Below are 64,724 nucleotides of genomic sequence, written 5' to 3'. Positions count from 1 at the left end.
GCAAACAACGCAGTCTTGCAATTGAAGCAAGTTAAACCTAAAAGGTTGGGCTTGCGCTGTAATTGTCTAGCTTGCTTAGTTTTCTCCATCTCGTCAAAAACATCCTCATAATTTGTGTTACAATTATGATGTGGCACGTTTTATTAATAAAAAATGAAGCGAAAAATGTCACTGGCAGTAAGCTGCAAAATGGGATAATGGGTTTCCTGCTGTAAGGGAAACGTTGAGACATTTACAGAAAAATAAACACCGAGGTGCAGCTGAGAATATTATTTTCAAAAGCAGCCAGAGATCATTATCTAGTCACAATAAATACCTAGTCACAATATTCAGTTTCATTGGCAACTGGGTCATTAAACCAAACAACTGATTTATTGCAATAAAAAAAGGCAAAGACTGAGCCAACAAACAGGCCAGAAGCCAAACCAACTCGAACAAGAAGTTCAAGAGAGACATTGGGAAGAAAGAAAAGAAAGTCTGAAACGCAAAATGTATTTGCCCACATTCACCAAAAGGCAGCAGTTTTGGCATGATTGACGGATCCAGAGTTTAACTAACTACAACCATAAGTATCACAGAGCAAATACGAGTACAGAAAACCAGGAGCTTCTTAACAGACATGTCGGCAGCAAGCTCTGCTAGAAGGGATTCTGGCAGATGATTTTGGGAACAAATAGTTGAGCTTTTACAGAGGGCACTGATGCCCGCCATATACACTGGCTACGGTCACTCAAGATCACTGAAGTTCTGGACACACAGGAACTCAATAATTAACATTATTAGTGGTAATTTCACAATAGCCCCTTGAGACAGGCTTTCCTTTTTATTTACGATCAGCTAATCCAAGATAAACCCTTAGTTCTGCTAAAGTTTTTAACCATAACCACAGCTAGATAGTCCTTCTCTGCATAAACTGGTTCTGTGCTTAGTCTCATAATCGTCATTTCTTTGAAGATTGAAACATAAGGACTTTATTAATTTTAAACCTCTTTTGTTAGTCAAAACCAGGAATTTGCAGCCGAATAATGCGTGCTGTCTGCCACACCACTGCACAAGTTCAGCTCCTAATTCCATCAAATATTTCTTTTTCCCTGCAATTCAATACCTGACTAAAGGGGCAACCTGCAGGTTAGGGTCTCCTTAGATCATCAAAGCACACACCAGCAGAGGCCAGACCAAAGCCTTCTCTCTTCTTCTTTAAGCACACTCTCACATGTTTCTTCCTTCAAATACGCCAAGAGACACATCAATGTCCAAACTCACACCAGAGATGGGCTTTTCTTTTCTCATGTACACTCACCTCTCACTTCATAAACACATCTTTCAGCCTTCCCATTCATCTCATCCCCAATATCTGCCAGAATAAGAGTGAACAGATTGTAGTCTGTGTTTTAACACCTGACATGCCTAAAATAATAAGAGTTTTCATATTAGCTTATCCTAATTTTTTTGCTTGAATAGTTCCTTAGAGTTCTTCTCTTCATATTTTGTTTTCCCCCAGCTTTCTCTCATAACCTTTCTCCTGCTCATCACCAGGTCTATACCCTTGAAAAGAAACATGTACTCGGTACTTCTGGTCCTCCTCAAGCTTTCTCCTAGATCCCTACTCCGCAAAAGCGGAGGGCACAGGCCTATCCTCTCCCACTCCGTTATCTCCACACCAAGGTTTCTCTCAAATCTCCCTCTTCTGGATTTTCCAGTAACCAGAATCAGCCTTCCCTTTTGCTCTAGTTCATCAAAATTCCACCAGTTTTTCAAAATACCTCGCACACACATCAACTGCAGACTTAGACTCCCCAGATACCAAGCCATCTTAAAAGTTTCCCAAAAGTTTAAGCCTCTCCAATATTTCTCTTTCTACCAAACTTTTAAGAAGCTTACCTCAAGGGTCAGACACTCTTCCAGCTTCTGATACTCCTGCCGCTGCTTCTTCTTCTTGTACCTCCATTTCCAATACTTCTTCCTTCCCCACCTCTTTCTGTTCTCACAATCCCCTGCTGCAGCTCCTAAAGCATTTTCTACACTCTCCCCTTGAGTTCTTTCTGATTTTCCAGTACAAGCTTTCAAACTAGGCCCAGCACTAGCCATCACAGGAACAGGCAACCTGCTCTTCTTCAAGGCAAGCAGCTTGTGATTCTATCTGACAGAATATCACCACAGCAGTTGCCAGGAGGACTTCCCCAATAGGCTCTACTTAGGGTAAGAGGGGAGCCTGTAGGTGCTAAGCATCCTGCCCCTAAATTGAGTTAGGCTTTGGGGGGGAGAAGTCTATCTGTGCTTCTCTAGTAATCTTTCTAGGACTATGCACAGTACGCCCATACAAGCCCTGACTCTTCCCACAGCTGTGTCACCTACTGAAATTGGGACATCTGATCACGTAAATAAACTCTCCCTGCTTCCCACAAACACACTGCAGACAGTTACAACAAAACAACAACAACAAAAAAACCCACAACCCACCCTACAGCTGCTCCAGCTTTGCAGTAATTACACTCATCAGCATTACACCTCAACAAACTCCTCCTGTGATGCTTAACCAGCTGCTAACAGACAACTGAATATGAATTACAAGCAGTGACAGGATTAGGGGTGTCTGGGATGACTGGGTTGAAGGTAGATTTTTTGTGTGTGTGCACTGTGTTTAAAGGAAAGAACTTTATAAAACAGCCTGAGGCTTTTGCATCATCCTTCCTATCCCATAGCCATTTAATTTTTAATGTAACACTAGAGAAAATGAATGGCAAAATTGTAATGGGGTGGTCCTCAGTGCCCACACCTCTCGTGTTAGGTAGAGAACTGTCAAAGCACAGAAGGTCACAGCCCTCCTTAATTGCTCTGCTGCTGACAGAAATATGGGCTCTGATTACAAGACAAGATATTCTGTGTTGGATACTTTATTTATTGGAGTGAAATTATTCATGTAGGTGCTTTGTATCTGCGCTTTCTGGGCAGCTAATTGACAAAACTGAGCTTAGATAGGATATAATCTTCTATCTGCTATGTCAAGAAATACAGTGAAGTTGTATGAGTGGTGAAACCCTGGCACAGGCTGCCCAGAGAGGTGGTAGATGCCCCATCCCTGGAAACATCCCAGGTCAGGCTGGACGGGGCTCTGAGCAACCTGCTCTGGTTGCAGATGTCCCTACTCAGGGCAGGGGGGTTGGACTTTAAAGGTCCCTTCCAACCGAGACTATTCTACTATTCTATGAAGTTATATATAGTTGTATATAACTACAGTGATGTCAGACTCAGTAGATAAATTATGTTTAGCAGAAAAAATGCAAATTAGAAACCTCATTTATTCTTTACAGTCTAATCAGTTTTGATGATGAAATACATGTTAATTAGTTTTGCTTGCCTAGCCTAACATACTAGGGTGATACACCTATATTTTGGTTATAAGTGTAGCTGGGAAATATTTACATGTTTGCTATAAAGTTGTTTACCTGACCATTATTATTTTTATTAAATGATGTCTGTTGAATATAAGGTGCCTAGATAATGAGTGCCCTAGCAAGGTTTCTCTGTAAGTTCTTGTATTGCCTGGGGACACCTTGATCCTGCCAACCAGCACTGTTCAGCTGCAGAAGCCTGCCCTTGCAGATTTAACCACCTAAGCTTTCGTGGGTATTTCACCATCTTGAACACAGCCTTCCCTGGCTGTGGGTGTGCATTTGTCTCCAAGGACAGTTTGAGAGATTCGTTCACAAACATATGGTGACAATTACCCTCAAGTTTTTGTTCTAAGGATTGAAAATTCTCTTTATCCATCAAAACAGTAGCAAACCACATATTAAGATACCACTACCCCTTTAAGAGGCACGGTAGAAAACTCTCTCCAGTTAAGCAAAGCCAAGAACCCAGGCTGTTCTCTCAACTGTAATGATATAATCTTGGAAACCTAACTGGGATGGCTTGAATCCTAACTTCAATTACAGGAACTTCTCTTTCAGCGCTATAAAAAAGCAGCACTTAATAATGGAAAATGAGCACATTACCTACTCTACTACCACAAAATTAAACACAAAGTCTAGTAGGAGAGGACCTAAGTTAGATGCAGGAACGTTAATCTGATCCACTTGGAAAACTCCATGTTTTATGGGACAAATTTAATAAAAAAGATAGGTATTAAATTACATGCTTCATAGGATGAAAGTACATTACATCTTCAGCATGGCTAACTGAGCAGTTAACTTACACTGAGGTCATGTTTTTGCTTAGGACATCCTTGAGATTAAGACATACTGAAAAGAGAGAGAGAAGGCTTGTAAGAGGTATGTGCAGTTGGAGACACTTAGCGAAGGGAACTTGAGGGAACAGAAAGCTTGTGTTGGCATATACTGGATTGCAAAGGTTTAAGAAAAGGGCTGGAGAAACGTTGCTGAGGAGGAACAGCATTGCACCAAAAGGATAAGGCCTTTTGGGGTGTTGATGGTCATACTGAGGAAACAGCATTTGGAGGAAGGTCTGGACAACACATCCTTGAGGATGCTAAGCAAGCGTAGCATGGCACAGATGTGAACAATCTGGTAGTTACCCTTTCCAGGAACAGCTGATGGAACTGAGTAGCTGTTGGTCTCCAACAGGCAGGACCTGGGGAGGGCCTGCACCTGCAGCTGCCCATCTGGGAAGCGCTCACATACCAGAGGACAGGGTGTTTCCAGAAGATCACTTTTCCTCATTTTGACCATTGCTGTTCCACTTTGTGCCCTGTTGCGGCTGTCACCAAGCAAGCCTTTTGCATGCTCTAACCTCCCTTCCATGTATTTTCAGGGATATTTTATTTTAATGTTCTCTTCCAGCTGGACTGAGGACAGTTTCCAGAAGGTACAAATCACCCCAACAGTAATTCACATCCTGAGCCCAGGAGGCTGCACCAATCAGTCAGTCAAGTTTAACAACGGCCTTCAGGTGCTCTGAAGAGGGCCCTCCTCACAGCCCTGCATTCCCTCAGCACCAGCATGCCATCAGCCTCCATTTTAAGGCCCACCACCATCCTTGATGTGAAGGGCAGACTGCACTCTACTTCTTCTCGGACGCACCTCACCTGTCTAGGTAAGCTGGACATGTTTAACAGTGGGTTATGCTGGGCTGGTTTGGTTTGGTTTGGTTCGGGCTGCACCGCCCCGGCCTCTCAGTTCAGCATCCCTGTCACTCCCCTCACAACCCGACAAACGACTCTGCCTCCCTGCTCAGGTGAGCCTAGAGGCGATTGGCCGGCACTACTGTCAGCCCCGCCTCTCCTCCCCACCACGATTGGCCCATGGTTTAAACGACCACCCGCTGCTCTACTCGTGATTGGGCAGTTCTTCGGGCAATCTTTCACTCTCCGGTATCTCGATCGGCTGCGTGAGCTCGACGACAGAGGGCGGGTCTCCCTCTCACGGCGCCCGCGGGCCTCCGTGAGGTGCGGGGCAGGGTGTTGTCGGGAGTTCGCTGTGACTTTGCCCGCGGTCTGTAGCCGCCCGTGGCCGGGCCGGCTGCCCGCCGCGATGGAGCTCTCCTGCCAAACGCTGAGAACCACCTACCAGGCGAGAGAGGCGGTGAGAACCGGCAGGCAGGCCAGGCGGCCGCGCGTCCCCGTTGCTATAGAAATCGCGGGGGGGGGCACTTATGCGCAGGCGCGGGGGAAGCGTTGCACAGACGCCTGAGGGAATTGGTGGCATAATGGTGGCGGAGCGTGGGCAGGTAGTGTGTGGGGAGGGCTGGGACTGGAGGTCTTCGGGGTCTTGGCTGTCCTTCAGGGTGTGGGCTTCCCACGGCCCCCCCTTCTCGTCTCCTTTGCAGAAGGCAAGTGCTTCTTGTCCTGTCAGCTCCTCAGGGTAGGGCAGGTCCGCTTGCTCCCCACAGCCCTGTGCGTTGCATGGTCATGCAGGAGCAGATACAGCGGAAGTATACAAGTCCGTATTCCTTCCTCCCTCAGCTCCCTTCTCCATAAGTCATGGCTTACGTAAAGTCTCACCGTGCCCCCATCCCACGGATGGGTCAAGCTCCAGGAAGCCCAGAATCAGCAGGATTTTGCTAAATTTCTTAACCTGTTCTTTTGCTTCCATCTGCTGGTCACATTCAACTAGAGTAAGATAGGCTGTAGGACTCCTAGAAACCCTTCCCAGAAAGATGTTAGGTTCTCTGTACGCATACACAAATCCTCACTGTGCATAAATAGGATAGGATTGCTCGCAAAAAGGTAGCTTTGGGAGGGGTTCTTGGACCGAGTTTTAGGTTATGTCAACATCTTAGATTAGTTAATATATTTACCTAGGAATGAGACCCTGCAGGTCAGTCCTTTTCTGAACCCTAAAGTGGATTCACATGCCAGATACTGAGCATGGTGCCCTAAGGTGGGGTATTGAAACAGTGTTAATATGTAGAAGGAAGACTGGAGAAAAAGGTGTCTAATTTGTAACCTCAGCAATGGGGATTTGGGTGGCCATGGTCCCAAGGATGGTTTTGACTGCTAAATGCATAAACATTTGTGGGAACAGGACCCGGAGCTCAAGAACTCTTCCCTCTGAGCTGTACCACTGGGTATGGGTTGATTTGCTTTGTGAGATGAATTCTCCACATCTTTTTTGGCAGGATGGATGTGAAGACCAGATTTTATATTTTGGGTACAGTGTAGTTCACTGTTTTTAATTGTTAAATATTTTTTATGTTTGTTCTGTAAATCACTCTTGACTAGCAGTATTTTTGTAATCTGCAGTAGAACTTTGCAAATTTATACAAATGAGTGAGAGAATTAATGCTTATTTATTAATTTGTAAATTCATCAACTTTAATTTGTATTGTTTAATAATTCATAATACTTTGTGTCCATTCATTTTTATGTATCCATAATATATAGCACTTCAAATTAGTGGCATCTTGGCAGTGTAAAACCTGGCTTCAGCAGTGTTCCTGTTAAAAGAGGGAGATAATAGTGGTCTGTAAGTGGCTCAGCATCAGAGCAAGAATTAATAAAAGACGGCATGTAACTATTGCAATGGTGGGAGAAATCAGAAGGTTTCTATTTTCAGTGCACCAAACTCAAACTGTAAAATGTCTTTAGAACTTAAACATAACACCTCTCGGATGCATCCTAGTGTTACTACTAGGACAGCCGTAACTTCGGCGGTGAGCTTGCTGTATGTCTTTAATTACGAAAGCTATTGTAATCCTTCTTGAGAAACTTTGCCAACTCTATTGTTTGCAGCAGACTTGTGTAATTTGGAAGAGAGAAGAGAGTAAAGAAGCAGTTTTTCTTTGTGCTGGGAAATGCTATTCAATGGCAGCCAAGTTATGTATTGTTTAAAACTCACCATTTCCCTTCCCTGCTTGTGTTTCTCAATGGTCAGCAAGCCAAACAATAATTGAACATCGGCCTTCTAAAAAGCCTGGCAAGGCTGCAGATATAACATGCAATGGGCTAGGGGAGAGGGAAAGCTGTGACGATACAGGGTGGTGGAGGAAGGAGGAAAACTGGACGAGTCCATTGTGCCACAGCTACTCTCTCTATCCTGGCATACGATGCCAGCTTGGTCTTGAGGAACCCCATACTTGGCAGCCCTCCTGGGATCCCAAAGGAAAAAGGGAGAAGGGGCTCTGCATGTGTATTATGATAAGATCTTTCCCTGTGTGATTACGGAGCTAACTGCTTGCCTCTTGTCTGACTTACCGATCACAGATCCCTCTGAACTCTTCTTACTGATTGCCTCAGTTGAATGGACAAGCATACATTACAGCAGTATAGTTATTATTTCCAAGCTTCTCAGACAGTGACTTACTCTGTAACTTTTTTCTCCATGCTATCAAACATGTTAATGCAGAAATATAGGGTCAAATGATAATGAAACATTATGGGGTTAGAGACTAGGTTGATTTATAATGTAAATGCATTTTAGTAAAAGGTATGGAAATGATTAAACCAACAATTGCATTTAAAGATGTATGTCTCTAACAGAGTGTAAATGGCTGCAAAGTAGATGCCACTCTTCTGTTAAGTTAGAAATAAATAAAATACACTATAAGTGTTGGAGCTAATTATTTACATGGTCAACTATTTAGTTTTTAAAACAAGATCACGCCTAAGTGCCTTAAGCTTTTATTAATTGCGTGGACCCCAAAATCCCCTATAGTAATTGAAAATTTAATTACATACATTTTTTGTTCTTTTAAGAGTGGAAGCTTATTAAACTTTAAACACTTAAACATCTATTGAAATACCAGTGGCTATAAACAACGTGCAATTCTAAATACTAATTAAACAAAGAAGACTAAATCACTATAAAGCTAAACTGAATTCTAAGTAACTTTGCACTCCTAAGTACTCCTATTTTTGTCATGCTGTGTAAGATTTATCATTTCTTCTCTAAACACAGCAGAAGTCCTGGGCAGTGTTAGCATCTGTCTGTACTGTAGCAGGCAGATTGTTTTGTGGACGTATTTGCAGTGGAGGTCAGACCCTAGAGAATAAACTGGAGTTCAGGAAAGGAGACCAGCATGGGCAGAGCGCTGTTTAAGAGGACAGCTGAAGCTGCTGGTGGCACTGACATGTGCAGAGGTTCATCTACCCCTTGGAAAGGGTACGTGGTAGCATAAGACTGGTGAAAGGCAGGGAGATGTGGGTCTATGGGGTTATGGTCAAAAAAGCAATGGTCCATGCACCATTGACTCACAAGATTTATGATTTGGTAACATTTATATGTTGAAGTGTTGTTTTACAGGAACTTCACAGAACTGGGACCAGAGTGTTTGATATCTGTTTTTCATGTCCAATCTAATGCAAGTCTTTGTCAGTTGATCAGCTGATTAACAACTTAGTTAATTTTCTTTGGACAGATGTCTGACGTCTCAAATTAACCCCTGCTTTTTGCATTTGTATTAACACAAGATAAAGACACAATGAACCTCTCAGTCTAAACGGCCTTCTGATTTTTAGATGGGGCTTTTTTTGATGTAAAGGTTCACTTTTGCTTCTGCTTGGTCAACACAGAAAGAACAACATTACCATCTTACGGTTGAAGTGGGTTGCTCGTACACAGACACAATGTTATCCTATACCCAAAGCAAGTCTCTACTTAGATTATTTGAGATGCTGCCCATCACTGTATCACTATTTTACTAGAACTTAAAATGCCTTTAGGGACAGCAGAAGTAACCTAGTGGGATGAACAGCAGCAGAAGACACACCAGATACAAACTCTTTTCAAGAAGAGTTCCAAGCATGGATTGTGAGCCCTGTCAGATCACCAGGCAGATGCAATTCCTCTCTCATCAGAGTATTACTGTAAATATTCAAACATGAAACACATGATGTGTTTGTCTTCTGTGGCAACCATTGTGTTTCCAACTGTTTTCAAATATTCAGAGGTATCTTTGATCTTGCCTTTTGATACGTGGGCAAACACAACAGTTAATGTTTCTCAGCATAAAGCAGCACGAGCGGTTGCATTTAGAAGAATGGACAGGTGGGACTCTCAGCAAGTGATGACTCCAGCTTCCTCCTTTGCACCTCCAAGCCTGTTTTGGACCATTGAGATCACCCAGGAGAAATGGTGAAAGGTCCACAATTCAAAATCTGTTCTTCAAACATCAGCACTTCTAAACAGTAAGAAGGAAAAGATCCTTTCATCCCAGGGTGTCAGTGTTTTCTCTTTGCTCATGACAGTTCTGAGAATTGGTTCATTTCTTGTTGCAGCACCTCTCAAGAACTGATCTACTTCATTCAAGAGTTACTGATCTACCAACTACTGATCTTACACAGCACTCTTCATCCCCAAAATGGTTTAGAAAAATAATCTTTGTACCACCACTGAAAGGCAAATGGTATTGTAGCTTCCTTATGGACTCAGAAACAGAGTGGCTGTGTAAGTTTATCAAGAGGATATCAAAGGTAGTAAAGGCTAGAAATAGGGTATGGTTTCTTCCTTTTTCCCCAGCCAGTTTGAGTCTTCTTTCTAGAAAATCAAAATAAAGATTCTAGCAATCTTTTATATTAATATGTGAAATACAAATACATTCTGACCCCACAGGAAGTGTTGTTAAAAGCAAACCCCAACCCTTTCTTAGTTGTGTCACTAGATGGCCCCACTTCTGAAGCAAACATCCCAGAAAATACCTACTATACTGGGAGACCTTTTGCCTGCTCAACCCAGTACTGTTTACAGGTTGGCAAACACATGGAGAGGTAGTTTAAAAAAAAAAAAAAAAAAACCAACAATAGATGACTGTACTACCTCAAGTGTTTAAATTATCAGCAGAATGCTAGGTGGTATCCAGTGCTGAGTACAGAGCAGGTAGGTCTAATCTGACAAAGGAAGGGCACACTGAAGAGGTAAGTTGGTTTTGCAGTACATTGCACCACCCAAAAGCACCTTGGCTTGTAGGAATAAATGATTCTTCGGCATCCACAGTTTTCTATAATGATGCTTCCTTCCAAGAGACTGGGAAGGATAAGGTAATTGTCTTTGCGTGTGGATATTTCTTTTATGCACCTTGTGGAATTTGGAAACATAAACCTTGGTCAGTAGTAATTCTTTGCCTTGTTTGTGTGCCAGGCACTGGCAGAGAGCAGTAGAAGTCATTGCTACAGACCCCGGGGCTCTGTTTCCAGTAGGAAGAGGACAAAGATTTGTCTGTTTGTCACCTGCAGGTTCCTGACATTTGGGCTAAGGTTCTCCTTGGGGATGGATGCAGGCACTGTTCAGTTGGGGTAGAAGGTAGGGAAGCTGGGAGTGGAAGCGTGAGTCTGTGTTTGCATTACTGTGCAACGTGATCAGGAATATATATGTGCCATGCAAGCAACAGAAACTACTGCTCCTTCCCCAACCACTGAGTAAGTGCCACTCTTTCATGCTCACACTGGGTCCTTATAAACATAGAATGATAGAATATCTCAAGTTGGAAGGGACCCATAAGGATCATCGGGTCTGACTCCCAATGCTGAATGCCAGCATTCTAAAAGAGAGTGGAAATTATTTGCCTAAACATGGGTTTGGCCATACCTGTTTTTCCTGTGGTTCCAGCTTCAAATCCCAATGAGGCAGACCAGAGTCGATATGCTGATTTCTAGAGCTTTCCTTGTAGCAACTTCTGTTATGACCCTAAAATCTCAGGGTTTCTCTGCAGACACTCAGCGTATATGGTATGTTTCATCAGAGTAAGGCTTTGTTCCAGTATCTTACAAGATTCTTGTTTCCACTGCCCCTTTTCTTCTTCATACTGTACTTTATGCTCCCTCAGATGTAGCTTCACTGAATGATTACAGAGATGTTTTACACTGCCTTGTTTTTATCGCTGAACCATTTGTGAACGCCTCTGAGCTCTCCAATCTGTGTGAAGAAATCTATGGGACTGACTCCATATTGAAATTTCTGCATGTCGGGACCTGACTTTGGTCACTCCTGTGTTAAAACTGGGCAAGTTTGGTGTTATTCCAAACGACTAATTCTTCAAGTGCTCTGTATTTCACTTGTGTTTATATATCAAGGTCCATGAAATGGAAGGTGCCAACAGTGTACAGCTGGTCTTTGCAGTGTAGTTGTGCAGATCCCAGACCTTTTCTCCGTCCCCTCCCTTCTGCAAGCACTCAGAAAATGGGTTTCTAGTTGCAAGGGAAGGACACAGCCACGCTGGAGCATCAGGTTTTCTTGCACAGCCCTTGGAGACACTGTGCATGAGGTCTGCAAGAGTCCTACCCTGAAATTTGCAGCAGCCTGAGCATGTTAGAGATCCATAACCATAGTAAGGGAAGTAGGTTACTTTTTTCAACCTCAGTCATTTTCTCTTCTATAGGAAAAGGTTTCTACCCATCCAAGTAGCCGTGATAATGTGTAAGAAAAATTACCTTGAAAACTACTTTCTTGCTGTTTATTAACAGTGAGTTGTTTTACAGTTCTTACATGCTGTTGTCTTAATTTGTTTGTTTCCACAGGCTACATTTAGATGCTGTTTACAGCAATAAAGAGAATATTACATTTGATCTAGAGTTCTGTCTTGATTCACAGGATGAGATGCGAACAGAAGCTCGTCGAAAAAATCTCCTCATTCTAATTTTGCATTATTTAATGGAGGAAGGGTATGATTTTTTAAATAGTGTTCTACGTTTGTGGGTTTGTGTGTGTGTCTGACCTCCCATAATGTGCCCTTCTGTCCTCTGTTGGGTGGATGGACAGTGTGGCCCTCTGTCTTGATGTAAGAAAGAGGTAAACTGCTATTACATATCTTGGCAGTTTACATTGCAAATTGTTTTACTTTCTGGAACAAAAATGTCCTATATAATTTAAAAATACTGTAGAGCAATCAGCAAAGGTTTTTTCGCTAGAGCTTATGCTTTTGTAATAAATAGAGTTGTGGACAAGTTAAAAATACCATGTACTTACTAATGCTATTGTTTGCTTTTTCTCTCAAAAATCAGAATAAGATAATGACTGTCAGTTCTTTGTTTTGTTTTGTTTTGTTTTTTTAATTACCAGGTATGTCGATGCTGCAGATGCTTTGGAACAGGAGACAAAATTAAGTTTACGTGGCTTTGAAGTTTGTGACAACATTGATCTTGAGACAATTTTGATGGAATATGAAAGCTATTACTTTGTAAAATTTCAAAAGTATCCTAAAATTACCAAAAAGGTCCTGGACACTGGTATGTAGCTGTTTTCTAAAAAGAAAGCTTTTGTTTCTCAAAGCCTAAAATGTTTGTTAGCCTGATATACTCACCGCACTTCTTGCGTATGTCCGTGTTTAATGTTTGAACTTTCTTATAGTTACAGAGCTATAGTTCTAGCACATAGGACACAAGAACTGAGAGATGGGGCTTTCAGCCTTTCTACTCTTCCTTCTCTCTTTATGTAGAGGAACAAGAAGGTGATATTTTTCTGTCTTTTAAAAACTGCTTTGATATTGGAAAATGCTATGTAAGTGCAAAGTATTATGGCATAGGTATATTCACTTTCTTCTCATGGGGAGAGAATATTAAGTCTTTTTTCTATTTTGGATTTAATTTTTAAATTAAAATAAACCACTTAAATGAAACATTATAACTTATCTCATCCAAGCTAGTGCTTAAAAGTTTATCACCACTAGTCTCATTAACGATGTTTTTCACATTTTCATGTACTAAAGGTAATGTGCCAAACAAGTAATAGGTTTATTTGCTCCAAAGGACTTGAAGTCTGAGGTGTAAATGAATGATATAGAAGAAGGCAAATCAGAATATGAGCATTCTGTTCTGACCCCGAGAGCCTGAATGGTTTTGTACTTGAGCACAAAATGTGACTCACAGAAGCTATAAGAACAACTGTATAATAATCAGTTATGAAGAGCTTGAAGGGTACAGAAAACACCAACCTACCTATTTGTCTTGTAAGAAAAATATGACCATCAGAGAAGGGGATGATCGGCCAAGGAACATCTCTGAGCAGTTGTCATTGTTTCATATGGCTGCCAGCAACTTTGAAATCACGGGTAAATGAAACATTATATAAATATAACAAAATTACCTGTATAGGTGAAATGATTTTGAAAGGCAGTAAAGGTACTAGTCATCGTTATATTCATGGCGTGCTCATGTAGGAGATCAGTACTAGCTAGAAGCAAACATTATCTGCATGAAAGAGATTTACATCTAGAACTTACCGATTGGTGTTAATATTAAGAGGAACAGCCTTGCCGGACAAAACCAGAGGGATTTGTTATGAATCAAGAGGGGAAAATGTACTACAAAGCATTTGTCACATCATTCTTAGTCAAACTGAGTGGTTAGCCAAGGCTCGCTCCGTGATCCAAGTGAAAAAACAATTCCCCAAAAGCCACTCTTAGACACTCACAAGCTTTCAGTACCCATTTTTTTGGTCAGTAAAGCTACTCAGACATGGGGCACTCTGCCATTACCCAAGCCCAGAATTGCAACCATGCTGGCAGGGATGTATGATCCTTTTTCCCTGAAGCCTAAGCATCCTCCCTCCTGCATGTGTGTCTCTAGAGAAGCTGCTGCCTGGTTCTTTGTCACCTGCCTTAAGTTGTGCCCATGGTCAGATTGTGGTATGCGCAGGCCAAACAAAATGATTAGTGTGGTGCTGCTTCCCACTAAATTCTTCGTAATGCTCTCAGCAAGTCCTACAGAATCAACTCGTTTCCATGCTGAGTTGCAGTTTGCAGTGTTGTAGATGTCCCCACAGGATTACAAGTTTCACCTGAGGGCTCTGCTGCCTTTAAGGACACCGTTGTTCCCAAGCTTTTTCAGTGAAACAGCCGTTTGGGAAGGATTATTTTATGTAAATGTACGAGAATCTGAGTGGGAGAGCATTGTACGGAGAACACTGGTAGGAGATGTATTTTGGAACAACTAGGTGCATTCTAGTATGATACACACCCCTGGTTTTATGAGTTCACATCTGGGCTTTGTGAGTTTGATATTTTGTGAAAAAAACTCTGCTTTGACAGAAAATGTTTCAAATGGTGTAAGTGCAAAAAATAACATAGTTTGATAACCACCATTGCAATGTGGCATTTACGCTGTCTTGGTATGTTGAATGTGATAAAATTACTATTAAGAGGAGTAAAGCAAATTCTTAATTCCCAATTCAGCAGTGGAAAAAAAAACTGCATCAAATAAGCATTCTGTGTGATACATTACATTAGTTTATTGTACTTAATCTGATTTCTGGTAGTGTCCATTTTACTGTGAAAATTAAATTGATTTTAGAATGTAAGCAAAGACACCAAAGACTGAATGAGCCTAAAATTTAACAAGCCTGAAGCCAAACTGCTTTCTCGAGCATCAGTTAGTTTTCAAAACATTTTTGCAAGCTTGCTTTGCTTATGTTCCTGCTGTTCCTGTTTATGCATTGTTACTTCCAAGGTCATTAATGTGTGGTCAAAAATATTTTTGACAGGGGAGGAAAAAAAAACCAAGTTGCCTTTTTTCATATACTTAATTATTTTCCATTTTAACATTAATTTTGCCACAGCAGAAAATAAACAACAGCTAAGAACTGGAGGAAGACCAAGAAGGTAAGAGAAATGTGTGGGGTTTTTTTCTGGGCAGAAAATTTTCCTATAAAATATGCAGCGTGGTTAAGATAATGTTGTGATACCATAGGAATACTAAAGCTTAGAGTCATGCTGCTGTGTGGTGCATTTTTCTGCATCTTTTAGAGGAAAATAGAGACTTATTTCCCAAATGGAGATGCAGACAGTTTACAAAGTTTCTGCAGTGTGGATAAGGTAGGGTGGTGTGTTTGAAAGCAGTGAGCATTGAACTTTGATGTGATTGAAATTAATGCCTTAACTTCAGTGGGAGCAAAGTTTTGAAGACTCTGCCTTTTAATCTTTTGGTATTTTGAAAGAAAAAATAAATTGTGAAAGCCTTTCAAGATAACTTTTTTTTTTTAATTCTAGGGCAGCAAGCTCTTCTCAGAATCTCCCAAGGCTCAAACATCAGACAGTGCAACGACCATTGTCAAAAACTTCACCTGGGAATACAACAGAATTTAAATCATCCACCAAGGACAGCCCCAAACAGGTTTAAACATGTTTTATCTTGGCAGCATTACCATTGAAATTAATGTGACTTTATTTTGAGAGGCAGCAAGACTATGTAAGTTACACAATAATACTGTAACTAATGGGGTTTACTAATTATGTAATTTAAGGATTATAGATGCAAGGCTTCAGGAGTGTATGCTTTCTGCCTGTGAGTTGGGGAGCAAGTCAAAGGCAAAAATTAGAGGAAAAGGAGTCATAGAATCCAGCCTATACTGAAAGCAACCAGAGTTTTCCCATTAACACCAGCAGATTCATCCTTTAGTGCCAGAAGCCAGACAAAGTAAGTAGAAAGTCTGGTGTCAGCTGTAAGCATCTTCACAGAACATAAGGTGTTTGAGATTGTGGGAGTAATTTGGCGCTGTAATTTTCAGTTTTGTGAGTCTCATTTTGGTAAGATTGCTGTGAAAGCTACTTTATTACCACCCCTTACAGAGGAGGGAGCAGGAACAGCAGGTGGGTGGGCAAGCACTGTGTTTGTTACAGCTTTTGAGGAACTGTGTGAAGGAGAGCCTCTTTATTTTTAAGTCCTTGTTCATATTCCTGCATAGGCTGGATCTCATCTCTGACCAGTTCTCTCACCCTTTAAAAAAATTAGCTTTTGGACACTAATGATTGCTATGAAGTGAATGTCAAAGTAACTTACAATCCTAAAATGGCTCCTCATTTCCGAGTTGACATGCTGTGCCTCATACTTGCCTGTTGTTTCTGCTATTCATAAGTATTTATTCTCATAGCTGTGTAAAATGCAGATTTCTGCAACTTAAAATGGAAGCTGTGCATGAAATAACTTGAATGCTGAGCTCTAGAGCCATAGCTTTCACCACTGCTGTCACCAGTCAGACTAAGTCTAACTATATGTACACCGGTGTTTGACAAATATGGGTCTACTGCTGCAACTTCTACGTAATGATACAGTTCATCTGGGCATGTATGAAGAGGTGGGATGATACTTGCAACTCACCTACTTGGCAACACGTGTTTTAAAACTGATTTTTCCTTAGAATAATGACAGTGCAGTTACTCTGGAGCAGTCTGACTTTGGCTTAAGCATCTCAGCAATCAACAAAACTGGAGGAGACAGCACTCACCCAAGAAGGGTTGGTAGAAACCTAGTGTGTGATTTATGATAGAAATCTCTATGTAGAAAAAACACATGAAGGTTTTTTTCACAAATATCGAATGTGAGCTTTTTGTGTCTATTTTTATATAAAATGTTCCTGTATAATGAGCTGAGAGGTCAATTTTATGATTTCGGCAGTAATTCTTTGCATAACAGGCTCTTCTTGCATTAAATAGTATTTCAAACATTATCAAGAAGGAAAAGTATTTCTGTTTTTAAAACCCAGTGGCAATAGCTAAAATTGAAGATAAATTTCAAATTCCTGAAAACCCAGTGGCAATAGCTAAAATTGAAGATAAATTTCAAATTCCTGAATGAGATGATAAAAGGCTCTGCAGTTAAATTGTTGCACTGATTGAGGAGCTGTGCGTTCTTTTCCCATTGCTACCGCAGATTCTGTGGTCAGTTTTTGCTGTATTTAGGACTGTATGTGCAGTAAGGGAACCCATTGCTGTAATGGCAAGCAAAATTTAGCCCAATGCAGTTTTAACAGTAGGCTTTACCGTCACGGTAGCTCTATGACAACATTATTTTCTCCTTTAGGGACAAGTAATTGACTTCCATGGGACAATTCAGGATGCTGGCAAAGTATCATCAAATGGAATAGCCTTGAATAGCCTTAATTGTGATCCAGATCCATCAGTAAGTGTTTCTGTTCATATTTCTATCCAATTAATATGAATATCAGTTTTACATAACCAGGAACAAAATGAAATACCACAATGATGATGTCTTTGTTCCCAAGTGCTAAAAAAGGGCTTAGATTTCCAAGTGGTGTATTTCCTTCTTTAATGGACAGTCATACTTGGTACTGGTCTAATTTGTTGACAGTTGTTTACTCTTTGAACATGAAAGTAGGCAACAAATACAAATGATACCTCATGATTAACAAAAAGAAAATAATTGCAGAAATCTACAGAACTTCTGAGAGTGAAATCTGGTTCCTTTGAATTCAGTGTGTTATTTAGCGTTCACCTCAGCTGAGACAAGAACAGAGTTGATTGAAATAGTTGAGATAGAAACTCAATAGTTGAGATAGTTGATAGAAATTTTCAGTAATCACTCCTTGACACACCATAGCTTCTCAGATAGCGCATCCAACTTCTTGGTGCCAGTGTACCTGGCAACTGCTACGCTTGAAGAGACTTTCAAAACGGAGAATGTGACAATGCAGAGACCCATAGTTACATTTTCCACTCTTAATTTATGTAGGGCATGTTTAGAACTACATGTGCAGTAAGAGAGCTGCTCATTTTAATGTTAATTCAGGATTAGATTCTGTCAGATGAAAAGAGGAGTTACTGCAAATATGGCTTCCTTCAAAATCTTTAGTATTATAAATATTTTTACAGCTTTAAACATTGATATTATTATGGTGTATCAGGTTTTTTGAAACTATTTCATAGTTCATCTGTTTAAAAATAATTGAAGTCTGACAAGAACTTATGTTTGTCTTTTTAGGAACGATTATTGAAACCCCTTAGTGCTTTTATTGGCGTGACTGGTGAGATGAGAGAACTTGCAACGGTTGTAAGCAAAGTAAGATCAGATCTCCGTTTTGGTTGTGTAGAGATCTTGGTTATCTTTGTCATCTGAGAATGCTGTCTCTTGCTTTTTACTCTCACTGATGGTGCTTATTCTTGAATGTGCAAGCCATTTTTCTTATCATGCAACTCCCAAAAATTAATTTATTTATATGTAACGATGTTTCTTTATGATACACAATGAGAGGAAGTAATTAAGACAGTTCCTTTCTAATGGGGAACATGTTAATCTACTCATGCTGTACTCATGAGACTGTCATAGCTTTTCCCTTTGCTCCTATTGCTACAGAAAACGTACAATAGTTTACTGAAAAGAGAGATTTAAATATATTAGCTAGTAGCAACTATTATCTAACGTATTATCTAACTGATCAAATGGTGGGAAAAATCTTGATTCAACTCTCTGGGTGCAGTTTCCATCCAAGGCATTGGGCTGCACTGCGTGTGGATGGTGTGCCAGTATCGCAGCAATATCCTGATTCTGAGTGCATCCACTAGATACCATGTACCAAAATTATTAAACCCTGATATTCCCACATTCTTTTTAATACCAGTCCCGTGCATTGCATTGCGCTGCCTGCATCATCTTTTCTCGCTTGGCGCAGCTGAGAGATGCTCATACTGTAGGCCCTGGAAGCAGTGCCCTTCCCTCATCCCAGCACAGGAGCTGCGTGGGCAGCATCACTAATACACTGTATCCCAGGGCAGACTGGGGATTCTTCCAGGATGGGCAGTTTGACACCTGGAGGGAATCCCAACATGCTCAGCACCCTTTCATTTCCCTCGTGGGTTGAGATGCAGTCTAGTAAACAGGCCCTTGAGCTACTGGGGATCAGTGGCTACGAAGCGGGTAAATGCTTTGCATGCATCACCTCTCAAACCCTGCTAGACACTTCTCCACAAGGCTTCATAGTATTACAATATTTGATAGTGGTGTGACTCTTTCTGGTTATAATCATCAGCAATGGTATCAACCGTTGCTCTCACATATGTAAAATCAGCTGTTTTAAAAAGCCTGGAAGGCTTTTGCTGACTGATATTCGTAGCCGTGTATGGCCCAAATTCTCGATCTGCAAGTTTTGCATTTGCACTTTAGTGGAACTGAAGCCTAAGAAATTTCCAGCCTTAAAGTAAGAAAATTCTCATTAATTTCAATTCCAGTCTGGTTTTTAATTTATGGCTAACCTTTAAAATAGTGTTGTTCTTGCCGCTACTTTAGCGAAAAGCAATAGGGTTTCTTTAGCCTTCATTATGGTATGTTTTTTAAATTGTGCTGGTATGTTCGTAGTTGCTATGGTAATCAACACTGTGTAAATCAATAAAAATAAATAGCATGTGTATCTATTTCACAACACAATCTAATTTAATTTGGAAACAGTTATAGAAGTCTCTACTTAGTATCATAACTCTGATTCATCTTAATTTGCTGTTAATAGAAAGGGAAAGTGTAATCTACTCTATATCAAAAAATTTTCTAATTGTATCAAATCAAATTTTCCCCTTGGATATAAGCACATAATTTTTCTTCAGTCTCTGGGGACTGCCTGTTTTTATTGGAAAGCAGAATTTATACCAAGTATTTGTACTGAGGATATGATATTTCCTGCAGAACAATTAATCTCTGGAATGCAAAGCCACCAAATATTACTAAGGCAAATGGAAAGATTCATAGAAGATTTGGAAAGTTTGATGAATTAAATGAAATTAATCTACTGAGTGCTTCAGGGCATAGACTAATTACTGACTATCTTTTGATAGATGCTTAGGGGAAAATTTTCCTCCTGTTAGAGAGTTTCTCACAACTTTTCTTGCAGCATATCAAATCTTGCATAGTGTGGAATAAATAGCAATTTTTCACTGTTACTTATAACATACGTAATAGGTGCAGCCATAAAGTTACTGAGCATCAAATTTCAAACAAACAAAAGCATTTTCACATTGCACATGATTAAACTGTGGAACTCATTACTACAGAATAAGCATGTTCAAAAAAGAGAGGTGAGAGATTCACTAAAGGATGTCAAAGAGTGCTTGAACTCAAAGACTAAGATGTAATTTTAATTATCGCAGTCCTTTGGTTGCAGCTTTTGGTGGATGTAAATATGAACCAGTGTGTCACTCCTAATCCTTATACTTTTTTTTTTTTCAACATCCGATACGTGCTGACATCGAAGACAACATATTAGGGTTGGTCAACCTTCATGTTATGATAGCTCTTCATATGTTAGTTGGTTACTAAAACCAACTAACAGAAAACAGATCTGAGAGAGAGATCTGCTCAGCATATATGTTTGGCAGTGTATACGCTCTTAGGGAAACTAGGACCTTGAGAGGAAGAAAAGCCCCATTTTAGGAGCTCTATAGAAATAATTGCTGTGTATGCTTTCTTCTTGGGAGGTCCCTAGTACGTAAGGTTAAATAATACAGTTTGTATAACTTAATAGCACTCTTATTTTATAACCGAGTTGATCCTTTTACTTTCCCAGAGGTCTTTATTGTAGTGCAGAAGAACTTTTACTAACAGGATGCGATGTATGTTGCAGGACATTTATCTCCATAATCCAAACGTGAAGTGGGATGATATTATTGGACTGGATGCAGCTAAAAGGCTAGTCAAGGAAGCAGTTGTTTATCCCATAAGGGTAAGGCGCTAAACAGTTTTCAGAAAACCAGTGTTGGGCTCGTTAGCATTTTCTTTGTAATTATGGTGGTGGTTTAGAGTTCTCACTGTTTCTATGCTTTTGTTCATGTGTCCTGGTTTCAGCCAGGATAGAGCTGGTTTTCTTCACAGAAGCTAGTGTGAGACTGTGTTTTGGATTTGGGATGAGGAACTGTTGATAATGTGCTGATGTTTTGGGTTGTTGCTGAGCCGTCAAGGACAGTCCAGCTTCTTGTTAGAACGCCTCCAGTGATGGAGATGACTCCACCATCTCCCTGGGCAGCCTGTTGCAGTACTTGACCACTCTCTCACTAAAGAAATTCTTCCTAATATCCAGTCTAAACCTCCCCTGGTGCAACTTGAGGCCATTTCCTCTCGTTCTATCACTTCCTACTTGGGAGAAGAGACCAACACCCACCTCACCACAACCCCCTTTCAGGTAGTTGTAGGGAGCGATGAGGACTCACCTCAGCTTCCTCTTCTCCAGACTGAACACCCCCAGTTCCCTCAGCCGCTCCTCATCAGACTTGTGCTCCAGACCCCTCACCAGCTTCGTTACCCTTTTCTGGACACGCTCCAGCACCTCAACGTCCTTCTTGTAGTGAGGGGCCCAACACTGAACGCAGGATTCGAGGTGCGGCCTCACCAGTGCCGAGTACAGGGGCACAATCACTGCCCTGCTCCTGCTGGCCACACTAATGCCGATACAGGCCAGGGTGCTGTTGGCCTTCTTGGCCACCTGGGCACACTGCTGGCTCATGTTCAGCTGTCTATCAAGTAGTACCCCCATATATTACATTGTTTCGGAGGGATTTTACCCCTGCTCTGCAAATTTCTTAGGTTTCCTAAATGTGTTGGGAGCAGTGGAGGTAGGACTTAGAATCCCTTGCATTTTGTTATAGATTATACATTTTTAATCCATTACTTTTCTGTTTCCACAGTACCCCCAGCTGTTTACTGGCATTCTGTCTCCTTGGAAAGGATTATTGCTGTATGGACCACCAGGTATGGAAAGCTGTATGCCATAAACCGTATACCATGCCTGTTTCTTTATCACTGCTTCTGGCTTTGTCCCATGGATAAGTCATTGATGCTAATTAGATCAAATGTGTTAAGAACAAACATGTTTTGTAGTGTGAAATAAAAGGAGACAATGTTGGATGATTACGTCTGACACTCAAACCCCTCTGTTTGCCTTTCTCACAACCTTTTACTATTTCTACACCTGAATCTTCCAAAAACAGTACTTATACTAACCATTCAGAGAAGTGAGAACTCAGATCGCTGTTTTTACTCACCTTGGAACATATTAATCAAGTTTGGCTTGACCTGATCTTATGAAATGTGAATAAATCTGGCATGGACTCACCTTCTTAAGGAAAATGTCCTTCCTTTCTTCTGCATTTGGGAGCTGTTTTGGTAATGGGGTGGAAGCTTTGCCCTCTGCTGTGCTAGCTGGATGTCTTCCATGTCAGCATAGCTTTGCTGCTTCTTCTGCTTCACATTGACACAAACACTATCACGATGAGTGTGGCTGGGCAGGGACAGAGGGCACAAATACCGCCTGAGCCAGGTCGCAAAGGCTGTCGCTGCAGTAAAGTCAGTTTGTTCCTGTGAATGTTTAGATGTACTTGCAACAGAAGGCATCTGACCATTTCAGCATGTAGTACTTTAGAATTTGGGGAATGCCTTTGCAGTGCTGTATTACCTGAGTTTCTCCATATGATCCTGGAGGGGCCAAAAAATACTCAGAGGGCTGGAACCCTTCTGCTGGGAGGACAGGCTGGGAGAGCTGGCGGGGTTCAGCCTGGAGCAGAGAAGGCTCCGGTGAGACCTTCTTGCAGCCTGCCAGGACTTAAAGGGAGCTTAGGAGAAAGATGGGGACAGACTTTTTAGCAGGGCCTGTTGCCGTAGGACAAGGGGTGATGGCTTTAAACTAAAAGAGGGCAGATTTAGACTAGGTATAAGGAAGAAATTTTTCACACTGAGGGTGGTGAAACCCTGGCCCAGGTTGCCCAGAGAGGTGGTAGATGCCCCATCCCTGGAAACATCCCAGGTCAGGCTGGACGGGGCTCTGAGCAACCTGCTCTGGTTGCAGATGTCCCTGCTCACTGTAGGGGGGCTGGACTAGATGGCCTTGAAAGGTCCCTTCCCACCCAAACCATTCTATGATTCTATGACTTTCTCTATTTTAGTGTTTTTTATCTGACTGATAATAGGATGAGGGGAATTATTCAAACATTCTGTCTGGTAGAAAAGGACCTGGGGGTGCTGGTTGACAGCTGGCTGAACATGAGCCAGCAGTGTGCCCAGGTGGCCAAGAAGGCCAACGGCATCCTGGCCTGTATCAAAAATAGTGTGGCCAGCAGGACTAGGGGAGTGATTGTCCCCCTGTACTCTGCACTGGTGCGGCCGCACCTCAAATCTTGTGTTCAGTTTTGGGCTCCTCACTACAAGAAGGATGTTGAGGTGCTGGAGTGTGTCCAGAGAAGGGCAACGAAGCTGGTGAGGGGTCTGGAGCACAAGTCCGATGAGGAGCGGCTGAGGGAACTGGGGTTGTTCAGTCTGGAGAAGAGGAGGCTGAGGGGAGACCTCATCGCTCCCTACAACTACCTGAAAGGTAGTGAGAGGTTGTGGTGAGATGGATGTTGGTCTCTTCTCCCAAGTAGGAAGTGATAGAACAAGAGGAAATGGCCTCAAGTTGCACCAGGGGAGGTTTAGACTGGATATTAGGAAGAATTTCTTTAGTGAGAGAGTGGTCAAGTACTGCAACAGGCTGCCCAGGGAGATGGTGGAGTCATCTCCATCACTGGAGGCGTTCAAATAAATGTGTAGACGTGGCACTTCGGGATGTGGTTTAGTGGGCATGGTGGCGTTGGGTTGATGGTTAGACTTGATGATCTTAGAGGTCTTTTCCAACATTAATGTTTTTAAGAGTCTGTGATTTGCATTGTATTTCTTTAGAGAGTTAATTACTTCAACGCTGTTGTTTGTAGGTACTGGAAAAACTTTGCTTGCTAAGGCTGTTGCCACAGAATGCAATACAACCTTTTTCAACATATCAGCATCCACCATTGTCAGCAAATGGAGGGGTGATTCAGAAAAACTTGTCCGGGTAAGAATTATTATCTTATTCGTTATACTTTAAGGAACATCAGGTTCCCACTTAAAGAAGTGGGAGTTAACTGGAGTTAAACAGAGAAGTGGGAAGTGAGTATTCCTCTGATACTCATAATCTTTCCCATCTTGGACAAAACATGTAACTCTGTATCTAGTTCTTAAAATAGGAATAATATCAGTTCTGCAGAAGCCTCACAATGGATTCTTGCTGTGGAATTTTAGTTCTCTAATGTAAGATGAAGCAGACGTCCTGAAGGCAGCAAAGATTTTCAACTCGCTGAATAAGAGACAGGCAAGCAGAGTTCCTAACTAAAAAAGCTGTTTGCTTAGTGGTGCCTTCAAAGTGCTTCATATCCTTTCTGCAAGGCTCAGCTCTTAGGCTCCCTACAAGATGTTACTTAGATTCCCAATTTCCCTACTATTCTTAATCTTCAGGGCACAGAATTGGCAAAGAATTCCCTTGTCACAAAGATCTTGCAGCCAAACACAGATGTAATGTTGTTTTAAGGAAGGTAGTTTGATGGTAAATGGCTAAATGTATTTTTGCATATAGACTAGCAAGTAGCATGCATGGCTTAACTGTGGTACAAAAAAATTCAGGGATTCAGGTGTAGCGTCCTTGCCCTAAGGTGCCCATCCTAATCGCTCCATAACGTCCACCATTTCAGTGTCAGAAATCCACAAGCTCTTAGCTTTCCTTTACGCTCACCTCTTTGGTTACGCTTCAGATAGATACAGAGCTCGTGAAAATGAATAATCATAACAGATTGCACTTGGCAAATGGCATTACAAGCATCGTTAATCTCTCTTGAAATTTAGCCTATGTCTACAACATAATTATTCTTCATGTGTTCTTTGTCCTTTAAAATGGCACACTTTTCTTCTGACATTCACCTCCTATGTTACTGATCCTCTTGACGTCTGTCTCTGTAGCTTCCTAGGAGTTTCCCTTCTGGCAGGAGAAGGGATAGGACAGTCTGGTTTTTGACACCACTATCCAAAAGAGTTCTTGTGAACATGCTGCAGCATTTGCAATGATACTGAATTTGTGGCATTTCACCCTTAGTTGAGTTTTTGGCAGAACCCAGAAATGAAATAAGAATGTAGATTGGGACAACTCTAAGATAAGTATTGTGTGAATTTATATCCTAAAATGACATGAGGCTGGTGCAGTTTTTTTCTGAAGTTGTGTGAAATATATGTGGGTATTGTGCTTATTTGGAGGAATGTCCACTCATCCTGTTTTCCTCAGTTCTCAGCTCTATTGGTGTCATTTTGTATTTTTGATTTGTAGTAAAATTGTAGACTGCAAACTGTCAGCACCTTATGCATGAGACCAGTGGTAGCAGATGTATGAGCAGAACTGATACAGCATTCAATTTTTGTTTCAACCATCTTGGAAAAGCCACGCCTGTGGCAAGAGTATTATATAATCCAGTGTTCTACTTAATTGCAAACTTTTGCTTCCTTAAGCAGTACTAATTACAACGCTGGTCATGGGCTACTTGTGACTCTGGGCAAATAATTTGAACCCTGTGTTTCATACCCAACGTATAGAAAATAATATATTATTTTTTAAAAATTTATTTTAAGTGTTCAGATTAAAAAGTGCTGGATTAATATGTATTGTTAGTGATATTTATTTAAAAACTCAAAGAACACTTCACTGAGGAAGAACCGACAGCATGTTCTTACTGCTAATATAAGCCTCTCCATGTTTACAGAAAAATAGATGAAACTTCTTTCTCAAAAGGACAGACCCAGATTTTATGTCAGCTTAATAGTCCATGTTTTAATCTTGATTGTTTAAGCAGTTTATGTTTGTTTTCACCAGGAAAAAGAAAATAACTGCTTGATTCTTATCAAGAGAATCTGTCCATTTTCTTTCATTATGGTTCAGCTGACTTTTAATATTTTTTTTCCCCTCAAATCCTTATTTAAAAAACTGCAAATGGAGCAACAACAAGACGATGTTTAATCTCTGATAACAATTTAAGAGTTCCCAGAATCCTCTGATGGATCATTTTCTTCTATCCCATTATTCGCAGGGTACTCTGATAGGATTTAGCCAGAAAGATTTACATATAAAGACAGGATTACAAGCCTGTGTTCTTTGTATCTCTTTTACAAACCTTTCAGAATTTGAGAGGATTCAGGGACCCTCAGCCTATCCAGAGCTTTCTCCCAGCAGATAGCCCTTTTTGTCCTGGAAGTTTTAGAATGTGGGTGCTGTTATTTATCTTCTGTGCCAGTGGCCCTTAGTGCTTTTTTGTGTTAGTTTTCGTGTTAATCTCTTCTATCACCTTTACTCTTCTCTCTAAACAGGTGTTATTTGAGCTTGCCCGGTACCATGCTCCTTCCACAATTTTCTTGGATGAGCTGGAGTCAGTTATGAGTCAGAGAGGCACTGCTTCTGGGTAACTGATGAGACCACTTCCTGCGGCTTTAGGAGAATATTTGTCCCCCTTTTACTGCATCTTTTCAATAGTGTGTGTGTTCAGGTGCTGATTGATCTTTAATCATGCAGTCTACCTGTTAGAAACCAATCTTAGCTAAACTAAAGCTTGAGGCTACTCTATAAAACTTCAACAGCAGCATGACTGGACCCCTGAAAGACTTGTCTTATAGATTTTATTGACATTATAATTACTTTGAGTGATAACAGTAATTTTCATGACTTTTTTTATTAAGGCGGGGGGGTGTGTATTCTGTTGTCCACTTCAGGAGCTTCACAGTGTGTTCCTGGCAGAATGCCTAGCAGCTCCAAAAGTATCGCTTCACGCAAGCTTTGCATACGCTGCAGGGCTTTAAAGAGTAAGACGTAGCGGTTGTTTCATTCACAGTAGATGAGATCAGTAGAGAAGCAAGCATGAAGGACAGGTTGTGTGAGGATTAGCAAGGGACTATGGATCCAGCAAGACTGAGAAGGAGGGAGGTACAAGAGTGTACAACCAATGGTGCTGTATTCAAAATGAGGGATTTGAAGTGGAAATAAAGGCTGTGGAGGGGGGAAACAACAGATGACTTGTTAGAGGCAAGTAAGAAGCAGCTGATTTTGTGGCACTTTAGACAGGCTTAGGCATAGCAGGGTAAGAAGGACGTGTGGAAAGGTACATGGTGGAATGGCATTTTCATTAATGGGAGAGATTTTGGTGCCATTGTCAGGACTTCCAGATGCAGGAGTGGGAGAATGTTATTATTGTCATTCCATGGTGTAGACATTTTATAGTTAAAAACCGATTGAAAAGGTTAGGGAAGAGGCAGAAGCAGGAGAAATATAAATTATAAAATATAATATATATAAAAATTATAACCATTAGGAGCCCATTACAGTGGGGTTTATGTACTGTAAATTATATGCTCAGAAAGGTGCATAAATAGAATGTGCCATATCGTAAAGATACAACCTGTAATAATTGTCAGTTAATAGCTATAAATTATGGGCCAAATCTTGCCTTAATATATATTTTTAAAAGCTCTCATTAGCATCACTGGATTATATATTTTAATAAGGATTTTAATCTAAGATTATGTCATTATTTTTACATAGCCTTATTAAATATTGACATAGCACTGATGTGTGGATGCCTTTGCAGAAATAAGCCATTAAACCTGAATTGTAGCTCTTGCCATCTAAGGCCCTGATGTTTTCTCTGGGTTTGATCCAGGAGTTTCCAAGAACTCCACATCTGGGACCAAGAGTTCAAATTGGTTTCCTGCAAAATTGGTTTCCTGCAAAATTGGTTACCTGGATCAGGGCCAGAATTGTTAGCACTTTGCTTAAGTTCCTCTTCTCTTTTGGAGGAAGGATCCTTTCTCTGTCCCATTTTTAAATTCATTTCAATATGGCATATTTTTGTGTTTGCTTTTGATAGAACATTTTGCAAAATATCGAATTCAGTAGTAGGTGTATCTTCTTGTGGCCACTTAACATTCACTCACAGAAAAATGCTAGCAGTCGCCCAGAATAGGTGGGTGTGTTAGTTATTTAATGGCAACTATCGCAATAAAAATTCTCTTATATAGATCAATCAATCAAAGCCTTAGCTGTTTTCCAGTAAACGTCAATGTTGCATGGAGATTAATATGTGGAAAAAAATAAAAACAATTATTTTCTTGGGATTCAGTAATAGTGAATTCTCCTCACTTTAATGCACTGAAAGTAGTCCATTTAAGTAATCATTAGAAAGCTTGATTTTAATGCTTAGATGTTAGCTAATGGAGCTTAATCATGCTTTGAACTGGGGCAAAACTGTGACAAGGGCTCAGTTGCTGTGAATGACACTGTATAAATAAAGATGATTACTTTAATGCACTGAGCAAATAATATTTCTCTGAATCTTGGTAGTGGTGAACATGAAGGAAGTCGGCGGATGAAAACAGAATTACTGGTGCAGATGGATGGCTTGGCCCGATCTGATGATCTTGTATTTGTTTTAGCAGCTTCCAATCTGCCATGGTAAGAGATCCAGAGAGTACATTTTGAATACATTTGCATGAGCTTCTAAGCACAGATAAAGATTTTATTTAGACTTTTGCAGAAAAGCCTTGATATTTGGTTAAAGCATTTAAAGATTAATTTGGAGCTTTTACTTTTAAAGTCTACAATTCTTGCTATTTGTGCCACATGAGAATAATCCGTAATAAAGTCAACATATGCTGGTGCTACCAGCTGCTAATATTTAAAATGGAGTATTTGACTTTACAGGCAAGTTATTTACTATGTTTAAGCTAAGAAGGGTTTCGGCCTGGAACTGTAAGGTGCTTAAAACATCTAGTGCTTAGAAGGATACTCCATAAATAGGAATGCTGGATTTTATTGGTATCAAACGTGACTTTTAAAAGTGGAGGGACAAAATTCTGCAGTTTCTTTAATGTAATTTACAATAGAAGAATAAACAGTTTAAGACTGGAACTAGGGCACTTCATCATCTTGGTTCTCAAAATGGACGGGACATGTACGGAGAACAAGACAGACAGGAGAGGATGAGGTAGGGAGGTAACGTTTCTAGTGTGACAACCGCAGATGCTGGGGGGAGTCTGACGGGCACTGGAAAACGGCCAGCTCGTGCGTTCCTTGAATACCATCTCCCATGACCGCTGTCAGAGCCAGCATGTTGATCTAGCGTGATCATTCATCTGAACTAGTGTAGCATATCTTTTTCTTTAATATAAAACATTATCAAATGGTTGCAAATGGTATATGGAGAAGACAACAGGTTTGGTTAAGCACAGCTATTTTTAACAGTCCAATTTGTAGCTCACTGATCATTTCCCGGAGTAGAAGCCAAACACCTCTACAGGGAATTGAAGCATGCTGATGGTGGGCTTGTTTTTGAAGTTAGTTTTCACAGGTCTTGAACTAGTCTCTGGATTTCTGCCTGCCCTGAGATTCCCCCTGTCCCTGGGCTACCGACCCATGAGGTCTTCAGCAGAACATCTTTTCCTGCTGAGAAATCCGTGTGCTGAAAGCAGAGAGGGGAACCTCAGCAAAGTAAACTGTGGAAATTATCTGGAGCCATACAGTGTTTCCTGCATGATGAACAAAAGGGTGTTTTAGCCCAGTCCATCATCTTTTGTGAACTTTGTGGGCAGTGTTCACATCATATAATTTTGGCACCTAAGGTAGAAGGCAAGTTTCCCTTGCTATGAGACAGTCAACAGCAAAACAACAGATGCAGCAACTCAGAGCAATTGAGACACCCACACAGGGGTCGGTGCTGTTTAGCATCGTCATCGATGACTTGGACGATGGGACGGAGTGCACCCTCAGCAAGTCTGCAGATACACAAAACTGGGAGGAGCAGTTGATAGAAGGTCATGCTGCCATTCCAAGGAACCTCTACCAGCTGGAGGAATGAGCCCACAGGAATCTCGGGAAAGCTCCAAGTGCAGGTGATCAAACATTGGCACAGGTTGCTCAGGGAGATTGTGGAGTCTCTGTCCTTGGAGATGCTCAAAACCTGACTGGATATGGCCCTGAGCAACCTGCTCTGGCTGACCTTGATTTGAACAGGGGGTTAGATTAAATGGTCTCCAAGAGATGCCTTACAACCTCAGCCATTCTGTGATGCTGTAAATCAAAGCAGGGGCCTAATCTAGGTACTGTGAGAGTAATTCAAAGTATTTATCTCTTCTGAATGTAAAAAAGCCCAAGGGGAGTCATCTTTTAAGTTAGGCATAGTTACTGCTTAAAAACAGGCAGTGTGTTACCCCTCAGTATCCCTCATTAAAATCAGATAAATCAAAATAAATACCTAAGAAGTCACTTGAGACTTACACAGTTCTCTGATGTAAAGGCTGGAGTTTCTGTCCACCACAGGAAGAGATCCAGTCTGCCTCCTTCTACAAGCCTGTCTTTCCCTCTACATTTTATTTCCTAATGCAAAACCTTACGTTTCTCATCCAGTCAAGGAAGGATGGTTCTGAGAGCCACCAGGCAGACATCTCGCCTGCTGAAATTCAAGTGCCAAAGAAGCTTTCATCTGCCTCGCTCTATGGCCTGCTTCAGGCTCTTTAACTAGGAGAATGGCTATGTGGGCACCTAAAATTTACGTAGAAATTACATGTACGAGTTAGACTAGTTTGTATCCTGGCCCAACAGTGTGAGTACAAAGCCATCACTGTCTTTTATAGCCATAATAGTGGAGTCTGTGTGTTGGTTTGGGGGATGTATGCCTTGGAAAAACTCACAAATTTAAATCAGTACAAAATCCACCCCATTTTGTATTACAGCATCTACGTGAAAGGAACTGAACAGAATTTAATTATGTTCCAGTTGTGTAAGAAAATGCTGAAAAATAAATAGCTACTGTGTGTGTGAGCAGTTACATTTGAAAGAGAATTAATACTTTAATAACCCATTCATCTCCTTATAGTTCATTAGTAATATACAATAAATGCTTATGTTATTGTAGCATCATTACCCTTTTAGAAAGAGAAACTCTGAGCAATGCATTGCACCTTTCCGTGGTCTCTTAAATTACCCTGTGAGTAGCTAAGCTTCACATGTAGTGCTGCAGCATGGCAGTATTAAAAGGGTTCGGATGTCTTTAGAGGATCCATGTCTTTCTACTCTTGTACACCAGCTTGAAACGGAAAATTGGGTACTTGAAACCCACTGAGGAAGAGTTCAGAGATAGCAACTGGTCTGAAGGTCGCCGACGGGCTGGTGCTGGGTCTCGGGATCTTGGAGATGTGTTAATGTATGCATGAGGCTGGCCTTTCTCTGGATGCTTCTGCAGAAAAGAGATTCCTGCGTGTGTCTCGTTAACATGTGTCTGCCTTATGCAACCGATAAACTTTTTCTGGAAAGTCATGCAAAAACTACAGAATAGAGTTTTGAGTGTTTTACACATTGGATTTTGGACCATTTTGCAATGCTGATGTGCTAATTTCTGCAAAATTGCTTCTGTGAAACATCAAAAAAATGACATGGCTTTTTTTAAGGTAGGTCCAAAATGACAAAACTTCTGTTTTGGGGGAACTGCTCCCACAGAAAGCTGACAATCTGTGTTGGTACGAGGGTGACAGCTGAGACATTGTGAGAAGCCAGCTCTCACTTTTGAAAGTTTTGTACCTGAGGGCTTAGAATTTCCCTTTGGATTTTCTCAACATTGCTCATGGGCAGGTCAGATTTTGCCCTCTCTTAAGCAAGTCCAGCCTATGAGTGTAATGACTAGGTTGTCTGCCAGAAATGTGCCTCCTGTGGAGAACGTGCTTTAAGATGTGGCTGAGGATATGCTTAGAAAGGTGTTTTAGTGGGTTGGAAAGCTCGTGAAAGCCATGAGCATCTCACATGGTCATTGAGACTCACAGCCTCGAGGAATTTGGGAGTGTGTGCTTTGAACATCCTTTAAGATCTCAACTATATGTTTACAACTTATTTTTATGTGTATTAGGCAACGTTCAGTTTAAGACCCAGACTGCAGCTGCACAGGGATGTTTCATAACAAAATTTCAAATTACCTAGTACTACAGTCCGAGGCTGTGGCTTCACAGCACAGCCCTTTGTTCTTGCAAACGTTTGGTATTAAGCTGGATTTCAAGAGATTTGTTTAACTCGGATATTTATTGATCACAAAAAAAAATTAGTACCAAGATGCTTTTAGATCAATGAAAAGAAGCCTAAACTGAGCTCTTTGCGCTGTCCTGAGCTGCATTGCAGCTATTGATCTTCCTCTTCAGCTAGTGCTTGCTGCCCAGCCTTGCTTCCTGCGACTCATCAGCAAGGCACTTTCTATTGACAAATTACTTGTTGAAATGATTCAACATAATTAAAGAAAGGCCTCGTTAGTGAAGAAATAAAGTGATCCTTAACCACGTAGTGAATGTTTCCTAATGTATTAGTGTATTTAATTCGACTTCCATTGCAGTGCTGCTTTCTTCTCCCTCCCCAGCCTCACGGTGGGTGAAGGTTTGGTGCAGGCTGATAGAGTCTTCCCTCTGTCCAAGTTCACTTCTGTTGGAGCTGTGAGCACATGGCCAAGATGAGCTCTAGGAGAGGTGGGTTGTGAAAGCCAAATCACATCTGGGATCACGTTGTAGTGAGGCCTTTCCTTCGCTCTCAGCAGTGCACGGTGTGTACGGTGGAGGAGAGCGAGGAAGGAGAGCAGAGGAGGATGATGCGGGGAAGCCCTAAGAGGAGCAGGAGAAGACACGGAGTGAGAACAAGCCCTCAGCTTGCAGCGGCTCTGCCCAGGCCATCTGCACAGAAGGATGGGAGGTGGGGAGGATGAGAAGCTCACTCTTTCTTGGTGCCTTTTCCTCCAGAGCACTACAGTGATGATGGCACTAGGCAGGGATTAATTACAGACCAGTCAGCCCTTGTTGCTGTTTCTGGGTTCACCTCTGGAGTTGTTGAGGTCTTTTAATTTCTCTCTAAAAAGCATTTGTTACCCTTCTTCCTTCTGGAAATGAAAATAGGTGTTTGTCTTGTTTTATTTTTGTGAAATTTGGGAGTGATAACATGGCATGATGCCTTGTGATGTCAACCTGGAGGATCTACAAAAAGTCACCCTCTTTCATAGGTCCAGCTTTGTGTATCTTTTCATGAGCATTTCTTAATACTTTTATTGGCTATTGTTTCAGAGAATATTTTGGTTGGCTCAGTGCTTATTATTCTATTCTGGTTAATGTCACTTAACCTTGCATTTGATCACTAACAAAACAATTTAGCAAATGACCTAAACGCTTAAGATAACAAAAAATATTATGTCTTTATTTTCCTCTTTAGCCAACAAGCAGGGTCACTGTAACCTTTCTGGATAAACAGAGCAATTTCTGTGTATGAAGGGACTTATTTACAGGACATGGCTTAGGGAGCTGCTGAAACTGTGATCTTGGGGGACACCCCAGGAGTGCTCTGAAGCAGGAGAAGTGATGGAAAATGTCATCATTTAGAGGATTTGTAGGGTATTTGCAGAGACTCTGGCTGTGATTGTCCTTTGCCTGCAAGGGTGGTTTAGAGTACCTGCATGGGCACCTCTAAAACCCCGAGAACTTTTGGCTTGTTTATGTGGAGGATGGTAATATGGGTAAATAAGAGCCAAGGGGTTGGTCAGCCAGAGATTAGTTACTTCCAGCCAAGCAAAACAATTTTGAGGAGAAGTTGAGCTGAAAAATACATTTGGAAGGAGAGTGGGGGCTAAAATGGTTTAAGTTCTGGGTGAGATCCTGTGAGAGAGGCATTGCACTGAATGTTGGACAACATCTTAAAGAGCCTAAAAATATCAATAATAATACCAGTATACTAACAGCAATTGATGAGCAAACTCTGGTATTTACTTCGGAGGCCTTGACTAGAAGTACCAGGATGGATCTGAGGGAATTCCTGTTGTCCTCAGAGTTCCTATTGATCTGGTTTTCTAATCTTTGCTTTCATTGCCCTTGGCTCGGCGCACATGGGACAAGCTCTCCCAAACCAAGAGGTCCTTTCTGGGGGGAGAGGTGCTTCTGCTCCCACTGAGCCAGGCATGGCTGAGGTCTGTGGAAAAAACCTCAACAGGTACCTTTATGGGGATTTGGGAGCCCATTTTTTGTTTTCTTCATCCTGTGCTATGCCAGCAGGAAATGTTTGCTATTAAAATAAAGGACAAGTTGCCAAAGGTGACAGAAATAAGCTCTGCTGGTGTGCTACCGGTCTATCCTGAGCTGGCGGTTTGAGTTCCCTGTAAATTAAAGAGGGGTTTCATAGAAGAAGCGTTACTTGAATGTTGACTTTGCTGGCAAAAGGATTTCACTCAGGGCATCGGGAGTGGTAGAGGCAGGTTTATTTAAGTCTATCTATGGTCCCAGATTGCAGGCAGACTCCTCCAACAGCTGGCTCCTCCTGCTCAGCCGACAAGGGTGGAGCGGTGCTTAGGGCTCCTGTTTTTCTGTCTGCACAAGACACGCTGAAGTGTGTTTCCCCTTGATGAGAGTTTCTTGGCAGGTACGAGGACTGAATTACATTTTAAACTCAAATAACAAGTCTGTGACTGAATGGAGTCAGCAGAGAAATACTGGTACAGCACTTGGAAGGATAATAGTTCAGAGCAGCTCCTGGAAAACACTGGAGACTTATGAATGAGTAAATATTTTGTAGCAGCTCTTTCTTCTTGAAAATTGTATGGGTGATTAGGGTACCTGTAGACTGTTCCCGTAACACAAGTAACAAGGGATGAACTGGAGTAGGAATTTGTATTCAGTTGTTTGGTTGCGTTACTGTTGGATGCAAACAACTGAAAAGCACTTGGGAGAAAAAACTAGATTAAAATGAACTGTTTGGATGTGTGTCCGAGAAGAGCTGGTGTGTCGGGCATACCAGGACTCCTGACACTTGACAGAATCAGTGGCACTGGTAAGAAGGACTATTTCTAGATGGTGGTGAAGTGCATTGAGAAAGGAACAGAAACATTCATCTTTCTTTCAAGAAACATTTCACTTTCTTTTACTTGCTTTGTGCACCACAAGCAAGTAAAAATGAAGAGAAGTCCCATCTTTTGTGTTTTACCTTTTTCTTGTGGTTTTGGGGTTTGTTTTTTTTTAGGTAAAACACCTTTATCAGTACTATGTTGACAGCCTCATGGTTTTTGGCTCACTGACACATTTATCCAGCCTGTCGATCCTTCACATGATCCTTTTTATAAGGGTATTTTCCTTTGTAGCTGTATTATTTATCATTTGGATTGCAGGAGCAGTCTTAGACTGACGTCTTGTTCTGCCATCAATATGGCCCTTGCATCCAAGACCTGTATTTTATACCTACTAAACATCCCTTACCAAGTAGCAATTAGTCTTGACAGTGCCCCAGACTGACAATTTGCTGTGTCGTCTTAATAGCAAAGGAAGAAGGGGAGAGGTGGTTAGTGATGAGACATGCTGCAGATGAGCACCAGAGCCAGGGAAGGTAACTACAACTTCTGATTGTTATTGTTAAACCTCATTGGCACAAGCCAGCGTATTGCTAACATACTGAACAGGAATACACTGGATAATTAATCTTTTTTTTTTTTCCCCGAAAACTAGGCTGACACAGTTACAGGCAGGGTTCAAATGTCAGTCCTTGCAGCAAGGAGCTTGCTGTCAAAGTCATGTCTCCCCAGTGAGATGCGCCGAGACGACTGCTCTCCTCCTTTACTTGCAGGGAGCTAGATTCTGCCATGCTGCGGCGGTTGGAGAAGAGGATTTTGGTCGACCTCCCAAGTAAAGAGGCACGGCGGGTGATGATCCAGCACTGGCTGCCCCCTCTGAGCAACAGCGGAGGAGTGGAGCTGAGAACGGATCTGGACTACGGCTTGCTGGGCCAGGTGAGACAATGCTGCAGCAGGAGCTTGAGGTCTTCCAGGGTGGGAACCATAAGCAAGAGTGACATACGTCACCGACAGCAGGGGCATTCTGTTGTGGCTGAACAGGTCCGACGCAGAGGGTTTTGACAGCACCTCTGTATACAGCAACCGTGACATGCAGAGCTGGGGGAAGGACCTCGGCTCGGTTCCAGGCTGCAGCCAAAGGGAAACCAGTGAGCTGCGGGGCTGAGCATTTCGCAGGCGCAGAAATAGCACAGCTCTGCTTGCAAAATGGTGTATTCTGCTCCTCTCTGTTGGGCCAACTTTTCAGCCTTAAATATAGGCAGTCTTCCAGCAACAGTATATTTTATGACTCTTCTCACCAGGCTGGGAGCACTCCCAATTCATCAGGGTAATGAACAGTTAATTGTGTAGGGAAGGTTTGTCACAGCTTCACAGCTGCAGGAGAAGAGAGCATTTAGACAGTGAAGAGATTCACAAGATACCCAGGCTTTCTTCAGGTAGCCCTTTGTCACATCCTAAGTTCTTTGAAAACATCTTGCAGCTTACCCAGCTGGCCCTTTTTACGTCTATTCACAGAGACAGTACTGCTCCTTTTTTATTTCATAAATGTGAATTAAGAAATATAGTAATTTTATCAACAGGGAAACTGGGAGCAGACACAGAAAGGTGGGTTTTATTTGACCTACAGAAAATTGCCTGGTATTTTCCTTGCTTCTACAAGGTATTGTGGCCATTCAAAATAAGAATAAGCAACATAACGTAAAAATATGTGTGTGGATGTATATTCACGTATAAATCTATTTCAGACAGGAACAGAGTTTTCAAATATTTTATATAAATATATATGCTTGTAAATGCCATTCCTGTCTGATTTGTAAGCTTGTAAACTGTGATGTCTCGCTCTGATCCCGTCACAGGAAACAGATGGGTACTCCGGCTCAGACATTAAACTCGTCTGCAAGGAAGCAGCTATGAGACCAGTGAGGAAAATTTTTGATGCTCTTGAAAATCATCAGCCAGGTACCAGGGCTCTGAGTAGGGAATCCCATCTGGGAAATGCTGATCTATAACTCTAGAAATTATAACGTTAACCCCAGCAGGTGGAGCTCTGCTTAGAAAAGTTTTAAACTGGCTATTTCTAAAATGTCTACCTAAGCTAACATTTCTGAAAAAGAGGCCTTTTTTTAAAGCTGTCAGTATCTGTGCTCTGTGCACAAATATGAGTTTTTCTTTATCTCACTAGGTTTATTTTTTTGGTTTCGTATAGTAAGTGCATTAGGCAGGGACAAAAAAGAATCTATTTTGGTAATAATAACGGTATTTAATCAATTCTCTGTAGGTAACAGTAACTTACCCGTGATCCGATTGGACACGATCACAACAGCAGAGTTCTTGGATGTGATCGCCCACACCAAGCCATCAGCAAAGAATCTAAGCCAGAAGTACACAGCTTGGCAGAGAGAATTTGAGTCAGTTTGAAAAGAAAAAACCCAAAAGATGGAAAACTTCAAAGACTTTTTCTAGCCAAAATGGCATATCCTTGCCTCCAAAGGATCAAATGGCGATGGGGAAGGAAGTGCTGTTTGTTTCCAGAAAGAGAATGCAGTGAGAAATGTCAGAGGGAAATCTTCACTTTCCAGATTTAACGGGGGAGTTGTTTGGTTTTTATTAGCCATTTTCAGTGACCATTCAAAAACATTCTTCATGGAGTGAATGTAATAGCAGTTGCTACGTACTGACAACTCCAGCCTTAATTTTATGTATAAAGACTTAAAAGATTGCTTGCTTGTCAGTCTCTTTTCATGACAGTTGTTTACCAGTTTGGGGTAGAACTGCGTCAGAAAGCTTGTTAAGAAGAGTTAGATGATTAAGTGCAATTCTCCCTTTCTGAGACTCACTAGAGCACCCCAGTCAGCATAGCCTTACCAGCAGAGACCTGCATCCTTCTTAATGAAACAGAAGTGACTGCTTTTAATGAAATTCAGGAGCTTAGTGGTGCCTTGTAAATTTGGTTACTTTGTCATCGTCTTCAGCTGAGATCAAAGACTTGATGTGCCAAATGTATTTCTTTCCAGCTGGTTTGGGGTATTTCCAAGGTGGAAAAGGCAAGGAATTAGAGGCACTTGAAGATGTTGTAGAAAATCAGCAGATTTAAGCTAATCTAATGAGAAGGTGGATTGGTGGTTACCCACTGGTTCGCAGCCAGCCATAAAATGCAAATAGCAAGTCTTTGCAGACCAAAATACTAGCCAAGTTGGAGACTTTTCTGCTTATAAACCTGGCCAGGTAACCAGTCAGGACTGTCACATGTGCTTTAATCTTTTAATTAGAAATTCTAATCAGTCACGCTCTCAGGTCTCACAGTTACCCTCCCTCTTGCTTGGCAAGAGAGCCCCTCTGCAGTTCTGCCAGTGTTTTCCTCGCATGGACTCATGTGCGGCTGCTTTTCTAGACGGTCTTGCATGCTTTCCAGGACCTCTGAAGCACTGACAGTCTCTTTTTGTTCCAGCATCAGTCACCTTGCCAGAAGTCTTTATGGGAAATGTCTTCACAGGATTTTGGTTATAGATCTCTTGCCTCTTGAACCCAACTCTAAGGGCCAAAGACCTCCCTGACATACTCCAAGCAGAAACAAACCTGGGTTCAGAATTGTTGGGGTGAACACCAGATAGAATAAATTCAGCTAAAGTGTAGGTTACAATTTATGAGGGTACACAAACAGTGTCTAAAGATGGCTCTTGGTCCTGGGGGGGGTTATTGTTTCTTGTATTTCTACTGCAAAGTCATCTCTGTCCACGCATTCTGTCTCGGAGAAAGATGTAAGCTGAAGGTAGGTAACCACCCACCACGTGAGACTGCAGACAGATAATCTGGTCACGAACGAATGGGAAACTCTCCTTACATTGTGGTGATTTTTCTTAACAATGAACGAGCATGGCTCATTAACCCTATATAACTATATTTTCAATAAGATTAATCCTCCAGTAATGTATAATTACAACCTAATAATTTAACGCTCAGGAGCACTGTAAAACAACTGTAAAGGACTTTGATTATTACAGTTTGCAAATGGACCAGAAAAGCTATTTACTATCATTACAAAGTTGGTTCATATTGGGGATTTGGCGCACAGGAAAAGCATTGCGTTCTACAGAATTAAATTTCGTTTTCCAGCTCTACTAACCAACTGCGTGAAAAGTGGAATCTGTCCCCATGGCTCGTGTAGGATTTTTCCCGTAACATTAAAAAGAAACAAAAAAAACCCCAACAACAGTGAAATTTTGCAACTGTAGCATTAATAGGACCCTGCTGAAGTTTAATTTCAAAAAAATCACAATCTCTAAGGCATTTAATACCAGGTTTTTGTTTCTGCACCATTCTTTTTAATAACAGCATCTAATTAAAACATCTGTAAAATGCTGACAGTTTTAATTTTATGTAAAATTTGAAAAACAAAACCCAGGATCTGTTCTAAACGAGAGGAAAGATATCAACAGTAGTTCTTATTAAACAATGGTGATATTTTAATTTAAAAGTTGCTTCTAAATGTACATAATCTCTAAATTAGAGCAGAGCTGTACTCAGTGAAATCGCTACAGGCTGACTAAGGCTCTGTTCATCTTTGAGGTTTACCTGCTTGAGTACTTCTGGTGGGTTTTTCGGTTTAGCTTATTCAGCCGCAAAACGTGAGTTTCCAACAGGGCTTTTCATCAGTTATTTCTTGAAAACTGAAAACAAAACAGACCTCTCTGCCACGTTCCCCATGTCATTCAGGAAGGCAGCTGTGCTGGTTGTAGCCATTCTGTCTCACCCGCTGAGCATTCGCGGTCCCTCACCACATCCTTGTGAAACTACTACAGGAAAGGGGCTGCGCCATCACCGCGCCGGGGCCCACACCCATCCTCGCCCTTTCACAGCTCCAGCAGAAGGACCTCATGGCTAGGTTTCTGATGCAATGCATGCAATTGATCCTGTGACCTTAATTTTTGAAGCAAGAGTAAAAGGAAGTGATGTGAAACAGATGTCTCTTCGAACTAACTGTTCCCTTGCTCATAGCAGACGCCCTAGGATATGTTCCACTGCCTCTGGGAAATTCTCACAGGTTAAGTAAGGAGCTGGATTGATTTTGTCTTCATCTGCCGGTCGGTATTTACCTGTAACAGAGTACCAAAAAGACACATGTACCAAGCTCCTTTGGGTGTCCTTTTTTTCCCTGAAAGTTACAGCCTCCTTGGATCATTAACAACCAGACATGGCAGGAGGAATGTTCATCTGAGGTTCTCTTGCAACAAATAGCCCACCAGCCTTCCCTAAACAAGCACTGAGTTTTACTGAAGATTCCTCCGGGGTGGCTCTGGCTTAAAAGTAGTGTTACTTATTCACTGGTTTCACGCTACTGTACTGGCACTACTCTTTCACTGACTATTCCAATATTTGTGTGGTAGACACAAATATTATTCAAATAATAATGTTATCATCTTCTCTGTTGGGTTTTATGAGGAAGAGTAGGATTACTTGCTTTCATTTTCAACATCATGAACCGTGTGGCGTGAGCAGCTGCCACCTCAGAAAGACCTTACCCAGTCCATGGTACCATCAATAACATTGATAATACTTGTCAGTCCCTTAAGGTTTTGTCTGAAGCAAAATTACTTTTGTAACTACTAGGGAATGCCATCAGAGTTCCCAAATGATTAGAGGTTACTTTGGTATGACCGATTTTGGCAATCTAAGATGTCACAGTTAACAGTTCTCTCTATTCTTTGATGAGTGCTCAGGATTTTAGAGTCATTAGAGCAAAAAATTCACACCTACAAGATCAGCTGCCCCCATCTATTACTTCATATCAGTCCGGAGTCTGTGCTCTAGCCCTGCGGTTGAAACGTTAAACGTAGTCTACGGCCTCTCCTGACTTAATTGCAATCTATTGCCTGACAGGCTGCCACGCTGCAGCTGAGGAAAGGCATCTCCTGAATTCACCCCAAAATGAACGGGGTGATGGACACAGGCACTCCCAGCAGCCCCGTGGTAGGAATGGCAGGCCTCGACAAAGCACCAGGGCTAGACCCAGGGCGCGCCTTCGCTTTGGGCACAGGGGCTGCCAGTATCCAGGGCAAGGACACTGAATGTGCCACTGACTCCTGAAATGTCTCTATCGAGTACTCACCAGTCTTCACCAAAATCCCACGCATGCCTGCATTCTGGGCGCCACCAACATCATCCCTGCAGTCCTGGGAGACAGCAGGAGAGCTGCTGGTTAGTGGTCACAGACACAAATTGTGAACAAGTTTTTCATGACATTTTCTGCTTTGCACATCACTACCTAGCCACTTAAAAGCAGCTATACCAAGTCAAATCCTATAGTGACCTATCAGAAAAGCTGTCAACAGAAATACTTCTACTATGTGCTTTTTGCCTGATCAAGTCATGAAATCCAATCGCACAGAAATAGGCGATTTTAGAAAGGACATGAAAGACACAGCAAGGCGCTTCGTATCAACAATTTCTTGCCCGTGCTCTGGGGTAGGACGGTTAGGCCTTCTCTAGAGCCCTCTGAAGTAAGAGAACTAACCCCAGAGACCACACATTAAATCCTGCAAGTTTTGACGGTTCGATTTTCACCCCTGGTTTAATCACAGCACTTTTAGAAAGATCAGTTGGTGGCATTTGGGAGGCCGTACACACAGTGGAGATGAGCACTACATTAACCAGCGGGTGATAAGGTATTTGGTCCCTACATACATCACCAATCATGACTGCCTCCTCTGGGGCACAGTCAGTCCCTCGCAGAGCTTCTAGGAAGAAGGTCTTCTCTGGCTTCCCCACCACCATCGCTTTGGTGTCCGTCGCATATTCCAGCCCAGCTACAAAAGGTCCAGGTCCCAGAGCCAAGCCATCTTTTTTCTTGAAATATCTGGCTTTATGTATAGCTATAAGAGGAGCACCATCCAAAATCAACCTAAAGAATGAATGAAGATGAAAGTACAAAAATTAGATTAAAGAAATGATATTTACAGCTGAAGGCCTGAACTGGCTTTCGTTTAAGCTGATGAGAAAACTCCCACTGACTTGCATGAAGCCCCAAATTATAATGCAAGCTAGCATTCACTTGGAGAGTTAAATAAAGTTCCTTCCTTTCTTTCTTTTCCCCAGAAACAGCTAATAAAACAAACCACCCAAATAAAGAATTTATTATCCTGAGGACTGTAACAGGCAGCTATTTTTAAATCCAGTCTAGATCTCTCATGCAATTAGGTCCAGTACTCTAAGCAGCCTCACTTTTCACTCAGGCAAACATCCTAACATTAAAACCCCCCTGATTTCCCCAAGCAAATATTTTAAAATACATTAACCACAGGTAGTGGCTGTAGGTAGCAGTTCGATGGCCACAGCCTTAATCTCCTTGTCTGGACTGAGAACACAGCCGTGCTTTCAGGCTGCTCTGCCAGGAAATCGGCGGCCCAGCAGCTCTCGGGTCTGCGGGTATCACCTGTAACAACCAAACAGCTATGTGTTCCCAGCAGAGATGCGTGTTCAGGTGAGTCTCAGGTACAGCAGAAATCATTTTACTGTTAACTTTATATTTTGACATTGGAGGAATTACAATAACAAGTTACACGAAAAGGCACAAAGAAACAAGGCGCATTCAGGTCCCATCAAATTCCTCAGCTAACAGCGCTATTACTGAGCCTTTTAGAAACAAAGCTGGATTTGGGCTCCTTGGTATCGCAAACCAAAAATTCCAAGTGGAAGATAGCTCAAAGCAACAAGTCACCAGCTTCCTAACACTTCCGAGTACAAAGGATCACAGAATAAGGGTCACAACGCACGCTTCAGCAGTGTTACAGGATGGTCTTGGCTGGGCACAGCAGCCGGGAGCCTCAGGAAGCAAGTACAGCCAAAGTACCAAGTCTGAGACTGGGAACTGCTCCCCACCAACAGCTGAGATCCTCTCGCCTTCCACGGGCCTGTTTCTGCCCCAACACACCAGCGTGCACCCTCCTTGGCGTTCCACAGCCAGCCTGCCAGCTGACCTACCTCTACAAAAACCTGCACACAACATGGCGCTGTCTGGAGTGGGGGGAAAAAATGTAAGGGAAGAATTAATTAAGAAACTGCTGTTGCTGTATTGATCTCAATCAGCGCCTCAGCCTCGCTACCCTGTCACCCCCTTCACTTCTTCACGTCTGCTTGAGGGCTCTTGCCTAACGCTTGCCTTGTAAAACCCACGTGGCAGGGAGTGTGCCTCGTCAGCACACACAGTGCCCCAACAGTGGACCCCTGACAGCAAACTAATAAACGGGAGTTTGCGAGAACTTGCTTTCACAGAATCTGGACCTAATCTTTGATTCTTCCATTTCCGTTACCTACCTGGTAGTTTTTCCTCACAGCAGACACAGCAGCTACCTGTCCTGCAGCAAAGGGAAGCCTGCATAGCTGCTGTGCCAGGGGAATCCTCCAGGTGCTACCAAGCACAGCAACGTTATTGCAGCCCTCCCCAGCATCAGTTTCAGCGCTCCAGACAGTGTCTATAAAAGCTGAGGTAACTGCCAAACGCTTCCCGTTCAACCTTACAGCACTTCTTCGGGTGCTGAAGCAACTCCAGTTTTTATCGCAGTGGGTAGGAATGTAACTAGCAAAGCTGGGGGATAGAGGGGAAACATTGGCCATTCATCCTGAGGGTAGAAAGAAGGCTTTCTTTTCCCCTTAACCCCACCTGATTTACCAAAAAAAAAGCACCTTTAAGAAAACAAACAAAATCCTGCTTTTTCCCTTCACTGCCCTTCTGGAGCTCAGCCGTCGCTCTGCTCAGAGGCTGGCTTAGGGGAGTTGTACGCTCCTTGGAGGACATCTGCTCCTTCCCACGTGCTTACAGAGCAGCCTGGGTACTCTGAGCAGTACATAAATTATAATATTTCATTTCACTTAATTATCACAGAACACCTCTATCAAATCAACGCATTCCAAGGCAAGCTCAACAAGAAGAGAGCTGGCATGTGTGTCTGTGAGCAGCCAGGTATGTTCACGATGGGAGGATGCCTCTAGGACACAGAAAAATGTAATTTGACAGCAGCACCACAGCAGGAAAGATCTCACCTGAGAGAATTCTTTTAAATGTGGCATCAAAATCCCATGTATACAAAAGGAAAAATTGAGTCTCCGTCATTTCAAATGGCGCCTAGAGAATGGCCTTACTTTGTGCATCTTGGTTTGGGACTCATATCAGGTTAGATTTACCTAACCTAATGTTGGATATCAACCAAGTAATTGGTTGATTATCAGGATATCAACCTGCCTACCAGGTAATTAGTCAGCCTGGGCTCTTCACAGTCAGTGGAGAGGAAAAAGCACTTCTAGGGCACAGTTCAACTGTCCTATTTTAAGCACTATAGGGGAAAAAAGGAACGATGCCTTACAATTGCCTCCTCTCTCCCTCAGGAGCCCAGGATCACCAGCTCAGATGATACAAGCATTGGCACTGTAGATGGATACCTGCATTTAATCAGATTCACCTTAAAGTCTTGCTATGAGCAATACAAATCCCAAGTGACTTAACTACCTGAGCAGTAAAGAACAAGGAATACAATCATGGCATAAGGCTGGAGAAGAAAAGAATGTGGCCAGTAGTTAGTATTTTCATTAGACCAAACAAAACTGACACCAGCAGAACACTTTACCCTCAATAGGGGAGAAAACCCCAGAACAAGTCAGTGAGATGTTAAAAGCTCAGACAGAGCCCATCCTAGGGCCTCTCTCTGCCCAGCCTGAAACACAGCACCAGGAAAACACCAGGCAAATCCAGGAGAGATTCACAGAGGATGAAATCTTCCTCCAGGCAGACAAGGCAGCCGAGCGGCTGGGAATGCGTCTGTCACAAGGCAAGGTGAGCTGAAGGACTCCGCCTTGCTCAATACGCAGCTGTACCACCCAGACAGCCCTGGATATAGGATGCCCAGGCAGCATGGACTCCATGCTACCCCGTTGAGTACATGTCTGTCTCTGGCAACAAGGATATGCTGTGCCCACTGCAGGGGACGAAATTTGGCCTTCAGCACCTTCCTTCCATTACTAGAGCAAGGGTCCAATTCTGTGTTTAATGCAAAAAAGACCAAATCCAGCCTGACACAACCTTGCCCACCTCCAGTTCTGCAGGCTTTCCTGCGTGTGCTGGCCTGGGGAAGCCCGGGGCCCGCAGGGACTCTGAATGTGATGACTGGTTTCTTGTTTTCAGTGTCCAGGTCTCCAGCCCAAGGCAGCTAATGACTGTCATTCAACTTTTAATATATTCATGACAGAACTATCAATAAAGTGATGTAAGCACTGGAACACAAGATGGGTTGTTCACGCAGTTGTGAAATTAAGAGTCCACTCATGAGCACACTGTAAAACTCTAAAATCAATGCCATGGGCAACATGCAGTAATGAGGCTGCCAGAGAGTCAGTTTGGGTCAATACGTGTTCTTATGACACAGAACTGGCATGCAGATAAGGACAGTGTTGGCTTCCTACTACAAGGAACCTCTGTGAGATACTGGTGAGCGGTAATTGATGCTCCCTTTTTGGATTTAGTGGTTATAAAGACAGATTAAGGTGCTTAAGATCAGGGTTTTTTACAAATTTCCAGGTGAAAAATTGTGTGGTAGCCATCATCCTGTGAGCAAAGAGTGGAAAGGACTCATCACGTGTATCGTAGCACAGCACAGAGTCAACCAGTGTTACCAGATGTCCTCTTTAGTTCTGAGATAGCACTGAAAGTTGGTTACCAGCTGCTCGCAGGCATTAGCATTCCCACAGCTGGGATGGGCTGTGCAGACGGGTACTCCTCCTCCGTTACAAAGCCAGGCTGATCAGCTTGGCCTAAACCACTGCTGAAGGACAGCAGGCTCAGAGAGCTCCCAGTGAAAGGAAATGGAGGCACAGCAGGCTCTGCTGCGGTGCAGGGTAAGGGGCACGCTCAGAAGACCCTTCTCTGCGCATTTCACAACACACAAAAGGCACATCACTGGGGCTAAACTCAGCAACAGGCTCACGTTCAAGTCTTTTCAAGTTAATGGGTTTTTTTTGAGTTAAAATCAAGAGTGCTGTGATGAGCAGATACGAGAATTAGAGAGAAGGATGCATGGCTGGACACCTCCGCATGCACTATTGCAGCCTGGCGCATGGACAGGCACAGATAAATTTTATCTGATTTACCCCTTAATCTAGAGACAAAACAAAGAGCTTTAGATGTAAGACAGACCAGATCTGCTCCATAGTTCATCTAGCCCAGCATATTGTGCTAGTCACTCCTGAACACAAGAGGCTTCCAAAGATATTGCTAGATATCCTGCATTAGGTAGATAAGGAATAATCTGCCCTCAACACTGGATATACTTCCCTAAAATATTTTGGCTCCAAAGGCTGAGGTTTGAACATAGAAGCCATCTCCCAAATATTTCCCAACATCCTTGTTTTTGTGTATTTCTGCTTGAAGCACTGCTAACTTTTTCGCCTCCATGACAACCGTGACTGTACTTCTGTAGTTTTATTTACAGACTGAAGGCTACGAAAACCAGGGCTGGGCTGCCTGAAGTTCATGGTTAAGGCCCCAGATCCACTGAGGTTAGTGGCTCTCAGACATAACCATGCTCCGTAACGGTGATACTGCTACCACCCTCTTCTCCCCATACAAGAAGGATTTCCTCACGCATGTAGAGGTACAGAGCCCAGCACAAGAAAGCCACCTTTCAAAAGCCACGAGGAGGTGCTGACTTACCGAAACGCTCTGTTCATCATCTCATAGTGAAAGTGCTCAGGAGCCAGTCCTACCACCACTGCATTGGGGTCATCAGTGGCTATCCCTAGAAAATCAAAACATGCCTCTGAGCGAACAAAATTTTATTCTTAAGTACACAGTCAACAATTGCAGTTAATCACTTTACAGCAAAAATGAGCATTTTCTGACACAGACACATCACATCATTGACTAGTTTTATGTCTTTTAGAAATGAGGAAAGCATCTGTAGAAAAGGTGTTGCTCTATCCAGACTCTGCCATCCTTCACAATGAACACAACTCTGCATCTGGATAGTCTTTAACAACCGTTGAACAGCAATTCTCCCACTGCCTCCACTGAAATGCAGCAGACCGCACAAATCACTTTATTAACTGAATGACTTTTTGTTGCCTGAGAATCTCTTTCTACATACACTTATCTGCTTTGTAAGACAGTATAGCAAGAAGACTAGTGAATTCCATCCATTTTTTCTATTCCCCCTAGTCACAGAACTAACTCCACTTAGGGTATAAAGCCTGACTGCTGTTCTACGTATCAGTTTGGTTATGATGGCAAAGATAGTATCGCAGTATGACCTAGAAGTTATTACACTAGATTAGTCTTGGCTCTTCTGGAAGGTCTTTTTTTAACATGGATTAGTCCCCTTGAGAACAGCTTGCACCTTCTTTGTCCCGCACTGCTCCGGAGGAGCACAACTGTTTTTACATGGCAGTGCCACCTCTGCACAGAACCAGCAATGGAGGCAGAGTAGCACCTACAGGAGAAACAGTAGTACCAGAGTTTTATTTAGGGCAGGTTAAGTATCAGCTGCATCCTGCACTTGCTGGGGGGTTTGTTCCACCTTTACACAGCACATCCTCTACACCTGTACTGGGACAACTAGAGCTTCTGGGTCTCCTGAGAGTGTCATGGCAGCCCGCTGGCTGATGTCTCCTGCCACGTGTCCTTCAGTTAGCTCAGACAGCAAAATGTACGTGGAGAGATGCCATGTGGATTTGTGACACCACCCAAAAGCATCTGGGTCCTTTAACCAAGAATGGATTACATTCATCTATCTGTGACCAACTTTAGAGAGAGATTATCCAAGAACAGTCCAATTGCTGCCATTAACATGAATGTAAAGCATTGTCCATCATACTTAAATGTTTCAAAAGCAGCACTGACAGAATGTGAGCCAAACTGCTTGCAGCAAAAAGAAACAAAACAATCCATCCCAGATCCAAGCAACACGGATAATGCCACCAATGCACTCTGCTGATACTTTGATCTCTGCCATCTTTTACAAAATTAACATCAGTTACTGTAAAACTCATGGAAAGATCCCAAATACATGGAGATTAAGCTGATTTAACTACCTTCAGTGAAATAGCTGCTGTATCTGCTGTTTCTGACCCAAGAAAGCCTTCCTGAGAACACAAATAGAGAATATTGCTGGGGGGCATATTTCTCTGGATACGATGTTAGATAAAAGAGATTATCAGGTCTCATTGCTCTCAAAGCCCACAGAGGCTTTTCTCCTGAACACCTACCTTTCTCAAGATTACTGACTAGACTATGGCACTAAAATTTAACAGAAGATGTCTAACTCCTAGCAAGATTAGAACCTACTTCAATTACCCAGCCATAAGGATTTCAGTTCACAAGGCAAGGGGCAGGGAGCAGTAGTAAGCCATCCACATTTTTGCTGCCTTGACTTTAAATGAAAGCCTGAATATACAATACACATTCTTCAACTCTGAGTATGTTAAAAATGTGGGTATCTTCACTACTCTTGAAACAATGATGTGGTTAAGTCAAAGACTAGCTGTCCTAGCTTCAGGCACCTGCCAGACATGCCCAAGTTAGAATATATCATCTTCTACTCCCCTTATTGTTGAGGGAGGGAAATGGGAACATCTGAAAGTAAAGCAAGTTTTAACCAGTTCTTTAGAGATGACAATCTAGAGAAGTTAGGGCGATGAACTTTCTGTCACCAGTTAAGGTGTCAAAATATATGGAGTGAGACGTAGATGTTCAATACAAGATAAGTAACAATAACTACCTGGAGATTTTACATTTAATAATAATCTATTAAGAGAGAAATAGCCTCCTGCGTGAGCCTACAGACTGGCTTTTCAGCTCTTCACAAGCAAAACCTCTGTGCAATAGCTGAGGGAACCTGATTTCCAACAAATTGACACATCCTTGCTATCAAACAAATCAGCACTGGTAGGTGCAACAAATCTCCAATGATCTAGTGATAAGTACTACTTTTTTTTTTTACACTGGAAATTAATAAAAAGTATCAAGTTTTACCTTAATTCCTGACTATCTGAAGGCTTTGGCTGCCATTTCCACTACTCCTCAAGAAGCTATGACTTCAGATTGTTTAATGTTACTTTAAAAGGAAGAAAGAACCTTTATGACTCTGGAGAGTTCCATATCTCACACTTCATCATGGCTAGTAGTATATATATCATTCTACAAAATGGAGAGCACTATGTTTCCTTAGTTGTTCAGTAACTTCCCTCATGCTGTTGTCTGACCACCTCACCTGTGAAATCAGGCAGGGCCTTATCGTCCACCAGGAGGAGAGGCCGCACCTGCTTTTGCTCCAAAAGATTTCTGGCTGCAGTCAGAGACGTGAAGATCTCATTTTCTGCAATGTCAAACCCCAGTTTCATCAGCCTCTCCAGCAGGTCTCTCTTGCACTCCTTCGTTGTGTTCGTCACAAATCGAATGGTAACTGGAGCGCTGCGCAGCCTGATGGATAAAGAACAAAGGCAAGCTGGTCACAGCATTCTTCTATTTACACACTCATACGTCTCTTTGGGACTGAAAAAGGACTGTTTGTCTCAAGGCTGCAGATGAAAAGACCGCATACATCCCAGAGTACTTGTGCCACACAAGAACCATGAGGTTGTTAACTTCTGTGGACTGGAGGGCAATGAGAAACAGATGGCAAGAATTACAGCTGCCAGAACAAGACTGAGTCCCCGCCCTGCTTTGCTTCTACCAAGAAAAGCCTGGAGGAAAATGGTGATTCCAAACTCCATCTTCATAGTAGTGGCAAAAACCATCTATGATCAACAAAAACTACTTTGCAAAGCCTTTTAATTCAAACTAGAAAACAAATAAACCAGCCCTGTATTCTGGATCAACAGCACCCTGAACCAAAATAAACAAACAAAAGAATCTTGTTGCTAAATTATATATTGAACTCCACAGGCCGAGTGGATTTGACAGCTGCTGTGGCTCAGAGACGCAGGATGCTCTAGGAGCCTGCGTTACCTGTGTGTCGACTTTATGTCAACTTTTGCAGCCATTTCTCCCTTTACTGAGGAACACCAGTATCACATAAAACCGCATTATTGCCCTACGCTGACAGTACATGCTACCAAACAATCAAATAATTTTAAGTGACAATTTCAATGGTGTTCCCTTTAATTATTCCCCCACCATCACTTTCTCTGTTTGTTGCTATAGAAACAAACACTGGCATCACGACTGCATGGAGAACGTCAGAATAAAGTTGGTCAACGCTGGAGACTTGCTTGCACCTGCCACTTCTTTCTCTTGTCCGGTCTGCCACCCAGAAAGATAGGCTGACCCTTCACAGGAATGAACTGGTAAAAAAGTCCCCTGGCTGCTAATATTTTTTTTTTTTTTCCTATGGACCTCAATACTAAGAAGTAACCCTAAAAGTGGAATCTATCCGTTTATTCCCTAAGCAAGCTGCATGCCAATCATTTCAGCTTCTCTTTAGGAAGGACAATGACACGGGTTAGCAGAAAAGAGCATGAGAAAATGTTTTTTTCAAACACCTAAGCAAAAAGACATGAAATGACACCTGCTCTCTGTACCTGTGACAGCAGCTTGAAGCTGACAAAGAGCACCAGACTCTGCACCTTATTGCTTCTCTAACCCTCTCCCTTGCCAAAGCCAGTACAGGGCCTGCATGAGCACAGCTCAGTAGGAATCAAGCAGAAGACAAAGGAGAATCGGTGGCTTTATAAACCCCTTTGTCTTCTGATTCTGCAGAGCCATCTTCTGTCCAGTCTGCTGCCTGGAGGTAAGCAGCAGACAGGACAGATACTGAGCTCTTCTTGACAGTATCACCACTTCTACATATATATATATATATATATATGGATTTTTGAGAATGCTGACTCTCTCACCTGGCACAAGCTCCCCCTGCAGCACGAAACACCAGGCAGGCAAAGTCCAGTGAATGAAGGGTACTTATTCTGTACCCAAACACTTTAGCAGTTTTTACTTCCTCGCAATTTTACATCTTTAGGAGACAATTATTTCCACAGAATTATTTATCAAAAGAAATGCAGAGTTTCCTAATCCTTCGGTGAACCTTCCCTCTGAGCAACAGTCTAGCTTTATAAAATCTAAGCAGCCAATACCACTCCAGTAAAAACTTCTCATCCTTAATTCAACCCTTATTCCTCTCTCCTGAGTCTTACTCTCACAGCATCTTAAGGTGTCCTCCCTCACTCACCATGATAGTACGCATCACTTTTGTGTTTTTCTTCAAAGTGACTTCTCCAGGAAAACAGTATCATAACACAGTACAAAGATACCTGGCATTGCATATCCTATTTTGCCAGTGACTCAGACAGATTAAGTCATTTTACTATGCCTCAGTTTCTTCAGGCACCCCTTCATCAGAGGAGAAAGAGGAACTTAACTGTCCTGTTTATTAATGTGTTGAAATTACTACAAAAGATGGGCTCTATTATCAAATGTTCCTCAAACTAAAAAAAAAACCTGAGGTTGTTTACCTAGCAGAGAATCTTTAAAAATAATAAAGCAAAGCCTTGTCTGAAAGGTCAAATGAAATGAGAACTCTGCAAAAGATGCCTTGCTCCCTAGGCCAAGTTATCCTCTTTTATTCCACTTTAGCTCACCACAGGCCTAAGGGCTCAGACATGCAATCACGTTCCTGTAGTTAAACAAAGCATCGAGGAACAGCTGAGCTGAAGTGACTTTGGTGTGCATGGGGTAGTTCAGGTTAAGTTAACTACTTTCCACTTTGGTTAAGGCTGCAGTCCCATATGAATTAGCTGAAACATTGTGAATGTTTTTCTGTCTAGAAAAGACTTAGGTAAGACCTAGAGAGCAACTCAGGAAAGCTGCAGGTGACTTTTCAATATCTAGGCCCTTTGCTGATTTCTCGTGGTATTAATACAGGTGTAATAAAAGCAGAATTTGGCTGCGTACTTGCTTATCCACGACAGCATAAAAAGGCAGAAGCTTTGGGCCCGTTTACTTAAAGCAGCATCTTTGTGCAAACAGCACTGACAAAACCTATCAGAGGAAATCAAAAAAGGTAGCTTGCCTTTTAAGAGCTTCCTGCGCGCCTGGCACAGCCGAGTCTTCAACGTGAAGTGTGCCGCTGAGATCCACCAAGACAGCTTTCAGCGCACGCCGAGCTGCCATCCTTCCTTCCTCTGGGAAAAGGCAAATAAATGAAACAACAAAAAAACTGGTTAGCAGACAATGGATAATAAAAATAAGGAACTCAGTTAAGCGCCTCATTTATGCCAAGCCCGGTATTACTCAGAACATTACTCGCAGTATTAAATGGATCCCTTTAGACAGAGAAATAAAAGGCAGTGTTTAAAAAAAATACATAATTGATGGAGTGGTATTTTCCCAAAGACTCTATATATGGAAATCAGGTGCTATTTGTTTTTTAAATGCCTTTATTTGTGCACATCAAAAAATTCTCTAAACAAGTAAAACTGTTGGGAAGAGGATCATTAGCTCTGGTATTGCTGGTTCAAGCCCTCAGCAAGCACATTTCAGCAAGTCCCATTGACACCAATGGCGCTGTTCAAGTGAAAATAAATACAATACTACTAAGCGATGATACAGCGCTCTGACTATAAAGCTCAAAATGCTCTGCAAAAGTGGATATTGTTAATTTTACTTTTTTAAGCAAGATCTACAGTGATCCAGTCCACAATTCAGGTGCCCTAACTCCTAGGTTATTCAGTCGTTGACTGCCTGCACGCCAGCATGGATTTAGCCTGGAAGCTCTCAAGACTCAAGGATATTCAGCACCCCAAAGGATTACTCCCTCCTCTTGCAAAGGGGACAGTCAAGCAGTTTTTCGACAGCAAGCTTCTGTGCCACACAAATAGGTACAGGAGACTCAGCCCAAAACAGAAAACAGCATTCAAAGGGTAAAGGCACCATGGAAGAAAACAGTGAGATCATGTGCAAGTCATCTGGTTAAAAAGCTGTTTTCAGAAACCAGTACTCCTCCTTATGTGTGCTGCAAGTGCTGTATTTTGCTCCACAAGCAAGTTTGCTGAGCTATTTCTTTGCAAACATCCAATATGAAAGCTTTCCTCTGTTTGTTAGACAATAACAACTATCTGATCTGTCATTCTTAGCAACTCATTGCGATTTTATGTTTTGGTTAAAGACAGAACATGTAACTTTTCAAAAACACAGAGTAGCCAACACCATGATTAGAACCTGCCTTAATAAATTTAATTTTCTATCAGGAGAGTTTAATCTTTGCAGACAGTTTTATCAATGATCAAGATCATGTGAGCGTGACATCTCAGGTACAAGACACACATGCAGAAAACTTTGAGATTCCACTCTCATTATTCCTGCTCGTTCCCTCCAACAAGAAAAAAAAAATAAATATTTTATAGTACGTCTGTGGCTACACAGGCCAAGGTTAAAAAGTCTATGATAAAGAGCTGATAACAGAACTCCTAAGGGAGCTTCCTCAGTTGCAAGAAAAGAGGGCACCAGGTTTCTAAGACATCTTCTCTGAGTAAAATACTTAATGCAGACAAAGTGCCTGAGCAGAATGGAATTTGCATGACTCCACATTACCTCCATGACAAAAAAAACCCCTCTCTTCCTTCAGGCACTTCAGCTCTGGCACAGGGAACTTTGAGTGCTGGGAGAGATTAAAAAGAGGATTGAAAAAGGTGCTATTATATAAGCTCTCTAGCCAAAGACACCTGACTGCAGAGCAACTGCGCCATTCCTGCATTGATAGCACAGCTAAGGACGCTGATAGAATATCCTAGGTTATCAGAAATTGGATTTTTTTTAATTCATCTTTTACTCTAGATCTCCCTTGGTTCTTCTGTTCACAGTGTATTTATTCAGGTGGTATGGAAGGTATTTGCAGAGCCAGTTTTCAGCACAGCTCATTTTAAGTATAAAGCTCATGGCCTAGCAAGAAAGCCCTAAAAAACTTCAGTACCTCAGTTTTCATAATCGCAGCCCAACACATTAGAGGAACCTCACCTTCATGCTGGCATTACAGCTACAGCAACAGGACGAAGCCATATGATAACTCAGGCTAGTCAGGACACGAGGGACCATCCAGTTGAACTCCCAGCAGGTCTGTGGCTGTCTACGGGGCCTACATGCCACACAGGACACAGCAAGGTGCTCACAACCTACGTGAAGAGGCCTCGTCCCCTTGCAGGAAGAAGGCTTGCAATGGCACAGATGCCGCTGGGGTCACGGAGGGGCTGCTCTCCATTTCAGATGTGCTCTGCACAGGACTGGTCTCCCCTGGCTCCTCTTCCTCCTCCCCCAGACCCCACCACCACGGGGCCACCCCACAGGGCCTGTGCCATGCCACCAGCGAAGGCCAGGCCTTTCCCACGGACAACGGCTGAAGCCACTGGCGAGCCCCAGGACGAGGCAGCAGAGCAGCCCAGGCCTGGGTCAGGCTGCGCTGAGAGGAGTGGGGCTGCAAGCTCCAGGGCCACCCACTCAGCCCCACACGGCCTCCCCTGTGGGCTTGCCATTCCCCCTGAGAAGCCGGGGGCAACGAGCGTCTCCGTGTTCGCTGGGGAGCCCCGGGGTCGGCCCCCTGCCCCACAATGCCTTCGAAGACGGATGCCTTCCCCCGCCCTCGCCGTACTGGAAAGGGCATGAGAATACAGCTACGCTCCCCACCCCCAGCCAAGGAGATAGTACCGTCTCTTCCCGCCAGTTTACTGTGCGCAGGTGGGCTAGTCCACTCTCTGGAGGGGGAGTCTCCGAGCTCGGCGAACTCCCCTTCCCTGTAAAGTGGATGGTTCCGCCCGCCCGTTCGCGCCCAAAGAAGGCGAGCAGGTCAACTCGGGTGAGAGGGAAGAGCAGCGCGGCGACGGCGCCGCCTCCCCGAAACTAACCTGGCTCCAGCCGACCCGCCGCCGTCCCTGCGGACTGCTCGCCGTGCCGCTCCGCGGGGCCCTGGAGGAGCCGGGGCTGCCCGGCCGAGCGCCGGTGCCCGCCCTGCCGCCGGTGCGGCAGCCAGAGCCTCAGCCAGAAGCGGAACCGCGGCGGCGCTCAGCCCTCAAGGGCCGGTGTCCCCGGCTGGTCCCCAGCTGGACTCGGGCAGTCGCCGACAGGCAGCGCGGCGGGCAGCCCGCGGGGGCCACGACGGCGTTGAGGGCCAGAGGGCGCGCGGCGCCTCAGCGGGGAGGGCGGGAAGCGCCGCCAGGCCTGCGCTGCGTGCTGAGGGTATGGCTGCTGTGCGCGTCCCCGGCTTCAGCCCAGCGAGGTATTCGTGGACGTTTTGAAGATCAGCTTCCTACAGCTGCGCTGTTGGAAACGTGTCATTGTAAGGACTGTGCTTCGCCTGGGACAGTAGCAAGTCCGAGGCTGTGCAGACCACTCTCTAGCTGTGATGGCAGCGGAGCATGTCATGGTCATCTGCAGGGGAGGCAACATGTAGAAAACATGGGTAGATGCAATTGCATTTTAAGCTATTGCAGTTAGGATTTTGTAAGAAATGAGGGCTCACATCAATAAATTAGTATGAGATACATTCACTGATTTATATTGTGATAGTACATTAAAAAAATCCAAGGTATAAAAGATCAGATAGTACAATTCTGAATTCACAACATTGCAACCTAAGGTAAGATATCAAGGAGTCTGAGATTCCTTTACTCGTATACAAACCGATTACCACCTTTTCCCTTCACCTGTTCTTATGCCCTTTAAAACAAAACCTTTAGCAGTACAGGTATACAGAATTGATCCCTGATTCCTGTCTATTTGCACTAAAAACTCTGTGAAGAGCTTCATTTTCACCACACAGCCAGCTGCGACTGCTACCACCACCACACTGCAACCTATTCTACACTGCATAGTCTCAGTCCTCATCCTGATCTGTAAAATGTTCTGGTTATCATCACTTCTGCGGCCGGTATGAGTGACAATGCTCACGGTTTGAGGTGACAACTGGATCCACAGGCTGCTTTGCACGCTGTTGCCAGGTTGGAAACATTTTTACACGTTCCCTGTTGCTGAGGAACCCGAGGCCCTGCCAGGTTTGACGTACTTCACCTTATTTAGTCACATCAGAACTGCTCAAAGCCACCCAAGGCGGTGGCAACAGCAGCGTAGTTACTCCCTTGCTGTTTTCGCTCTACATTCCTTTCTTCTCTGCCTGTTTGCCGGCTACCCTTTTGCCCTCATCCCTGCTCATTACCTGGGAGACCTCATCTTCAGCTGCTGCCCCAGTTTAAATCCCTATTTTGCAGCTGCCAGGTAGACACGTCCCAGTTTTGCCTCAAATGCAGAATTCCTGCTGCACAGACCCACTGTTCCTTTTTTACTGCATGTGCCCAGTTCATTTTGAAATGATCCACCCATGTGCTGTAAGCCACACAGTGAAACTTCAGCCTTTCCGAAAGGACAGGAAGATCAGGGAAATCATTTTTCACCTGTTTTTAAAGCTGCTCCTTGGAATCTTTAGTACTGGCTTTTATTTTAGTAAGAACTAGTGTTTTAACAGTCAATACATATGAAAAGGAGATGATACACAAGCTGTGCTTCAAATCATTCAGTACTCCAATGCATTAGCAACAGAAATATCTACCATGGCTTTTTTACAAAAATTTTACAAAAATACAGGTCTGCACACGTTCCATGTTTTATCTGCGATCTGTTCCACATACGTACTGTCCGGTTTTCATGAAAGACAGCTATATGAAAATAACTGATGCAGACCGTACCCTCGTCACCTCCAAATTACACAAAGATTATTATAAAGAAATACTTTATAATAGTTCTACCTACTTTAGAATTTAAAGCCTAGCATGATCCTATCCTGCCTCTGGCCAGTGTTACCATGGCTCATGAGGTTCGCTATGTAAACCAAAAGACAGCTTCATAGCAGAGAAACAATACAAGTGCCACGGGGATGAGAAAAGAAAGTATTTCATCTAAGAACAACTCTGGTATCTGGAACAGGAGAAGCTGAGTTCTGGGGTACTCCCACTGCACACAAACATATAGCAAGTTAGGAAAGAGCGTGCTTAACTTCGAAATTCAAAATTTATTTACAAGTTGTCACTAAAAAAAAGGAAACAACACAAAACTTCCCTCCTGGATACACTCTGCTCTGCAAAACACCGCAAGTGAAGATCATTAAATTCATTTACACATTTTACAGATTTATCTTTGTATACAACGGCGTATGCTTTAGTCGTCAAGACGTTGGAAAAAGAGATAATAAACAAAGCTCTTTTATAATAATGAAACTGCCAGGTTTCCTTTGGCCTTCCACACTTTAAAAATAAGCTAAAACACTTTAGCAGAGGAACAGACATAAGACTTCTAACTTTTCTAAAAAGGTATGCGAGAATTATCCTTCTTCAACTCAGGCTTGCGATATAACATTGGACCTACCCCAGCAGCCTTAATTGAGACAAGAACTGTACGGAAGCAATTAGCAATATTCTCTGCGACAGAACTGCAAGATCATACCCATAGTTTCAATTTCAGTGAGCTGTTAATTCAACAAAGGAAGATGGAGAGCAAGGGGAAGCAGCAGCAGGAAGAGAAGAGGCTGCAAATTCACTGGTTTTTAACATAGAATTGCCTTGGAAAGGGCACAGTATTCCCCTCCCACATTACCCAAGAAGCTCAGAAACAAACGTGCACTTCCAGCACATTAATCACCATGCAGGAGTTTAACGCGCATTTTTAAAAGTATAATAATCTTTGACAGAACAGTAACAAATGCTAATCACTGATATCACCTGCTAGTCTAAATTAACATAGAGTTGCCCAGCTTTAGGTACATTTTTTTTAGATTTTGCATAGCAAGTGCACCTATTTTCAACCTACTTCACCATCAGCACAAAACATTCTTGATTTGAAAAGCCTTATGAAAACACCAAGAGAAAAATCCTGTTCTCAATCAAACCAGGAAAATTCGACTTCCAGTGTGAACCGAACCAGGACTTTACCCAGTTAGTTTTGCCTCCCTCAGTATCACAACTGTACTTCAATAATTTGTAACATGTTTGTAGAGCCTAATTAGTATTCTTTTAAATAGTACTGTGGTAGTAACTGAAACAAAAAACACTGTTGTTTTTCTTAATTTATTTTTAAATTGGGAAGCGTACTGAAGGAAATTCATCCCTGAGTAACGAGACGTTTAAAAACCGCATCCTACTGACAATCATTGCAATACATTACGACGCATAAACAGTCAACGCTATTAACAGGCAGCAACAGAACTTGTCACAGTCCAATATATTTGCAGCGTTGTTGTATTGATCCCATTATCTCGTTTAATGCAACTGCAAGTGAACATTAGGAAATAGGATAAATAGAAGTAGTGTCTTTATTATTTTAAGTTGAATTTGTCAAATTGACAGCTAAACTGGATCCCCGAAAACTCAAGAGCAGTGATGGTTGAGCAACTTGCTTCTTTGGATGTCCAAAAGATTTCGCAACAAGGTACCTTCAACCAAACAACAGGAGGAGAACGATTGTAACGGAGTTCACTGCTATTAACGGCACTATAGGGGAAAAAAAAAGGAAAAAAGAAGAGCAATTGTGAAAATTTTCTTCTGCACATCGCAAAGAGACAGAACTTCTTGTTATCTTGCGAGACTAACTTTTAAGGAGCAAAATCAATCAAAATTTTAAAAATACACTCAATTTTCTTATGCAAAAATCAGGATTAGTGGAAGGAGGCAGGATCAAAGCCGAGAATACTAAAAATTAGGAAGCAACAGCATAAATATTTTTATATGGCCCATCATGTTCTAACTTTGGCCCAAATGACCCTTTCTCCAAATGAAACAAAACCATCTCCAAGTCAGTTTCTACCCTTGGCTTTACTGTCATTTAGGAAAAATGTATCAGCTTTTACTCTGTGGTGAGCAAGACAGACAAGATTTGTTAATTCCTATTTATCATCACCTGTAAAAGGAATCTTTGGTGTGCTTTATAGCAAAGAAAACTATCAGTAGGTTACAAATTAAGAGCCTGGGTTTTTTTTCTCCCCAGCCTTTGAGGCGTGTAAGCCTGTCTTACCGTTAAGAATCGCAGGAATTACATTTTCCTCACCAGGTGCTTTACACAAAATTGAATTTAGCCAAGGTGAAGCTAACTGCACCCTCTGATTGATCACCAAGCTTCCCCCCCAGCTCCCAAGCTCTGAGGGAGTTGGGAGCTGGGGAAGGAGCAGATTTGAAATGACAAGCGGAAATAGTAGCTGTTTGGTAAAAGAAGAGAGTCAAAATACCAATGTTACTTCATTAAAGCACAGAAACAAAACTCCACAGACAATAATGTTTAAACGAAAGATTGTCACCTTACCTCTCATAACTGTTCGTACAGATCGAATAAGGTTCGTTAGCTGTGCTTTAATTCCTGGTTCCTCTCCAAATCCTCCAATTCCTTGATCGCTTCCCCAGCCAACTGTGTCACAGAAAAATAGCCAGACACGTTAGAAAAAAAAAAAATAATCAAAACAACACCCAAACTGTGCAACAAATGCTATCAGTAATATTAATGAGTGATCTGTCTTGAATGTGGTTATCACTAACGTTAGAAAAACAAACTACAAACCGATTCACTTTATTTCAAGATCAGGCTTTAAAACGATGTACTGAAAACTGTTAAACCTTTTAATGAACACAACAGTAATGACAGATCCCTGTTTCTGTGAAGGAAACCCTTACCCTTTTTTTTTTTTTTTTTTTAAGGCACTACTATTCCCTGCATGCCAGAGAAATGTTTCCAGGGATGGGGCACCTACCACCTCTCTGGGCAACCTGTGCCAGTGTCTCACCACTCTCATCGTGAAAGATTTCTTCCTCAGATCTAGTCTGAGTCTGCCCTCTTTTAGTTTTTAAACTAAAAAGTTTGAAAAACAGCAAATAACTGTTGTGTACAAAGTGATGTTTCAGCACTGAGAGATGATATGCATGACATAAAATGGTTGGCGCAGATTCCAGGTCGGGCTGATGATTTTTGTAACTGCTCTTATTAAAAAAAAAAAAAAAAAAAAAAAAAAAAAGGGACCTGGGAGCTTTTCAGCGGGTGACAAAAGTACTGAAGGTTCACTTGAAGGGAGAATCCCTTCCCCACCTGCTGCGGGGAGGGGCAGAGCATGTGGTCCCAGGGATGGGACCAGGGAATTTTGAGTCCCACCAGTCATGGCCCTGACCCATTTGGGGACGAGCGCAGAAGGGAGCGGCTGTCAGTATTCAGAGCTGCACTGTGCAACTCGCCACTTTCTTTTGTCCAGAGACAACTTTTGAGTGATTTTGGTTGGGGGTTTTTTCACTTCCTTGTATCCCTCGCTCTTCTGGCACCGAGTTCTTTCCCTCATCAGCCGGCTGAGCTTGGCATTACTCCCAGTCACCTGGGGCTGACAGGTCGCTGGAGCCATCCTTCATCCTTGCGTCTCCCTTCTCCATTAGCTGCTGCTCATCAGGAAAGCAAACGTCCCCCCCAAAAAAACCCAAACCCAAACTGAACAGGTCCCTCGCAGTGAATCCTACCGGGGAACAGGAGAAAGGGATTAACTATCTGCACTCCTGCCAAAAACCCACGCTCAGCCTAACTCAGTGAAGTCTGGGCTCTCCGGATCAGGAAACAGGGAAACCTCGGGTCATCATTGGTAATTTTTTCTGGGGTAAAACAACACAAGAACTTTTCGTGGGTGGCTTTTCTGCGTTTCATGGAGTTTTGTCATCTTTTAAAGCACAAGGATGCCCAACCTTGGGGATTTTTCTTTGGTACCGCAGAAACTCGAGTGTCAACGTGTAAAGACTGAGATGCGCTATCTCATCAAAAAAACGGCATGACGAGATGAAAGAAATCGCCTCTCGCTACCACAACATCCTGACGCACGGTGCAAACAGAGACGAAATAGTAGAAAGGCACAGGGGAAAAAAAGAAGATTATTACGGGGAGGGAGGGGCGGGGAGAAAATTACAGTGGGGAAAAAAAGAAAATTACAGGGGAAAAGAGAGAGACAACGCGATGACAGGAGCGACGACAACCAGGCCGGCCGAGAAGACGCAAAGCCCCAGCGCAACTCCTCTGCACGCCGACATTCCGCACGGCAAGGGAGGGGTGCAGGCGGGGCGGCAGCGCACCGGGTCCCACGGAGCCCGTCGGGCCGGGCCGTGTCTCCGCCACACCGGGCGGCCTCCCCGCGCCCGCGGGGCCCGCTACGAGCACCCTCGGGCTCGCCGAGGGCCGGGTGCCGCCAGCCGGGCTCCGGGCGGCTCCTCCCTTCACGGGCCGGGCCGTGCGTGTGTGTGGGGAACGGACGGGGACGCGTCGCCGTGGCCGGGCCCGGCCCGGACTCCCCCGCCCCCCGCGGTCGGTCGGTGGCGGCTCACCGTGCCGGAGGAAGCGCTCCTCGTGCAGCACGGCGACGGCGTTGACGATGAGGAGGGCGGCCTGCAGCAGCGCGTACAGCGTGAACGCCATGGCCCGCCGCGCGCCGCCGGGGCGGGACCCGGCGCCAGAGCGGGACGTGGCGGGGAGGGGGCGTGGCTTGAGAAAAGGGAGGGCGTGGGTCGATGACGGACGTAAGGAGGGCGTGGCTTGCGGCAAGGGGCGTGGCGGCTCTGGGTTTCCCCCGCCCCACGGTTGCCGCTTCCCGGAGGTGGGCCTCGGCGGGCTCGCGCGCCGTGCCCGTGGGGAAGCTCCGCGGCGCGCGGAGCCGGTGGCCCTTGGCGTCAGCCCGCGTTCTGCGGGGGAGGGGCGTGCCGCCTCGCCTCTGCGCCTGTGGCCGTAACGGTGCCTCTTCCAAACGGGGGGAGCCGGCCGGGAAACATCGTCCCGGCGCGGACATCACCCGTTGGTCACCCGAGCAGAACTAGTCCAAAACATAAACCACCTTATGGGCAAAAATACTTTTTCTGCATTTAATTTTGTGGGCAACGTCTGGGGGGTTTCTGCTGTATTTCTTCAATACGTGCCGGCTTACGTTTTTGTTCTAGCAGGAAATCAGCTCTGGCCCCAGCTGTGGTGTCACCAAAACGTACTGACTGCAGAATTCAGGATTCTTAGCAGAACCCAAAAAAAAGCAATTATATTTTATATCAGACTGATCCGGGCCTGTGGGTACTTCTGCAGCCAAATAACAAAAATAATAAATAACTGGAGCTCAGGGACACTGCATAGTTATTGATGCATAAATATACATTTTTTTCCCCTTGCATCTTCCAGTCCGATTGGCTGAAGGGGGCGATTTTGCATAATTGCTCCAATTTTATTTCTCAGCAATCATACAATATGCAAAGCCCTTAACTCCGGATGGTTGATAGCTTTTATTACTCAATCAGGGTACAACGATTTGCATCATCACTGCGCTTTGATGGTTATTAGACTCACTCACCGTGATAGCAATGATAACTTTGCGCTTAACTTTGGTGGACTGGAGAGACCCCACGCCGATTCTTTGCCCTGTCACAGACTTCTGACACGATCTGGGTACATTGTTCACAGTTTATCAGTATTACATCTCCATCCTTCAGCTCTGGGTTAAGATCCGCTCACCAGCAAGCGCGAGACGATCCGATACTTCAGCGGTGAATCGAGCATCGGGACCGTACCATCGATAGACACTCGGACACCGTGAGAACTGGCCAGGAAGCAACCCACGCCTCAGCTTCTTCTGGTCTTCACCTTTCCTTTCCCAAGCACTTGCTTTAGTATAGTCGATGACGTAGTATTAGGCATCTAAATCATCATTACTATTAAATTACATTCCTTATGAAGAGCTAGAAGCAAGAGAAAGCACCCCATCATCAGAGCCATGGCATATTTTGTTATTGACTTACCCCCAAAATTACTAATATTAAATAAGGGAGGTAGAGAACAAAAGTCAAACATATTCATCCCAGTTTTGTAAGCTGGTCAAAAGTACTTGCTATGTAAGTCTCGAAAAGGAGTATAGTCTCAATTCAGGGAAGTGAGTAAAACATCTATTGCACTTCCAGTGAAATCAGTATTATTTAAGCATATGCTGAAGTGTTTCGTTATGTGAAAGCTCAAAATTTACAATATTTCAATATTTCCAGGTGTTGGCTCTGATTCCGGCGCGTATGCTTGGCTTCATGGATGTCAGCAGTCAGTGGCACTACTCGAGTGAGCTGGCACATGTGAACACACACTTGCAAGCTCAGGAATTCCAACATTAACTTCCTTATTTCTCATCTAGATTTTTAAATTGGGTATAACTACAAACCTCCTAAAAACTACCAGTTTAACATTTTTAAATGGAGCCATTTCTAGTTACCAAGAGGCCCCCGAAGTTTGCAGAAAGCTTTTTTTAATCATTCAATCCACCTTTCTCCATGTGTCTATAAATAAAAAAGGCTGATCTTGAGTTTTACTAAACTCCACACGCACAGAGAAAGTCAATATCGGGCTGAAAAGACTTCATCCCAAAGGTCATTACTATTTTTTAAGAAGTTGTGAGTGCTGGCATATAATGGTCTCACAAATGGAACTGCCTTTTGTTCTCAGACATAACTTAGGGCATTATGGCAGTAATTCTATAATTAAATACAGATAAATATGAGGGGTCACTACCAGGCATGTCTAATAACCACCATCATCAAGTAGCATTTCCTGGGCTACCTCCTTTACGGTATCCAACCTATAAATAAATACTAACCTCAGTAAAGAGCTAATGTTTAGAATTATGGCACTGAAAAAAAAAATGAGGTTTTAAAAATAAGTATACACGTTATGGCTTAGTGTTTTTACCCATAATTAAGATGTATCTCCAAAGAGCAGCTGCTATCAAGCTTACATAAACTTGACATGATTTTCCCCATTGTAAAATCCATCACAGCAACTTAACAACCACATGAACCTTATCTCTGAATCATCGTATTACGTGGTTGAAGGGAAAACCGGACAAAGTTGCTTGCATTGGAAGGAAAGCATGTTTTTTTCTTCATTAAGGTGTTCTGTTTCAGTGCAGTAAATTCCTGCGGTGTCATCTGCAGAGCGCAGTCAATCACCATAAGGGAGAGTTTTAAACCACTTTACAGATGTCAAAGGATTAAACTTCAGGCTGGTGAAGTATTGTGAAGACCTTGGTATTTTTTATTCGCAGTTCATTGCTCAATATCGTCAGACAAGAGCACAGCTCCTTGGCTCTGACTGACTATCCTCTAGAGTTAACGAGACTCGGGCTTGTTGCATCCAAGTTTTCAGGATTGTGTCAGTTTATTCCTGGCGAGCAAATACCAGGCTGAAGGAAGTCTTCTCACACCCTCAATCCCGGCATCCTTCGCCTCACTCGCCACCCACCATCTCCTGAGTTTATTTTCCGAACTAGCTTTGACGATCTCCTCCTTTAGATATTTGCCAGCAGGCCTGCTAATACCTTAGGAGCTGAAGATGAGCAAACTTTAAATATTCCCTGTCAGAGTCCAGAGGAAAGCTTGCTACCTCCTGGTTTTACCTTAACGGGGCTCTGAACGGACACAAACCGTCGCGCTACGTGGAACGGGGTATTAAACGGAGGAGTCCTTACACCTGCCTGCCACGCACCAACCTCGACAATGAGTAACTCCATTACCTGAAAAATTCTGTGTATGTGAAAACATTAGGTTCTGCAGCTCTAAATAAACCCCACAGCTACATTTCGCAGCTAAACTAAAGCCTTTGTCATCCTTCCTTCATCACACCTATTGCACTGCCGAACTGCTGCAAAGGTTAGCGACGCATCCTACGGACATAACACATCTCTTGTAAGCACAAACTGAATATTTAAGTGATTTAATATCCAGCTGCTTGTTTTAACCACCAAGCTTTTGTACATTTGAGAGAATTAGTATCTAGTTCTCACCCTTCAGTAGCTATATACAGAAAAGATCTTTGTCTTGTCCGTGACTCTAAACGTGCTGCGCAGTATCATCTCTGCCCTTGCTTATTTGGA

At 42.9% G+C, this 64,724-nt stretch overlaps 3 protein-coding genes across 3 annotated transcripts; 1 reads left to right on the top strand and 2 right to left on the bottom strand.

The window, feature by feature from the left end:
• Nucleotides 1–5,492: 5,492 nt before the first annotated feature.
• LOC309415643 (katanin p60 ATPase-containing subunit A-like 2) lies at nt 5,493–37,236 on the top strand (the record flags this gene model as incomplete). The annotated part of the gene is made up of 16 exons (XM_082013236.1): nt 5,493–5,543; nt 11,985–12,055; nt 12,453–12,619; nt 14,946–14,988; nt 15,376–15,499; nt 16,524–16,619; nt 17,186–17,284; nt 18,104–18,181; nt 20,730–20,828; nt 21,787–21,850; nt 23,842–23,960; nt 26,291–26,382; nt 28,314–28,424; nt 35,592–35,754; nt 36,675–36,777; nt 37,097–37,236. The coding sequence occupies 16 exons, from the start codon at nt 5,493–5,495 to the stop codon at nt 37,234–37,236; spliced, it is 1,620 nt and encodes a 539-aa protein (XP_081869362.1).
• A 2,571-nt stretch (nt 37,237–39,807) lies between these two features.
• On the bottom strand, nt 39,808–51,964 carry LOC309415607 (haloacid dehalogenase-like hydrolase domain-containing protein 2; the record flags this gene model as incomplete). Its single annotated transcript, XM_082013188.1, has 6 exons — nt 39,808–39,911; nt 40,925–40,988; nt 41,500–41,716; nt 46,514–46,598; nt 49,068–49,276; nt 51,864–51,964. 6 exons carry the CDS (start codon nt 51,962–51,964, stop codon nt 39,808–39,810), a joined length of 780 nt encoding a protein of 259 aa, XP_081869314.1.
• A 6,297-nt stretch (nt 51,965–58,261) lies between these two features.
• LOC309415314 (immediate early response 3-interacting protein 1) lies at nt 58,262–61,252 on the bottom strand (the record flags this gene model as incomplete). The annotated part of the gene is made up of 3 exons (XM_082012800.1): nt 58,262–58,317; nt 59,123–59,224; nt 61,162–61,252. 3 exons carry the CDS (start codon nt 61,250–61,252, stop codon nt 58,262–58,264), a joined length of 249 nt encoding a protein of 82 aa, XP_081868926.1.
• Between the last annotated feature and the right edge of the window lie 3,472 nt (nt 61,253–64,724).

Source organism: Phaethon aethereus (genome assembly GCF_964289735.1).
Source record: "Phaethon aethereus genome assembly, chromosome: Z".
NCBI lineage: Eukaryota > Metazoa > Chordata > Aves > Phaethontiformes > Phaethontidae > Phaethon > Phaethon aethereus.
This window is presented reverse-complemented; position numbering and strand designations above follow the sequence as displayed.